This window comes from Rousettus aegyptiacus, unplaced genomic scaffold (genome assembly GCF_014176215.1).
Source record: "Rousettus aegyptiacus isolate mRouAeg1 unplaced genomic scaffold, mRouAeg1.p scaffold_m13_p_6, whole genome shotgun sequence".
NCBI classification, from domain to species: domain Eukaryota; kingdom Metazoa; phylum Chordata; class Mammalia; order Chiroptera; family Pteropodidae; genus Rousettus; species Rousettus aegyptiacus.
In genome coordinates, this window is record NW_023416309.1 from 60960763 (window position 1) to 61032851 (window position 72089).

Here is a 72089-nt window from a genome sequence, read left to right on the forward strand (position 1 = left end):
ATGGGAGAAAGCAGACTAGGGAAATCTCTGGGATTGGAGAAAAAGTAAAACGTAGACACACACACTTTTTAAGTTGGTGGCTTTGGGATGGTTAAAAATTAATATTTATGGCACATAGAGATGGTATTCGGGGAACAAGATAACAGTGAAGTAGGTCTGTGGAGTTGTGCCTTGAGGGGCCCTGGAAAAGGGATTACGCTGATATTCCAAAGATATGTCATCTTATGTGCAAAAAGACAACATAGGCTTAAAGATTATCAAGAAAGCTACGGGCCTAGGATGTGGCTACCCACCACGACCAGCTTTTAGTTAGGTAATTTTATGTTGGGACTATCCTATGTGGTTAATTTAGGTCTCTGAGTTTGTAGAACCTGCAATGCTAGCCTCCAGAGCTTGTCAGATTTAGTATGTGGCCCCTTTTTAGTCTACAGTGGTTAGATGAACTCCAAGACAATCCCTCAGGTGTGACTGGGCAAACCTACGCTAGAAAACTGCAAGGGTCTGCTTTCTCTCATGGAAAGCCCCTTTCTCAGGGACAGAAAAAGGCCAAGGCATTTCATACTGGGTCAGTGTGTCCCTGCCCTGTGTCTATTGCTTCTGACAAAAGAGAGAATTATGGCACTGAAGGAGCCAAAGAAATGTCCAACTCCGTCATCGTTAATGAACAGCAAGTGAACAAGCCTTAGCGACTCCCAAGCAAGCGACATTACATTGTGCCAGTCAGGGGACATGGTGCTTGCATCTTTCCGAGAAGACGGCGCGATGATTCTGGGGGGACAAGGCCCAAATGTTACTTCCGGCTTTTGTGCCGCCCCAAGAAACGGGTGCTAGGCCCGACGGTCTCCATGGCCTGCAAAGGCACTCGGGCGTGCGCAGATAGGAGTCCCAGGTCTGTAGTGCTGTACCTGTTTTCAATCAGCCACTCCGGCCGGCCGCTGGGAGTCTTAAGGCCCGGCGTGTGCTGTTCCAGGCGGACGCACCGCACTGCGCAGACGTCGCTTGCGCCCACTCTCAGCCAATCACGAGTCTTCCTTCCGGCTTTCCCCGGAAAGCTATCTTCTCGCCGGTCTTTTTCTTTTGCTCTCTCCTTGTTTCCCCCCGGCAGGTGGAGTGCGCGCGTAGGGTGCGTTTCCGTTCCCAGCTTTGTCCACGCGGCCCTGAGGAGGAAAAGCAGTCGGAAGCTCGGTAATGGCCGCACGTTTGGGAGGCGGTGGCAGTGGGGTCTCCGGGGCTGGGGCTTTGGAAGGACCGAGAGCCTGTGCATATTAAGGTCGTCCTTAGGTCTTTCCGGCAGTCTGTCCCTGAGGAGTGTCTCAAACGCTGGCTCGACGTATTTTGTCCCTGCCGAGAAGTGCTCCGAGGTCGTTGGGGCAGTGGTTGACTTAATTCGTGCTGAGAGAGGAGGTGGCAAGGACAGTAGAGAGGTCATTTCCTAGTGGAGTAGTCCTTGTCGGTGGCTTAGACCTGGGCTAAGTCTGTTGAACCCAAATTATACTTTTTTCTCCTCCCACCCCCCCCCCCACCCCCAGCCCCCACAAGGAGAAAGGCATTATGTACGTACAAGTTCAAAACCAAAATATAGTAAAAAAGAAAAATAATCCCTGAAATCATTCACTTATGTAGTTAAAAAGCGTTCTTAGAACCTAGCTCTCTTAAATCTTGGCTAGTGTTTCTTGACATCGTGCTGGTATGGACTTTATTTCTTCTGTTGTGTCTGTGGGAAATCTTACTGACCTACAATGCCGCCTTCTAACGTGGCTCTTACTGCGTGGCACGAAAGCCATTAGTTTGAATTTCCATCACTAGTCAGATCATAGCTGTATCCATCTGGCACAGTGCTTAGCACATCATAGGCAGACACAAATATTTATTGAGCTGAAATTAATTGGATGATGTGACCGCCTCCCCCACATAGGAGCACTCTTATTGTATACAGATTATTTACTAAAAAACTTACTAATCCAGTAGTTCCCAGTTCATGTGGCATGAGTTCCTGGAATGTTCAGAAATCTTTGTAAGGGTTTCTGCAAATCCATGTGGTCTCCAGGTATCATCCACAACTAATCTTATCTCATGTAGATATTACTGTTTTTAAGTGTACATAGGTGATTGTTTTAAAAGTTTTACAAAATCAAACCAAAAGTAATCTATCATGTAAAATGCTTTAATTATTTAAAATAAAATATCTTAAAAATAGTTTAATTTTGGAAGCCACTTCATTAGTGCAATTGATATTTAGGGCTGAGCTGTCCCGTATGGTAACCACTAGTCACCTATGACTATTTAAATTTAGAATTGAATTAATTAAAATTAAATAAAATTTTAATTTCTCAGTTTCAGTAGGTACATTTTAAATTCTCAGTAGCCACATGTGGATAGGGGCTACAGTGTTGAAAATCAGAGCTATAGAATATTTCCGTTATTGCAGACGTGGACAGTGCTGCTATAGACACTTAAGATGAACAAATAGTAGTCTAAGCAGAGGTAACTAATCTAATTTCTAGCATAACAGAGCAGTGAAATTGGGGATAATGTTAAGCAGTTTCTATCCCCATTGGATGAACAAATACATATTTCTTTATAAGGAAATAAATGATTTTTTTGTTTTTCCCTGGATGTATCTGGATTGTAAAATCCCTCCACCCCTATCAATATAGATTGTTAGAGTTACTTGTGAATTGGTAAAGAGCCGCTATGGAGACTAAGGACCAGAAGAAACACAGAAAGAAAACCAGTGGGCCCAAAGTTCAGAAGAAAAAAAAACGGCATCTGCAGGATCTACAACTTGGAGATGAGGAAGTTGCCCAGAAGAGAAACCTCAAAGCTTTTGCAGTACAGTCTGCTGTGCGGATGGCTCGATCCTTTCACAGGTATGCTTAACTGAATTCTAGTGGTTCTTTCATTTTTTTTCTTTTTAAATAGTAGAAGGCTCTCCACATGATGTTTGGATTCATGAGTATTCATCTCTAAAGGACATGGAGATGAATACCATATTTCTTTTACTAAAACATGAGAAGTCTTTCCTGTGGAAAGACTTGTCTCCAGCATCTACACACTGATTGACTTTTTTTTTTTTTTTTTGCCCAAGAGAAAAGCTTAAGAGTTTTTCTTAATAGAATTTTTTCGTAAACTTTAAAATATTTCTATGATAATAGATATGCTTGTGTGTGTGCGTGTGTGTTTTCTGGATATGTTTAATAGAATTGTAATATGTAGTATTAACTAGCTTGGTTTAACGAATCCTAACTAAAGTCCAAGAAGTGTACTTTAAATATTATTGAATTAAATTCTTCCAGTAGGAGAGCCAAATATAATTCCATACCCTCTCTTCTTCTTCATTATAACTGTCTCCAAGTTTTCCCTTTCTTTTTTTTTTTTTTTTAAACTATTATAGTCAACTAATAAAGGAATTGGATTTGAGGTTTGTATAGTTTTCAACACTCTGAACTACTGAAGTCTGTTACATATTTACTGAAGTGGTTATTTGGATTGGAGTCAGAAGTTAATTGCATACATATATTGGCTGTTCAGCTCTCTTTAAAAATCTTTACTTATAATGATAATGCTTTTCATATTTCTTTTCTTTTTACAAATAGGACTCAGGATTTAAAGACAAAAAAGCATCACATTCCATTGGTTGATCGAACTCCACTAGAGCCTCCACCAATAGTGGTGGTGGTGATGGGGCCTCCGAAAGTTGGAAAGAGTACCTTAATCCAGTGCCTCATTCGGAATTTCACAAAGCAGAAGCTGACAGAGATCAGAGGCCCTGTAACGATCGTGTCAGGTAGGAGGGTGCTACCCCAGAATGGCATGACAGGTATTGTCATCTGAGGGTCATACATGTTTTTGTTGAACATTTTCTTGACCAATAAATGTTAAAGTAATGTTGTCATCTCTCTTGTAGTTTTACTAAGTTGGCTGTAGCTTCAAAAAAAGATAGATTCCCAGTAATAATATTGATGTAGATATATATCTTATTCTCACTGCTGTATAGATTCGCCAGGTATTTTCCTCTGAAAGACTTGACAGGCCCAGACATGTTGACTTGGTCATAGTGAGCATGTTTATTTAACAGATGGCAAGTGTCTCCTATGTGCCAGGTATACTTGCTTGCCTCGTGAAGCCACATTCTTGCAGAAGTGAGGGAGTTTTTCTCTTTTTCCTGAAGGAACTTCTCTGAGAGATGATGACCTTTCTCAGTTTGAGGGAAGATGAAACAAATCCCCAAAATGGCAGTGGTAGCATCTGAAATCTCTTAGTATAGCAATAATAACAGTTGACTTTGAACTGCACAGGTCCACTTTAAAGTGAGTTTATGCAATTGGTCCTCTTTATGCCCAGGTTTCGCACTTGCAGATTCAGCCAACCATGGATCAAAAACAGTGTTTTCAGTTCACAGTTCAGAGTCTGTGGATGCAGAGGGCCAACTGTATGCATTGTTCTATAGCATTTTATGTAAGGAACACCTGCAGATTTTTGTGTCCATCGGAGCCCTGGAACCCTTCCCCTATGGAAACCAAAGGACACCTGAAGTTTCTGGGGAATCAAAAGTTACACGTGGATTTTCCACTGTTGGGGGGTCAGTGTCCCTAACCTCCTCATTGTTCAAGGGTCAACTGTAGTTGAATTAGTTGGATTGAAGCTTTTCTTTGTCTTTAAGGCATTTCTATCATGGTGACTGATTTCTTTCAACTTAATTTAAAATAATGATTGTTCAGTGAACATTACATTAGGTGAGACAATATTTTTAGCTATAGTGGGAACAGGAAACTTTGATAGAGATAGAATCACTGTCCCACTGCAGAATGACAAGGTCAGGATCCTTATGAAACCTACTTATCTGCCCATTCTAGTTGGAATTTTACTTGTTTGAGCACTTTATTTATATGAGTAGACTTTTGATGATATTTTAAGATTGGAGAATATAGCAAGAAAACCAAGATGGAATGTATTTTATCAGTTTTCTCCTGTAAAAATGAACTCTGGCATACTCCCATAAATGGATATGGTTCTTTACTGGATGCAATTAAAAGTGATAATTAGAATTAATGGATATATTTTTTCAAGATTTTTTTTTTTAATAAAATTTTCATTTGCTTCACTTACAGGTAAAAAACGCAGACTCACCATTATTGAATGTGGGTGTGACATTAACATGATGATTGATCTGGCTAAAGTAGCGGATTTGGTAAGTCAGTGGGGGCAATGTGGATTTTCTGTTGGGAACTTATAGTAGTGTGGTAAGTTATCTCATGTTGAAGGGAAGAAAGGTTTATGATTAAAAGAATGGTGGGTGTCATCAAGGATATAATAGATGTGTTTGAATTGATAATGATAATTATTGTTATAATAAAAATGGAATGAGCACAATGAAATATATTCTAAAATCTAAACACAAACCATAGGATGGAGAAAACCTTTCATGAACATAGCTAATAAAAGCTCACTAAGATATACATACATATATATGAATGTATAATAATACCATTTCTTGGACCCTTACTGGGTATTGTGCTTATAGCTTCCCAGTATGCTTTAGAAGTAAGTAGGTATTATCTCCAGTTTATATATGATGAAAGCAAGGCTCCCAGAAGTTAAGTAATTTGTCCGAGGATGGGAACTCTGCTCTTGATGGTTCCGGAACCTCCATTCTAAATGATTATGACAAAATTAATACACGGATTGCCCTCGAGAAATTATCAGTTTATAATAAAAAATCTGTAGAGTACTTAGCATATGAGAATCTTGCAGCCTCAATTGCTTTTACAGAAATGATACTGTTTATTAATTATTTTTTAAACAAGCAAAAATAAAGCCAAAAAGAAAAAAATTAAGCCATAATGATTAGGAAGTGTGGGGTAACAGATACCTTGTTTTTTGTTTTGTTTTGTTTTGTTTGATTCAGCTCTCTGGATAGCTGTTTAGTGATGGAGCTACAGACATTCTTTGTCCCAGGAATTCTAAAATATAAAATAAAAATTAATATAAATGTTATGGCTATACCATTTTAATATCAGAAAATTAAATACTATTCAAATTTTGAACATATATTGCTACCATTAATAAAAATAAGTATTATTGTCAACACAAAATAGTATAAACTTATTAAATCTTGTATATTTGAAATAGTTTAACATGAGTCATTAGTTTCTCTTTTAGGTAAAGTATATCAAGTCCATAATTTTAAAAGCATACACATCAACAAAGATGCCTTTTTTATATATCTTTTTAAGGTTTAGAAAAGAACATATGCATTTGGTAAAATATTCAAGTTGTACCACAGGGTACATACAATGCATGTTTTCTTTTTCCTTGCCCTGACCTCTAATCTCTCAGTACCCCTTAAAACAGTATCTTTCCAGATACATCTATAAATATAGTGCAGCCCTTTTAAACGACACACTGTTAATTATACACACTGTTCTGTGCTTTGCTTTTTTCACTTAATACATCTTGGAGGTATAGACTAAGTAGTATAGATCAACCTTATTTTTTTTAAGTATTCCGTTGTGTGTACCACAATTTATTTAACCTGGCTTATGTTGATTGTTCTGCTCTGGATTGTTATAAAGTCGCTTGAGTCACAGCAAAGGTACACATGATATGTGTGTGTGAATTGGAGGAGTAATACAGTCTTGATTTATCTTCATTTGACAAAGATTGTCAGCTAAGGGACTTTTTACCACCTATTCTTTGGATCCTACAACTAATTATTTGCCCATTGGCACTCCATGATGTCAAACAGAGTATAGGGTTATTACATAGCCAGCTCAATCACCTTTACCCTGTTCCAGTGTTGGACAGCTCTGTGTTGCCGGCTTGGCCTCTGCTCTGCAGCAGCAGCTATACTTTCATGATGCTCAGTGACCCACCTTCATGTATTTTGTAGTTCAGTGTTACAAATTCTATAATAAAGATAAGTTTTTCTGATTTTTTAAAATTGTTTTTGATTAGCTACAGAAAAATGAGAACAGAGATGTCTTTAATATCCTAAAACGAAAAATCTTCAGGAATCAGCTCTGAAATTATTTTGCATGTTTAAAGAGTCATAAATTTTAAAAATTAGATTTATCTGTTTATCTTTTCATTTATTACCGCTTCCATTTTTTTGGATGTCAAGATCTGTTATTTAGTTTCTTTGTTGGGGACCTATTACTTGGCTTAAAAACACATTTATTTCTTGGAGTGAGGACTTTTCAGGTAAGGGCCAAATTGTACCCAGCCTTTCCTGAGTTGTTTATCATACATCCATATTTCGAAATAGAAGTTTATATTGTGGTGTCTATTGTCTCATGGTTGCCTTTTAGAGAAGTCATAGGGTGGTTTTTCTTTTTTCTCTACCATGGTAATCCGTAACTAATGATTTGATGTAGTCTAGAGCAGGAGTTGGCACTTTTTTCTGTAAAGGGCTAGTTAGTAAATATTTTAGGCTCAGTGGGTCATAGTTTCTGTTGCAACTACTTAACATTGCACAGTGGCTCAAAAGTAGATGTAGACAAAATGTAAATGAATTAACATGGCTGCGTTCCAGGATAACTTTAGTTATTGAGACAGGTGATGGGTCAGATTTGGCCCACAGGCCATAGTTTGCTGGTAGTCTGTTTTGTGTAGTTTCCTTGAGAAATTGTGTCTTCCTTTTTTAGGTGCTGATGCTTATAGATGCCAGCTTCGGCTTCGAAATGGAAACATTTGAATTTCTAAACATCTGTCAAGTACATGGCTTTCCTAAAATTATGGGCGTTCTCACCCACCTAGATTCCTTCAAGTACAATAAGCAACTGAAGAAGACAAAGAAGCGATTAAAACACAGGTTCTGGACAGAAGTCTACCCGGTAGGAAGAGAATTATTAATTACTAACACTATAATTTTTTAAAAATAAGATGAGTAAGAGAGGTTAAAAAGCATCTCTAGGATTCACCTCCTGAGTTTTCTTTAAAAATCTGTTCATAGTCTCTGGGATATTTTTTTGAGATAGTCTTAATTCTAGACTTCTTGGTATGTCTCATTTGTATCTGTATCCGCCAGCATCAGGCAATGTCTGGCTCTTGTTATTTAATAGAGTTCGTCTAAAGTTTCTCCTAGCTACAAGCCCATTGATCACAGGATTTTTTCTGTGCCCAGGAGTCTCAATACTCCAGACAGATTCCACTGCTTGACTGGAGAGAAGTTTTGAAACTAAAAGTATTTACAGTTCTGTTCCTACAAAACCCTAATAAGATGATTCCTAAAAGAAGACAGAGAAGCATTGGCACAATGGTTTGCTAGAAGTCACCCTTTTTCAGCATTGCTTCTTATTTAGAGACATTTATTTTGGTGTAGTACTGATAAGAATTTAGTTGAAGTTTAATTTTTTGTTCTTTTTCTTTAATGTTCAGGGTGCCAAGCTGTTTTACCTTTCTGGAATGGTACATGGAGAATATCAAAATCAAGAAATTCATAATCTGGGCCGTTTTATTACAGTTATGAAGTTTAGGCCTCTTACATGGCAAACCTCTCACCCTTATATCCTGGCAGACAGGTAAAAAGTGAATGTACATTTTTGTTTTTCTTGTTCATATATTCCAAAGCTGAAAAGGTTAGAAAAAGAATAGTAATAGAGCTTATTTTGTACTTAATTTTGAATAGTGGAGAGAGAAATGTAGTTGATGGAAAATACCTACTTTTTTTTGTATCATTACTTAAAGATGCTGTGGCTTTGGGAATAAAGTATGATATGTTGAGAAAAATGTGAGGATTTTGAAGCATTTAAGGCTTTAGGATGTGGCCCCATCGTGTTTTTCCACCCTTAATTTGGACCATGGTCCTCTAATCACTCAGATTGTGTATTGCGCTTTCATTCCTTTGTGCTTTTTTTCGTATTGTTTTCTTATCCTGTAATACCCCTTTTCTACCTGGTAGAACTGAAGCCACACTTAAAAACCCAGATCAAATCTTAATCCTCTTCCATAAAGGGTTTTTCTGGATATGTTCTCTTACCCCAGGTACATGCATTTCCCATTTCTAATGTCTGTCTTATGGAAAGTAGATCACGTAGAGCCTAAAAGAAGTGCAGTCATATGGTTACTTTTTTTTTTTTTTTGGTAGATGGTGAACTGTACTTCCTTATTTCTGTATTTCCTATAGCTTTCTAAAGGTGTTTCGTGAACTAGTGAATGTGAGGAATTATTGACATATGAAGGGAGGGAGGTACAAGAACTTTGATATTCATTTCTCCCACATGATTGCGTTTTATTTTTCTAGGATGGAAGATTTGACAAACCCAGAAGATATCCGAAGAAATACCAAGTGTGACCGAAGGGTGTCTCTTTATGGTTATTTAAGAGGAGCACACTTAAAAAATAAATGCCAAATTCACATGCCAGGTATCCTTGTTGTAAAATGTACTGTATTTGTAGAACTCTTGGGACACTTGATTTCTCAGGAAAACTGAAAAATGGCCAAACAAGGTAGAACCACCTTGCTGGAGGATTTAAGAGTAACCAGGCATTGCATCTGCCTGCAAAGATACTGAGTTAATCAAGTCCCCTCTGCTCTGATGGAGTTGTTTAGCCAGAGAGGCATAGTGCCAAAGCCAAATGATGCCTTTGTCATGGCTGAAGCCTTATGACTGTGGGCCATTTCTCCTGACAGTTAATAGATTTGTCAGCTAAAGCCATCTTCTTGTCTCTGTCTTCCAGGTGTAGGAGATTTTGCTGTGAGTGATGTCAGTTTCCTACCAGACCCCTGTGCCCTTCCTGAGCAACAAAAGAAGCGCTGTTTAAATGAAAAGGAGAAGTTAGTTTATGCACCTCTCTCTGGAGTAGGTGGTGTGCTGTATGACAAAGATGCTGTCTATGTTGACCTTGGTGGCAGCCATGGCTTCCAGGAATCGGTGAGAGGAAAGTGACAGAAAGTAATATAGTCAGCTTTTATTTACTGATGTTTTTTATCTTTATTCATATTTATGATAAAGGCCACAATGCACATTATAAATATGCAGAATACTTAATTGTATCAAGCAGAAAGGAAAAATCGTGTTCTCCATAACTCCCTGCTTCCAAAATGCACAGGGGATTCTGTGTATCCCAGCGTGGGGATTGCAAGCAGTTTGGCACCTCTGCTTCTGTCTTTCTTTATACAAAATCGGTGTGTTTTCTAGCTCTTTTTGGTCTTTTTCTTTTTTTTCTGTTTCTTAACCATATACACATTTTTTTAGGTCATATTATATGTTTAGGTTAATATATATTATAAATACTACATATGTGGCATTTGTATGTGACATAAAGAAAAATATTTGTTTAATGAGCTCCAACTCTAAATTCTTTTTCAGTTTTTTGCAGCACTTAAGAATATGTGATTTCACTGTTCCATGTTAGTATTTGTAGAGCAACTTTCATCTGTATACAGCTGTATAGGATTTCATTGTATAGATAAACCTCATTTACTGAAGCAACCTTTGGAGTGCTAAGGGGTTCACCCTATTTCCCCTGGTTTAAACAGTGCTGCAGTGAGCACCCTTGCATATGTAGCTTTGTTCATTGGGAAGGATCTTTCTATGCAGTAAATTCCTTGAAATGAAATTTTTGAATCAAAAGGTAGCAAATTTTTTTAAGTGGACTCTAGATTTATATTTCTTTTACTGCTTTGAAATGAGATTTTATTGGGCTAAAATAGGTGCTTTCTATAGCATTGGCACTGAAGGTTTTTCTAGCTGTTTTTTTAAATTAAATTTATTAGGGTAACTGGTTAATAAAATGATGTATGTTTTAAGTTTACAATTCAGTTAATGTTATGTATAGTGCATTGTGTTCTAGCTAAGTATTTGAGTTGTCAGGTGTATACTCCATGAACTTGGAAAAGTTTAATGAAGACAGAGCTCAATTTTAGGCTTTGTTATAATAAAATTTTTTTGCAGCAGTAAGCAGGGTTCTCAGTAACTATGTGTAAAGGTAATTTTGAGACAGTAATTGAAAAGTATGTCTTCAGAATCATTGTGCATTCTTCACTTTCCCTTTCTTGGTGGCCTTAATAGGACGAAGCTAGGCCCACTCATGAACTGGTTCAGAGTCTCATTTCCACCCATTCCACTATTGATGCCAAGATGGCTTCAAGTAAAGTGGCCCTTTTTTCGGATTCCAAACCACTGGGGTCAGAGGATATAGATAATCAAGGGTAAGTTTGCCATTTTTCTCTTTTTAATTAAAAAAAATATATTGCAAAAGACTATATTACCCATAACTGCCATCATTACACATTTTGATGTGGGATTCGTTCTAGGTTATTTTGTTCTGCTTTGCTTTGTATGTGCATCTGTTTCTGAGGACTCTTCATTTAGGTGACATTAAATGGAAATATTTTGTTAATATATAAAATTTAGTTTTTAACAGACCCAGAATATTCCTCAACTATTACAAAATCTTTTCTATATGTTGCTTTTTATTTCTTAGGAAACCTGAGGCCATTTGTCTTTCTTTCAGTGGTCAAAATAGTGCAACAACCAGAGTCAGCGAGCTTGTTAAGGTGGCTGGCCAGAAGCCATACATCTTGTCTCTAAAAGTTTTACTTTAGTTGTATTGTAGTATCTCCTGTGGGTCAATTTCTGCTAATGTCTAGCTTATGTGATTCTTTTCAGTCTGGGTTGGACTTTGTATATATATATACCTTGTATATAGTGAGTGTTTTGGTTTAGTTAGTGATTTATAACTGCCAATCAAAATGAGTCTGAAAATAATTGAGATTATCTAGTTTATAACTTATTATAAATATATACTAATGAAGAAAAATACCATCTACTGCCCTCTAGCTAGCAGATGATATATATAGCACAGTAATTGACTGCAATGGATCTAACAGTTTGGGGGAATCATCTCTCTAAGCCTCAGTTCCCTAATATGTCAAGAGTTTTTTTGTGGTGATTAAATACAGTAGTGTACATAAACTATTTAGCACGATGTAGATAACAAGTATTCCATAAAAATCCCTGGTATTACGATCAGTGTTATTAGCCATTTTCATTTTGAGATATTCCTCTAATCATTCTGTCTACATGGATACTCTTTCTAACATGTTTACAATCATAATGTAAAACTTCACTATCTATATTGTGAGCACTTCCTTTTTCTATACAGTATATATTCATCATTTTGTTAGTATTGATTTATTCTAATCTGTCCTTTATCATTTTGTGTGATTTTTGGTATTTCTCTGATTGTTTTTTTCACAATTTTATATGAACTGTTACATTAAATAGCTTCATAATTTTTTTTATTTCATCCTGTGGTTTTAGCATCTTGATGATGATTCTTTATCAAGTATTGCACTTGTGATTTCAAAATGGCAATATTCTTAACCTGTTATTCCTTCTGTATTTGTTAACTGCCATTCCTTAACAAGGAGCTTTCACTTCCACCTCTTTATTTTAATATCATTGTTGACTAGTGAAAATTTTTTTGTTCTGGTTGTTATTAGCGCATTACTATCATTATTCTTTCTGATGCTTATATTGTCCTTTCGGTCTGTTTTCTGTGTCTTTTTGGCCTATTGGTCTTTAAGCAGGTCCAGGCTTGCTTTCTACTTCTCTGGCTTTGACCTGGAGTAAGCCATTTCTCCAAGGATCATCCGTTTCAAGCTTGGAAATGATCAGTCTTCTAAAAGATTTATTAAACACTTGCTTCCATTTTGACCATTTTTTCCCCTAAAATTAGGGGTTTGTTTGTTTGTTTGTTTGTTTGTTTGTTTGTTTAAGGCTATCTATTCTCTCTGTAAGTTCTTTTGAAGAGTGTTGTTAGGAAACAGTATGAGTTTGCTTTTTAACTATTCCAGTATTTATCAAATTATTCCTTTCTATGCTATGTCATTTAAAACTATTCCTCAACATTATTTTCTGTTTTTTTTTCCATATTTATTGACTTACTATTCTTGGATTAGTGGATTGTTATACAAATTGAATTATTTTGCATTTACTTGGTAATATAGGCTGTGGATGCCAAAAGAGGAAAAGTATGTGGATTTGAAAACTGGTCGAGTACGTCGGAAAGCCATTTTTGTGGATGAGGATGAGTCTGGAGATAGTGATATTGAAGATGATGATGAAAGGTTTGAAGGTGACAGGTCGGAAAATAGCTCTAGTGATAATGAAACAGAAGAGGAAGAAAATGCTGAAATTACTGATAAAGTATATATGACTGGTAAAGGTACGAAATGGCAGAAACTTGAGGAGATGGAAGAAGATGTTGAGGTAGATTTGCCAGCATTTGCTGACAGTGACGATGACCTTGAGAGAAGCTCAGAGGATGAAGAAGAAGCAGAGGAAGCTGATGAAAGCAGTGAAGAAGATTCCACTGTAGGAGAGAGGAATGTTTTAGTATCTAAGGCTATAGAAGACAGTAAACCAGGTCTTCTACACAGTAATGGTTTGGGTGACAATTTACATCTGGAGAAGACAATGAAAAAAGCAACCCTCCCTATGTCAGATTCAGGTCATTGTACAGCTGAAGAGGCATTTGCATCTGAAGATGAATCTGAAGAAAGCACTCTTAATACAGAAGAAGAGTATTCAGAAAATGAAGAAGTTACTAGGAAAAAATTTCCAGAGCCTTCTCAAATGGTCAGTGGTCAGAAACTTGGGTCAGAAAACTTAATTGATGTGACCAGTGACATAGAAGACTTACTCAAAGAGGAAGATTACAAGGAAGAAAATAATTATTCAACATCAACTTTAGGTATGTTAAAATAAACTGCCATTATATACTTGGCACTGAAAATATTCTACAAATAGAATGTCTACATTTGGGAGTCTGCCGGGTTGGATATTTTATTAACTATTCAAATATTGTACCTCATAAAAGGATTTCAGGATGAATGAGCAGTGAGCCTGAAGCAGAGATGACAGAAAAACAGACTTAACTAATGTTGGCCTTGGTCATTTCAGGTGCCCTTAAGTGGAAGGAAGACCTTTCCAGGAAGGCAGCAGAGGCCTTTCTGAGGCAGCAACAAGCAACTCCGAATCTTCAAAAGTTTATTTATGGGACAGGTAAAAGAGTTCTGGTTCAGACCTAGAAGCATTTTAGTTTCTTAGACTTTTTTCTGAAAAAGGGATGAGGAAATTGATTGAAGGATTAGAATAGTACTTGAGATATCCATAAGGTATTTCTGGCTGTCATGTTTCATATTTAACAGTTGTTTTTAATTATTAGCTCACAAGGACCATAAATTGGTTGTATGAAATAGGTATATGTGGTTTGCCATAAAACTTGATGAGAATATCCTCTGTTGTGTTATACCCCCGATATAAAGTTCTTCATGAGAATTTTTTTGTGGAATTTAGTGCCAGAAAAATATAAAGTGGCAAACTTTATATCGTAGTTCCCAGTTACTACATGATTAGAACAAACCAAAGGAGTATGTGTGAGTTAGGAGTATCAAATCAGAAATTGGTGTGTACTAATTTTTGTTCAGGTTTTGCCTGAATACGCTTAGCGATTAGGGTCTCAACATTCTTCTAGACAAACTCTTTATGATCATTGAAAGCTCTGCCATTATAAATGTCCCTTCTCTACCCCAGCCTCCAATATTCTCTCCCCTCAGTGCACTCTTTGCTGGTGCTTTGCAGGAGAACAGAAGTCCTGCAGACATGTTCTCTGGCTTTTCTCAGGGGCACCACCATACCTACCACAAACAGGGACCCTCAGTCCTAAGTCCTTTAGGATATAGATTTGTTCTCACTTTTCCATGATGGTGGTCTTTTTAGTGACAGAGGATAATGAAGAAGATGGTGATACGAGGGAAGAGCTTGGAGGATTGTTTCATGTCAACCAGCCTGCCAGAGAGTATAAGCACAGGGTTGACTCTTTGGACTGCTCCATATTTCATGTGGAGATGCCCCATGATTGGGATTTAGAGGAGGTAAGGCTGAATATCAATACTATGTTTGATTTATGAGAGAATTAAAGAATCGTTCTAAAAGAAGTTTGTGTGATTTCAGTATTGCCTATCTGTTATTAGTGTCTTATTTTTATAAGATAATATGATATTTTCCCAGATATTGGAGTGAATATTTCATGCATCCTTAGCAATAATATGTTCTGAGTTTAGTAGGACCATGTGCATGTGCTATGAAGAAAGGAGAACGTTCAACTTTTAGACCGAATAGTAATGTCGTTACTCTTTAAAGCATTACATTTGTTTTATGCATTTAAAAAATTGTTTTATAACTAGGATAAATGTAGTGTACCTGAGTTAACATATAGAATTTATACTATTTGTAAACAAACAAATCTGTGACACTGGTAAATTTCCTTCCCTGCTCACCACTCTCTAGTCACACTGGAGTTCATTCAGTTCTCAAACTTGTCAGGCTTAATCCCATCTTAGACCTCTTGCCCGTCTAGTTTCTCTTCTGGAATGTTCTTCTGACCTTCCCAAAGCTGGCTTCTTTTGATCATTCAGTTTAGCTCAAATGTCACTCCTTAGAGAAGTCTAATCACTATCATATTACCTATTTTAATTCATTGAGTAGCACTTAACGCACTTTATGAGATTTTATGTAAATATTTTTTTATGGTAAGATTTAATAGAGATTTTAGAAAACCACATAAAACAATTGTTTAACTTAATGGATTACTAGGTACCCCTATAACCTCATCTCCCTCCCCGAAGAAGGAACCATGACTCTTAATATTATGATTTTCTTCCTCATAATTCACCCTCCAACTTTGCATCAGTAAATACCATAGTTTACTTTTACCATGCATTTGAAGATTTGTTTTCCACTGTGCCTTTTAAATCTTCAAATACATAATCCTCTCCATCTATCTTTTATTTTTTTTACTCCCTTATATTTAATTTGTTTAAGAAACAAAGTATTTGGTGTGTAGAGTTTCTCATATTCTGGACTTTGTGGATTCCATTGCATCCCTTTGTGCAGCTCATCAGGCTCCTCTGTCCTCTATTTCCTATAAATTGCTACAGAATAATATCAGTGGAACTCTGATGATGGAAATAATCTACATATGAAGTGTCCAAGGTGGATCCTTGTGGCTCAGAACTAAGTTTTTAATTTTACTTAAGTTTTATTTAATCTTAATTAATTAGAATTTAAATAACCACATGGTTGTAGCCACCCTGTGAACGTACATCTAGAAGTTTGATTAGATTTAGGACTGCTTCTTAGGTGGTGGTGTTTTTCATTAGGAGGCACAGAAAATCATCTTGTGGTGTTAAGAGTTGTTAATCCTCAGTGCCTAGATCTATTAACTTATAAGGATGTAAAACAACGATAGTCTATTCAAATTTCTCTATAATATATATTAGTTGGAATACTTCTATAAAGAGAAACTCCCCCTCATCTACTATTTGGTTACCCAGTTCCACATAAGTAGGATAAATGCTTGATTCTTTTTATCAGTTTTCAGAATGATTATCCAAAGGCAACTCTTTTTTTTTTTTTTTTTTTTTTTAAATCATTTTGAGCTCATTTAAACGTAGTTGTTTTCTTCCACTGCACTTGTTATCCTTATTGACGCTTGGATTTTTTCCATCTTTGACTAGTGGAAGTCTCTTCACATTGGTTCTTGTGTTCTTTTGACATGATCCTAGTAGTCTTTGATTGCTTCGTTACTATCTGATATGATAAGGTATTCCAGCATCATCTTGTTACATCTCTGATGCCAGACTTGGGAGCAGCCATAAGTCCTGATTTCTTTTTTAGTACTAAATGACATTTCAGCATCTCAATCTGAGCATAGTAATACTCATTGCTGTGGGTTGATTATTGTTTCTAGGTCTTTTCAAGTAACCAGAGTTAGAATTCATACAGATATTTCCAGTTCAGATTCAGAACTACAGGGTTTTTACTTAACCTCTTTTATCTTATATTTGTAACTCTGTTTTTCCATTGGAGAATTATTCCCTGTTTGAATCTGAAGGTGATGAAATTAGAAAATTGTATAATTACTCATTTGCTTTATCTGATAAATAACATAAAACAGTATCAGTATAACATTACACTTTACTATTAATATTACTGAAAACAATTAAAATTTTTTCCTCATATGTTTTTCCATTTCTCTTTTCAAAAGTGGCAATTCCATTTTATATTCTTATCATTAGTGTATGTGGCTTTTGATTTTTTCACATCCTCACCGACACTCATTGTTTATTATCTGTTTGGTTTTTTTTTTTCTTAATAGCCATTTGAGAGGTGTGAAGTGGTTTCTCATGGTTTGGATTTGCCTTTCCCCGATTGCTGATGGTCCGGTATCTTTTCGTGTGCTCATGGGGCATTCATATGTATTATTTGAAGAAATGTGTATTCATTCCATTTGCCCATTTAAAAAATTGCGTTATTTGTCTTTTTATTATTGAGTTGTAAGAGTAGTTTATATATTCAGGATAGAAGTCCCTTGTCAGATAACATGATTTACAAACATTTTCTCTCATTCTGTAGGTTGTCTTTTCTGTGCCCTCTGAAGCACAAAGTTTTAAATTTTAAGGAATTGCCTGTCTATATTTTTGTTGTTTGTGTGTTTGGTATCATATCCAAGAAACCATTGCCAAATCCAAGATCATAATTTACTCCTCTGTTTTTGTTTAAGAGTTTTATAAGTTAGTCCTTACGTTTAGGTCGTTGGTCCATTTCGAGTTAATTTTTGTATTTGGTGTGAGTTGCATCCTTTTGCTTGTGAAGATGCAGTTATCACTGTTGAAAAGACTCTTCTTTCCCCGTTGCCTTGTCTTAGAACTCTGGGCAAAAAATTCACTTGACCATAGATAGATGAGTTTATTTATGGACTCTTAATTATATTCCATTCATCTATACTGTTTGGTTACCATTGCTTTATATTAAGTTTTGAAATTAGGAAGTGTGACTCCAACTTTGTTCTTTTTCAAGGTTGTTTTGTCTATTTTGAATCTCTTGTACTTTCTATATTTTAGGAGCAGCTTTACCATTTCTACAAAGAAGCCAACTGGGATTCTGATAGGGATTGCAGTGAATCTTGTAGATCTCTTTGGATAGTATTATTATCTTAACAATATTAAATCTTCTAATCCATTAACATGGAATACCTTTCCATTTGTTTAGATCTTTAATTTCTTTCAAGAATGTTTTGTAGTTATCAAGAATATAAGCTTTGAATTTTTGTTGAATTTATTCCTAGCATTTTCTTTCTGATGCTGTTATAATACCATGTTTGGATTGTTCATTGCTAGTGTATAGAAATAAAATTTATTGTCGTATGTAATTAGTATCTTACAACCTTGCCGAACTCATTTATTAGTTCTGGTAGTTTTTCATTGGATTTCTTGGGATTTTCTGTATACCAAGCCATATCACCTGTGAATAGAGATAGTTTTCCTTTCTAAACTGGGTGCTTTTTATTTCAATTTCTTTCTTAATAGCCCTGGCTAGAACATCTAGTACAATATTGAATAGAAGTGGGAATAGGCATTCTTCTATTTCTGACCTTAGGGAAAAAGCTCTCAGTCTTTCATCATTAAATATGATGCCAGCTGTGGGTTTTTTAATGGATGCTCTTTATCATGTTTTCCTTCTATTCTTAGTTTGTTGAGTGCTCTTATCATGGAGATTCTATTTTGGTTGTTTGATTGGTTGGTTGTTTTTCGATTCCCCTACGTGGATTGTTAAGCTTCATGAAATAAGGATCTTTTGGGAACAGTTTGCTTACAGAGCTTCTTGGCATAGAGTAGATGTCCAGTAAATATTTAGTGAGTAATTATAGGCATAAAGGAATGAGTAAATGAACAAATTTGCTTTTGCATCCATTGTAATCATACTAGCCTCAAGGCTACTCTTTGAGAGTGAGGTTGTGTGTGAAAAATACAATTCATAACCAAAATATGATTCAGGTGAAAGCTAAGACCTATATAAGATTTCTGTAAGTTTGTTTTTAAGGCCTTGGCAGTGAATGACAAGTGCTGTTTTAGGTTTCTCAGGAAACAGACTCTGAAGTGGAGAGTTGCGAACAAGGTTTTAATACGTATTTGAGAGGTCCAAACAGTATCCACTATATTCTAGATTATCTAGCAGATCCGAGACTGAGAACTCATCAGTATTCTTGGTACTACTATGCTCTACAAAGTATTTTGTCTTTGAATATTGTTGTTGGTCATAGGAATTAAGTTTTCAAACAGCCATGGTATGTCTAGAGTATCAAAATAGTAAGATTAACTTTCTTAAAAATGCTGCTGTCTAAACTGCATTGCCTTAACACGAATAAACTTTGAAAATCAGTTGAATTAGTAAATATTTGTTTACTTATGAGGTCAGTGAACTAATAAGACTTTCTCACTGTCAATTAAATGCTAACCTTTCTGTGTAAGGTTATGAACAGTATCAGAGATTGCTTTGTGACTGGGAAGTGGGAAGAGGATAAAGATGCAGCCAAGATCTTAGCAGAAGATGGTAAGTAACATGCTATATTTTTCAGAGAAGACTGCCTTTTCTATACTTTATTTTCTTTATATATTTAGTAGTCAAAAATAATAGTCAAGCATGAAATACCTTGGATTACTCTGACAGGAGTCGTGGGTAATGTTCTGGTTCTTTCTTTCATGATGATCTTATTTTGCCCCCTCTCCCCCCTTAGTTAACTGACTTATTAGATATGGGCCTTGAAGAAAAGTGGGAAGCTTTCCATAAATTCTATCATGTATTTGTTAAAAATAGATATTTTGATGTGAAAAATGTACTCAAATATCACTTATATTTTCCTTTCTAATGATAAAGATAGTGTGCATTGTAAAACATTTAGAATAAAAAGTTAATATTATACTATAACTCCCACCATATGTAAAAAAAAAGCTTTTGTTAAATTTATGGTCGTTTAAAAATTTTATATACGTTCATATATTATATATGCACATATATATTAACTTTGATTTATACTATTTTCAATAAATTGTGTTAGTAAATTTTTTTAAAGATTTTCTGTTTATGATTCAAGCATTATAATTCAATTCATAGTTTTGTTATTTGACAGGCAAGCAATTTACTTTGTCCATATTATTAATAACACTGCTTTGGAACACCTTGAAGTAACTCTTGGACCACATTTTTTATTTTTATAAGGTAGATTCATAAAAGAACTGTTGAGTCATTTTTATGGATCACAGTTACCAAGAGATTTTTCAGAAAGTCATTCTAATTCTGTGAGCAGTGTATCTTAGTGCTTATTAATTTGTTACTATCTTTCAATATTGGGTACTACCCATAAAAATGGTTTTTTTTTTTTCCAGTTTGATAGATGAAAATAGTTTCTTATATTTGTAACTGGCTTTTTTAAATTTTTGCTTATGTGTAAGCGAGAATAAGATATGTTAACTGACATTTCTTTGGTAAATTCTTTGTGTCCTTTGCCCATTTTTCTAATGGTATGTTAATATGTGTTTTAATGATTTCTAGAATTACTCTCTAAAAGATATCCTTTGTTTCATATATTTTTCTGCTTTTTATCATTTAAAGTTTTTAGTATTACATAAATCATACATTTTAAAATATTGTGTAGTTAGATCTATCAATCTTTTTGGTGAAATTTCATTACTTTTAATTTTTCCATAGACATTTCTTTCGCGTTACTATAAGAACTGAGGCATTTTTACAGGCTTCCATTACTAAAAAATCCATGTAATTCAAACAGCAACACTTTCAAATCTACAGTTTATTATGAAAAAGGAAGTGATATAGCAGCATCAGTACAGGCTACCACACAGCCCAGGGTCTGCAGAGGCCAGGTGCAACTCTAGCCTTTCTCCTTCTGTAAGGACTACTAGCATTTTTATTGAACATCAGGGAATCAGTGAGCCAAACAGTCTTGCCTGGGTTTTCACATGTTGCTTCTCTTAGAGGCATGCTCCTGCTACTGCAGAGCCCTCTCAGGGTCTCACCTCCTCAATTCCATTATCAGTAAACAGTGATGACAAGCTCCTAGAGCAAACAGCCCCCAAACTCCTAGAACCCATGGTTCTAAAGCAATGTGTTGACCAAGGGTGCTTGCCTGGAGGGAGTTTTATTAGCAAAAGAGCTCAGGCTAATTCCAGGCCCTTGAATGAACTCTCACAATACAGTCACTGAGCACTTAAATTTTGTATGACTAGCCCTAGAATCATTTTTATACTTTGATTTTGTACATTTATCTTGATCCCATCTGGAACTTCTATAAGAAACAACTTTATTTGCAGATCATCATTTTTTTTTATCACTGTCAGTTGGATAATTTTGGTTTATGATGCATTCCTATCGTGTGTGCATGCACATATATGTATATCGACGGTCAGTTATAAGGTCATCTTTTCTGTGCTATTGGATGATTGAGGAATAATGGATACTGCCAGCACTTCTGTCTGAGAGAAGGCTGCCCCTCCAATTCTCACCCTGGAGTTAGAGAACTTAGGACCTCCTGTATGTTCCTGGCACGCCTCTGGCTGCTGCCCCAGAGCTGGAACTCAGAGCAAGTGAATCCATCAATGAGCAAGTGCAGGCACAGGCCCCTTAACTAGAAAATCTGTGACTCCCTCCGCCCTTTGTCTCACTCTGCACAATCTCCACTGGTTTTCACAGCCAGTAGTTGTGAGGAATTCTCTTCCCCTGCACTAGAACCCTGGGCTGGGGAGCTAGTGTGGGGCCAGGACCCCTCACTCTTCTGGGAGGATCTCCGCAGTTGAGATACTACTTCCAGTTCTCAACTGCTGCATGTGGGTATGGGACCGTCTCGTTTCACATCTCTGCCCCACCTACCACTCTCCAAGTGGCCTCTTCTCTGTTTCCCAGTTGTAAGACTTCTGTTCAGCTAAACTTCAGGTGACTCCCAATGATGGCTAGTTATAAACATAAAACATAGTCTAGTTATAATCTTTATATAGTTGTGAGGAGGTAAGCACAGCATTTACCTACTCCACTATCTTGACTGTAACCTCATTCTTTTTAATGGCTGTATGTTGTGTTGATGTGCCTTCAAGTTTTTAACACTACTATCCAATTTTTTTTTTCAGTTTTTTATTTTAGAAATAAAATCACAGTGAACATCCTTAACAATTTGTGGGAACATTTCTGTACAGCATATATTTAGAAATGGAATTACTTTGTCAAAGAGTATATACATTTTAATTCTAAACTTAAGTTGCCCTAGATTAATATCCTCCTGACTTTCATATTCCTACTTAGTACAGTATATAAGAGAGCAGTTTTCTCTATATCTTGACCAAAACTGGATATTATCAGTTGTTTTTAGTTTTGACAATTCATAGGTCAGTAAATTAACTTTGAAAACTATTTTGGTAAATAACGAAGTATGTTATTTTTTAATAGTTTTACATTAAACTGAAAAATTAATTTGAGAATAATTGAAACTTTTGTATGGCATTCAGTTTTGTCCAGGAACACATTCTACCCCTATTTAAATCTTTTCTATCTCTAAAGTTTTTTTGCATTACCACGTATTTCTTGTTTCTAGCAATTTTATATTTTTGCTTAAGTTTTAATGCATTTTTGTTGTCTTGAGTTACTGTGTTTTTTTCCTTATTAGATTTGTTGATGTGATGTTATTATACTAATAGACCTCCCACCCAAATTTTGGTTTGGATGTTGAACTGATAACAGACAGCATAAGCACACATGGATCAAGAAGCTATGGACTCGTATTTCCGTGGTGGCTAATGATGTTGAGCATTTTTACATGTGCTTATTTGCCACCTATATATATTCTTTGATAAAATGTCTGTGGATATCTTTTGCCCTTTATCTAATCAAATAGGTTTTTATTTTTTTAACTGTTGAATATTGAGAGTTCTTTTATATTTTATTCCATTGTTGGATATGTGGTTTGCATATATTTTCTCCTATAGTTTGTATTTTCTTTTTCTTAATAGAGCCTTTCACAGAGCAAAAGTTTTTAATTTTAATGAAGCCCAATTTATCACTTTGTTTTAGGGATCGTGTAGTTGATGTCATGTCTGAGAACTATTTTTTATTCTAGATCCTAAAGATTTTCTCCTATGTTATTTTCTAAAAGTTTTAGAGCTTTTTTTTGTTTATGTCTGTAATCAACTTAATTTTCCTTTTTTTTGATAAAATGGGAGGTTTAGGTCAAGGTTTATACTTTTGCCTGTGGATGTATAATTCCTCCAGCACTTTTTGTTCCATTAATTACTTTTGCATCTTTGTCAAAGATTAGTTGAGCATCTTTGTGTGGGTCTGTTTCTGGGTTCTTGTTTCATTCATTTATATGTCAGTCCCTCCACAAATACCAACTATCTCAGTTATTGTTGTTATGCAGTAAACAATATTGGTTAGAGTGATTTCTCTCACTTTACTCTTCTTTTTTAAGATTAGTTTATCCTAGGCCCTGTAATTTTGCATATGAATTTTAAAATAAACTTGTCTTTGTCTGCAAAAAATCTACTTGAATTCTGATAGGAGTCACATTAAAACTATAGATCAATTTTGGGAGAATCTTTACTATTTTGAGTATTCTGATCCAGGAACATGGTATGTCTGTCCATTTATTTAAGTCTGATTTTTCAGCATACTAATGGGGCATATATTTTGATAAGTTTATGCTTATTTCATTTTGATTGATTTTATTTCATTTTTATTGATTTTTGTTTGTCTCTTATTCTGAACTCATTCAAAGAAGTTTTTTTTTGTTTTTGTTTTTTTGTTTTTGTTTTGTAGATAGCTTGGGATTTTCTACATAGGCAATCATGTTATCTGCCAATAGGGACAGTATTATTTCATCCTTTTCAACCTGTCTTTGATTTCTGTATACTTTTCATTTTTATTTTTCCTTATCGTAATGGTTAGAACTAGCACTAAGGGTGGAAATCCTGCCTTATTCCCAATGTTTTTCACTGTATGATGTTAGTTTGGTTTTTCTGTGGATGCTCCTTCTGTGCTCTGTTCCTCTTTATTGCTACTATACTAAGGAAGAGGTATTTTGGTTTTTTGTTTTAATCATGAGTGAGTATTGAATTTTGTCAAATGCCTTTCAGTGTGAATTGATAGGATCATATGAATTTTATTCTTTACACTTCGATATAGTGGATTACATTGATTGTTGAATGTTGAACTGCTTTGCATATTGGGAATAAATCCCACTTGGTCATGGCATATAATTCTTTTTATATGCTGTCGAATTTCATTTGATAGTATTTTGTTTAAGAATTTTACATTTAAGTTCATGAGAAATACTGGTCTGTAGTATTGTTAGTTTTTTTTTGTTGTTTGTATTGTCTTTATCTGTTTTTAGTGTCAGTGTAATACTGGTCTCATAAAATGAGTTGGAAAGTGTTCCAAATTTTTCTGTTTTCTAGAAGAAATTGTATAGAATTGGGATGAATTCTTAAAAGTTTTGTATAATTCTCGAGTGAAACTATCAGGTCCTGGAGATTTTCTGGGGAGCTTATAATTACAAATTTTATTTCTTTATTGATTATAAGACTCTATGTTGTCTATTCCTTCTTGCCTGAATTTTGGTAGCTTGTGGTTTTCACAGAATTTCAAGGCCTATTGGAGAAGTAAAAGTTCCATTAAATGCCTTCTCCAAGAGGCCAGCTTTGATATTCTAAGTATAATGTTCATAGTATTCCCTTAATATCCTTTTAATGGCTGCAAAATCTATTTTGATAATACCTGGTTTCAATCTTGATATTTGTGATTTGCGCCTTCTCTCTTTTTATCTTTGTCAGTAAGGTTTATTAATTTTGTTGATTTTTTCAAATAAACATTTTTTGTTTTGTTGATTTTTCTGTTTTCCAGTTTTCAATTTCATTGACTTCTGCTCTTTATTGTTTCTATTCTTTGCTTGTCTTAGATTATTTTGCACTTTTAAATTTTCTTAGATTATTAGTTTGAGATGTAAGCATTTAGTGCTGTAAATTGCCCTGTCAGCACTATTTAGCTGTACCCCACAAAATTTTCATATTAGTCGTATTTTCATTTTCATTTAGTTCTATGCATTTTTATATTCCTGAGACTTCTGTTTGACTTACACATTATTTAGAATGCGTTGTTTAATTACCGAATGTTTAGAAATTTTTCTGTTGTCTTCGTTATTGATTTCCAGTTTAATTACATTATGTACTAAGAACATATGCTTATGATTTTAAACTGTTTAGATTTGTTGCAATTTGCTTTATTACCCAGAATGTACCCAATCTTCATAGATGTGCTGGGGGTACTTTAGAAATTGTTTTTTTTGCTGTTGTTGGGTAGAGTGTTCTATATGTGTCAAGTTCTGATGAATTGGCTGTGTTATTCGAGTCTTTAGTATCTTTGCTGATTTCCTATCTAGTTTTCATCGGTTGATGAGAGGAAGATGTTGAAGTTGCCAAATATAATTATAGATTTATCTATTCTTTCAGCTCTATCAATTTTTGCTTCATATGTTCTAGGCTTTGTTTGGTATATACGCATTTAGGATTGTTAATGTCTTCTTGGTGGATTGATCTTTTGAAATTGTAAATTATAGTCACCTTCTGTTTACCCCATTGGTGAGGGAGAGACTCCAGCACTATGGTTATGGGTATGGCTGAACAGCCAATACCTGACACTAGACAGATGATATCAACAGTAGTTTATTAGTTATATACACTCACAGCCTGAGGGAAGATGACACCGCATGTTATGCAAGGATTGTATTTGGGAAGCAGGCTTTTTAGTTAAAAGAGCATGAGATGACTATTGGTTCCATTGGGAAAATGTGATTAGCTTTTTTGAATAAAATCATAGTCTGGCAGAGAGGTGAAGTGAAACTTGTTAGGTTGAGGACTGGGTGAGTGCACCTGGCCCAAATGATAACACTAGTATGGTGGGGATCCTTTTTCATAGGGTGGGAACATGTCTGGCAGGCCTACTCACAGCTAGGCCATTGGTACCTTGTGAGGCTCAAAGATATCATGGCAGCACATGAAATTATAAGTCTTATAGTTCAGTTAAACCCCTCTCTGACCCTGATAATTTTCTTTGCTCTGAAATTACTCGATGAGATATTTATATAGTATTTCTGCTTTTTTTTAAAGGTGAATTTGCATGGTATATCTTTTTCTGTCTTTAATCTACTTAGGTCATTAAATTTGGAGTGAGGTTCTTATAAATAGCATGTAGTAGGGTTATGTGTTTTAATCCTCTCAATCTGTCTCTTGATTGATGTATTTATGCCATTTACATTTAAGGTACTTATTAATGTGTAAGTCTAGTATTTTATTATTTTTTGTTTACTCTAGTTTTAGTTCTGTTTTTCCTCTATTTCCCTTTTATTCTATCTTGATTTGTTTATAGTATTTTTGAGAGTATCAGCTTGTACAGGTTTTGTAGTGTTTGTTCTGGGTATTATGATATACGTATTGTAATATAATGACACCAATATTTTACCTCTGAGTAATTTGTGAAAACTTTTCTTTTGTTTAGGTTCCTTTACCTTCCTCACTTTTAAATATTATTGGCTTGAGTGTTAGACAGTGGTATAATTTTTTTTAAATCATCAGATATGATTTTAAAAACAGATAAGAAGAAGGATAGTTTATGTGTCTATATTTTTGGTCTTTTTTTTTTTTTTATGATGGTCCCAGATTTCTCCTTTTATAATTTCCTTTATTTTGTTAGCTATTTTTAAGGGTAGCTATGCTGATGACAAATTTCCGTGGTTTTCCTTTGTCTGAGTATGTCTCCATTTTCCGCTTCGTTTCTGAAGGATAGTTTCACCAGATATAGAATTCATAGACAGTTCTTTTCATTCAGCACTTGAAAACGTTTTGCTCCTTCCTTCTGGCCTCTATAATTTAGAGGAGAAATATACTGTTATTTAAATTGGTGTGTCCCTAATCTGTCATTTCTGGCTGCTTTCAAGATTTTAGTTTTCTAAAGATTGATTGGTGCGGATTTCATTGGATTTTCTCTGTTTGATATTTGCTCAGCCTCTTGAGTCTGTAAGTTTATGTCTTTCACCAAATTTGGGAATCTTGAGTCATTATTTCTTTCAACCTCAGTCTCCTTTTAAGGCTCCTGTACGTAAGTGTTGGATCTTTAGTTTCTGTCCCACAGGTTCATGAGGCTCTGTTCATTTGTTTTTAGGTTGCGTAAATTAATGTTGTTCAGGTTGCGTAAATTCTCTTGACTGGCCTTACTCTGTTTCTGTACTACACGTCTCTACTCTTATTATTGAGCCCATCTAGCTAGTTCCCCCCGCTCCCCCCACCACTATTGTATTTTTCAGTTCTGTAATATCCATTTGGTTCTTCGATTTCTCTCTTGAGATTTTCAATTTTTTGGTTGTTGCCATGGGATTTGTAGTTGCTTGTCGAAGTATTTTTATAATAGCTACTTAAGATATTAGTCAGGTAGTTCCAAGATCTGATTCATTTCTGTGTTGGTGTCAGTCATTTGTCTTTTCACAATCAAAATTACTACAGTTTTCCTGGTTCTGCATATGACAGGTGATTTTCTTTTGTATCCTACACATTTTATTTATTATGTTAGGAGACTTTCAATCCTATGTAACTTTTTAAAATTTAGCAGGTAGTCATTTTGTTTAGTTTGTGTGCAGGTCCTGGTCTGTTTTGTGGACTGTCATTCCAATGACAATTTAATTTTAAAGCCTTTGCAGTGCTATTTTGGTCTGCTTCATTTATCTGGTACCACTCTTGTCCCTGCTTTTTTGTCTCGAGGGAATAGAGGGACTTCCCCGGGCTGGGCCATCTGGTGCAGCTAGACGAGAAAAGGTTGTCTTGGCCTATGGAGCCAGTTTGCTTGTTGTGGGGGATCTTTGCCGGGCCTGCCCAGCTGCACATTCTTTTAAGGAGAGGAAGAGAGTCTCATGCCTGGTGGAATCCTCTTTTGCTGATAACCCTTGGTCACCTGATATATCTTGGTGGAGAAAAGGAGATTCAGGCTCTTCAGGAAAGGTGAATACTTTTTCTCATCACTTATTGTTAGTGGGACTCCTGATTCATGCCTTTTGCCAGGGCTATCTAGTATACCTGGTATTGCTGGTGAGATCCAGTTTGATCTGGGAGAATGAGCCTATCTGGGCTTCCCATTATTGCTGGCTTGGGGGTTGGGAACACTGGTCCTGAGTCGCTTTTCTGTGGATTGTGGGATAGCGAAACACTGGCCACTGTGTCATTTATTTCTCTACTCCTGGGACCCTTGCCAACTCATCTTTTTCTTTCCACCATTCAGAGTTTACTTTTGGTCATCTCTTGTTCTCATATGTTATTTCTGGAGTTGATGGTTACACATAGTTGGTAGGAACAAAGGAAACATGTATACACCATCTTTTTCAGACTAGAAATTCTTAGTGATTATTGTGAATGTGTTAAAGGGAGAATTGGCATCTTAATGATACTGAGTCTTCCTTTCTAAACACATGGTAATCTTTATTCAGTAAGTAATATTAATAATACCTTCTTCATTGGGTTATATTGAGAAATGTAGTTAAGGTATATAAAGTACTTAGAGCATTCTGTGGTATGTAAAGCACTTAAAAGTGTTAGCTAATATTCCATGTATCCTTTGGTAGCATATTAAATTTTTAATAAATTTTAAAATAAAAATCCACATTTCTTATTCCTAAGTATGTTACCCTTTTTTGTTTTTATTACAATGTAGTCTTCCCATCTTTTATATATCCTTTGGCTCTTTGGCTCTTTCTTATATGAAAATGTTTTAATGCCCTTCTAAAGTTGCCTCTCAAAGGAGTTTTAACTTGTCTACTTCTATTAAGGATAAAACCCATAACTTAACTTAGAGCTCCAAAAAAATGAATGAATGAATATATCATGTGTGCTCAGCACTGTTTTATTTTGTATTTTATGATGTATTTTATATAATGTAAGATTTTCACATGATTGTGTTATGTTGATCTTACCGTTGAGACTCATTTTTACAGTCACTCTTTGAACTGTTGGTTTGAAGGTCTCACCTGCAGGGCCATGTATGCCACCTTTGTGTGTATCTCAGAGGTAATGCTGTTACCTATACTGGAAAAATAGCTCTTGGTTATGTGGTGTGTTGAATTAAAAGTATGGAAATGTGGATTGTGTCTGTTTACTTAACAGGTGATGAAATAGAATTTAACGGGAAAAAGAAACTTGTGTAAGTGCAGGATTCTTCTGGGGTGTGTAGCAATGGGGATAGTAAAAATGAAGTTTGGGATGTAGAATGCACTGTCCACCCGGTGCTAGGTGGTACTAAAATGTCATATGCAGACCCTATTCACAGAGGAATCATTCGAGTGTTCTTTTCCTAGAGGAACTCTATGGTGACTTTGAAGACCTGGAAACAGGTAACATGCACAAGGGAAAATCAGACCCGGATACTCAGGTATGACTTTACCATGGCTTACCATCAGCCTCTGGTCCTTGATCTGTGTTCAGTATATTCTGAGAGAGGCTTGTTTTGAGAAATTCTAATCTTGTTATCTCTGTAGATTAGAGACTGGATGGATTCCCTCCTAAAACTATGGAGGGTGGTGATGGATCAAAAGTTGTTGGTTTATTTGTTATTTTTGATTCTTTTGGATAATACCTATTGCTTCTTCTTGTCATTGAATTAGGATTTTTCATTTATTGAAAGTTTTAGCTCCTGAGTCACTGTTTTTCTTTTCACCATTCCTTTTGTCACATTCTCTTCTTAAATTTAAGTACCATTTGGAAAAACTAACTCCCTGTTCTCCCTAAGATTTCTTTAGAACAAGATCTGGGAGCATCTAAGTTGGGGACACTTGTTATTTTTATTCACATTTGGCAGTCCTAGACAGATTAAGGAATGGCAGTTAATTATAATGCAGATGTCTAAATGTCTTTTAAACAAATATATTTATTTAAATTAGTTTCAAGTATACAGTACATTGGTTAGACATCTATAATGTTCATAAAACAATGCCCCCAATTGCTCCCTCCCTCCCCTGGCCCTCCACTTAGCCATCATACTGAGCCATCATATTGATACTAACTACAGTCTTTCTTCCATGCTCTAAATGTCTCTTGTAGCAATATATGGTATTTCGAGCTGAAGACTGTTTTGTTTTCCTGATGCTCATACCTAAGATTTTTGCAGCTTAGTGGAACTCTTAAAATATCCTTTAAGTTTAAAGAAAAGATCTCCACAAACTTTTACAAAATTTTCTCTTCTGGAAATTAAGATTGAAGATGTAGAGGAAGAAATTAAGGAAGAAATTGACCCAGAGGAAAGTGCCAAGAAAAAGCATTTGGATAAAAAGAGAAAATTGAAGGAGATGTTTGATGCAGAATATGATGAAGGAGAAAGCTCATACTTTGATGATCTTAAAGGAGAAATGCAGAAACAAGCACAGGTAAGAAACTCAGATCCTATCAGCCTCATTTCAAGGCAATAATATAGTGTTGTGAATACTTAACGTTTTTTAGATATCTGCTCCCTGACCTGCTTCTGTGCCTCTCATTTGGACTCCTAGGTCGAGATGGAGATGTATGTGTTTATTCATGCAGTCATCTATTAGTTTCTTCTAGCAGAAATTCACTAGAAAGATATTAGTGCTTATTTTTTACCAAGCATTAAGTGCTGAGGAAACAAATGGCTGAGACGTTGCTGCCACTTCTGAGGATCTCACAGCGTAGTGATTTGAGATAGTGTGTTTATTTAAATGCCAGCATTGCCTTAGCATTCTAATTACTGCTCCCTGGAACCATAAATCATTTGAATGAGTAGGTGATTCTAGGTCAGTGTGGCTTATGCACACACTGTTGCTCTCCAGGAAAGGTTTTTAAAAATTCATCTTGATCAGAATTCAGGGGATATTTTGAGTTAAGATCAGATCTGGAGAAAAAGGGAGCATGTGGAATGCTGAAAGGGAGATAGTCTAGCCCTTTTGCCTGGGGATGCTGAGCAGGCTGATGCCCTCACTCTGAAAGACGAAGATATGTATGCAGTTGATGGTGAGTGTTTGAGTTGTTCTTTGACAAGTGGGAGGTGAGTCAGATTCCGAGTGTACTTTATTTGAAAGGCAGATCAATAGGATTTCCTGGAGGATTGAATGTGGGGCATGTGAGAGAGAAAGTAAGATGACTTATTGAAAGAATTGAGTTGTCATAAGTAAGATACAAAAGCTTCTAGTTGGTATAGGTTTGTCTGGGAAGATGAAGTTTGCCTCTGTTAGGTTAAAATTATCTTTCAGACAAGCGGAAGTGTCAAGTAGCCAGTGAGGAGTTCTGTAGAGAGGTTGGGGCCAAGTACTTAGTTGTATGGTTCTCAACATCTAGATGTTACTTAACGCCATGAGATGGATGGGATAACTGGGGAGTGAATGTAGAGACAGGAGAGGAGAGAACCAGGACTGACACTGGGTAATTCATTGTAAGAGGCTGGGCAGAAAGGAATAAGCAGCAATGGAGAGTGAGCAGTGCTCAGGAGACAGAAGAAATCTAGGAGAATACGAGGTATGCAGAAAGCCGCTATAGAAGGAAGTGATACATTTTTTAAATCTCGCTGATATGTTAACTACATTTAAGACAGATTTTGCCATTGGGTTAGGAAGTGTCTCTAGCAAGCATTTTTTATGGAGTGCGGGTTAAATTGTGATTTTAAGGAATTAAAAAGAATAGGAGCAGAAGAACTAGAGACCGAAGCTGTAGAAAATTTCTGTGGCATTTTCTTCAGAGACAAACAGAGAAATGGGGGACAAGTTGGAGGAAGTGGAGTCAAAAGAAGGTTTTAAGATGAGAGAAATAACAGCAAAATATGTTGGAATAAAGTCCAAGAGTGGATATCTATTGTGCAAGTGATGTTTGGCCTTAAATCGACACATCGATAAATAATCTATAACAGCTACCCAGTAGAACTTTCTGTGATAATAGAAATATATATCTGTGCTGTACTGTATTGTAGCTGCTAGCCACATGTTGATACTGACCACTTCTGATCCTCAGAAGTGGCTAATGTGATTAAGGAACTGAATTTTTCATTTTTAATTTAATTTTAATTAATTTCAATTCAAAAATCCATGTGAGGCTACCATATTGAACAATGTAGAACTATAATAAAAGGCTGGATATGGACCTAAGCCCTAGTAGAGAGATTGGCTATGGAAGTTCTTTTAGATTGCTTAGTTTTTGAATGAATTAGGAAATAGTCAACAGCTAAGAGTGACAGTGAGGAGGTGGATATTAGGTGTTTGAAGAAAGGAGAAAAAGTGTGATATAATCGTTTGGAGAATAAGAAAACAAAGTATAGACTGGAGAAGCTGAGAGTGTTTGCTAACCAGCTTTAAGGGCTCCTTTCAGAGTTGTTTACATTTGCTAAACCTTGGAGCAACAGAGAAAATAATTGTTGGGATATACACTGAACAAACTGTGAAGATAAAATGTATATTATTTTTTAATTAGGGTAAGGCCTAAATCTGTGCATGGTTCCTTTATTTAGAAATTGCTCATTTTTTAAATGTTAACCTTAGAAAATGGCATTGTAGGGTTTTTATTATTTTCCCCCCCTCTCATCTCTAGCTTAACCGGGCAGAATTCGAAGATCAAGATGATGAAGCCAGAGTTCAATATGAGGGTTTTCGACCTGGGATGTATGTCCGAATTGAGATAGAGAATGTTCCCTGTGAATTCATGCTTAACTTTGATCCTCATTACCCAATTATTTTGGGTGGTTTGGGCAATAGTGAGGGCAATGTTGGATATGTACAGGTAGGTACCCTTTACTGCATTCTTAAAATTGAAGGTTTTTTTTTTTTAACATAGTTTCATCAATAATCTTATTGAGATTTCTTCTTCCCTCAGATGCGTTTGAAGAAACATCGTTGGTATAAGAAAATCCTCAAGTCTCGAGATCCAATCATTTTTTCTGTAGGGTGGAGGAGGTTTCAGACCATCCCACTCTATTATATTGAAGACCACAATGGAAGACAAAGGCTTTTAAAATATACCCCACAGCACATGCATTGTGGAGCAACCTTCTGGGGTAAAATGTGATTAGAATAATTTGCTTTTAGGTTAATTTAAACCTTTTAGGCCTTATCATTATAGTTTTACTTTTTTCCTTTCATGAAGTCCCAATTCATAAGATTTTTCTCTCTTTTTTTGCATTGGAGTATGTATTTAAAACAGATTCCATATTTTGTGGTTCACTATATATATATTTTTCCGGTTTATTTAAGGTCCTATCACTCCACAAGGAACCGGCTTCTTGGCTGTACAATCTGTCAGTGGCATAATAGTAAGTATCTTGGATGTTTTATTTTACAGATTGTGTTTGAGAAATATATCTTGAACATGGAATGTGTACATGAACCTTTAAGTTGAAAATTACTCATTTGTAGGGTGTAAAGTAAATTTTCTGCTTTTAATTTTCCTACTTCTTTTTTAAGTAGGTTGTGGGAGTGTGGAAGGAGGGAGATAGAAGAAGAATTATAATAGTACTGGTGACATTTAATATTTTTATGTACTTTTTGGACTTATTTTTCTAAAAATATTTAGGTAGTGCTCACCATGTGCTATCAACTATAGCAGGTTCTGAGGCTGTATTGGTTACCAGGTAGATGTAAAAATACCCCCCCTGTAATATTAGTTTAGCAAAGCGTGTTCACAGTCTTCATCTGATCAGTCAGAGCATGTTTTATTGGGACCATTTAACAGAAAAGTAAACAGAATAATAAGCAGATGGAGTCCACCCTGGAGGTACAAAATTTAATTTTTTAAACCCAAATTTTCATATTTCTTTTTATTCCAAATAGATCATTGCTATGAAATTATGTTGCTATGAAACCACCTCAGGAAAATATAGAAGACATTGTTATTAGTTTGGCTTACATGTATTATAGTTTCAGATTGCTTTTGTTAAAATTCTGTTTTGCATGGTCAGTCTTTTTTGTTCTTAGCTGATTGTAGGTGAAATGTACATTGGTAGTTTATTACATCACAGAGAATTGTAGTTTTTCTCTAGTGATTACTATGTATGAATTAAAATTTTGGGGATTTCCTTTTTAGCCTGATTTCCGCATAGCTGCCACAGGAGTTGTCCTTGATCTGGATAAATCCATAAAAATTGTGAAGAAATTAAAGTTAACTGGTTTTCCATATAAAATTTTCAAGAATACTTCATTCATTAAGGTCTGTATATCTGTATATTCACATATTTATAAATATATATATTGTTAAACAAAGAATGAAATATTTCTAAAATACAGGTCTGATATTTTCAGAGAAGTATTAGAAATCTTTTACGAATTTGATCTTTGATATTTTTAGTTTACTTCTTTTTTTCATAATATTTTTTATTTTTCAATTAGAGTTGGCATACGATATTAGTTTCGGGTGGACAACATAATGATTAGACATCCATATAACTCACAAAGCGATCACCCCAATAAATCTAGCACCTCTCTGACACCATACATAGTTATTACATTATTGACTATATTCTTTATGCTATACTTTATATCTCCATGACTGTTTTGTAACTACCAATTTGTACTTCTTATCCCTTCCCCCTTTTTCACGGATCTTCCCCAAACCCCCCGCCATTTGGTATCCCTCAAAATGTTCTCTGTATCTATGAGTTTGTTTCTGTGTTTTGTGTATGTGCATTTATTTTGTTCTTTAGATTCCACATGTATGTGAAATCATATGTCATTTATCTTTCTCTGTCTGACTTACCTCACTCAGCACAATACCCTCTAGATCCATCATGAAATATTTTTGTCCATCCTTTTACTTTCCATCTGTGTATGTCTTTCAATCTGAAGTGAGTCTCTTACAGGCAACTTATATAAAGGTCTTGTTTTTTTCATCCATTTAGCCACCCTATCTTTTGATTGGAGCATTTAATTCTTTTTCATTTGAAGTACTTGTTGATAGATATGTAGTTCTTGCCTATCTTTATTCATATTTTTGGTACATTTTTTTTTCTGCTTCTTAAAGAAGTACCCTCTAATGTAATACTGGCTTGGTGGTGATGAACTCCTTTAGCTTTTTCTTCTCTGGAAAACTCTTCATCTGCCCTTCGATTCTAGATGATAGCTTAGCTGGATAGAGTAATCTTGGTCGTAGGCACTGGATTTTCATCATTTTGAGTATTTTGTGCCAAGCCCTTTTGACCTACAAAGTTTCTGCTGAGAAATCAGCTGACAGTCTTATGGGTGCTCCCTTTTTGGTAACTAATTGCTTTTCTCTTGCTGCTTTTAAGATTCTCTCTTTGTCTTTAACCTTTGGCGTTTTAATTATACATGTGTCTTGGTGTGAACTTCTTTGGGTTTATCTTCTTGGGACTCTCTGAACTCTCTAGGGTTGTAAGTCTCTTTCCTTCATCAGGTTAAGGGAAATTTTCTGTCATCATTACTTCAAATAAGTTTTCAATTCCTTGCTTGCTCTCCTACTTGTACTCTGGTTATGCGAATGTTGTTACGCTTGATGTTGTCCCAGAGGCCCCTTAAACTATTCTCATTTTTTTTAGATTCTTTTTTCTTGTTGTTGTTCTGATTGGGTATCCTCTGCTACCCCATCCTTGATCCTCTGCTTCATTTTCTCTGTTGATTTCTTCTAATGTGCTCTTCATCTCAGGTATTGTATTCTTAATTTCTGACTGGTTCCCTATTATGTTTTCCATTTTCATGTTTATGTTTTTTTATTTCTTCATTAAAGTTCTCACTGAGTTCATGTACTCTTCCTCTAAGTTGATTGAGCATTTTTATAACCAGTGTTTTGAACTCTGCATCTGGTAGATTGCTTGCCTCCATTTCGTTGAGTTCTTTTTTCTAGAGGTTTGTACTGTTCTTTCATGTGGGACATGTTTCTTTGTCTCCCCATTTTGGTTACCTTCCTCTGTTTCCGTGTATTAGTTAGGGCTACTAAGTCTCTTGATCTTAGTAGAGTGGCTTTAATATGTGTCCTGTGGGGCTCAGTGTAACAGTCTTGGGAGGTCCAGCTGCAGGCCAAGTTCAGCCACAGCCTGTGTGCCTCTGGGGCCACCTGTTAGGAGTCACCAAGCAATCCACAAATAGCCACCACCTGTGTTGGGAATATAAGTGGCTCAGGAAGTCAAGCCAGAAACTAAAATTGGCTGCCACTTATGCTGGGCTTGAGGCTTCTTGGCAAGAAGTACAGGGCACAGCAAGGCCAGATGCTGCTTCTTTGGGTTTTGTGAGTCTTTGAGAGATTTTAGGAAGGTCTGCAGGAAGAACCAACAGAGGCCATTTGTATGGAATAAACCACTGGAAGCAGCTTGGGTGGGCCCAACAAGATGAGAGAGGCAGACTCTCAGGCAGTCACCTGGGCGGAGCGACCTGTGTTATCCAGTTTGATGGCAACTCAGCTATGGCAGTGCCTGTGTCCGAAGGCTAGGAGCAGGGAAGGCTCAACAAAGGAACGTTAGATACTGACAGCACTTCTTTTTGGGAAAAAGCCACCCCTTCAGCCCTTGCCCTGAAGGCCGAAAGCTCAATGTCTTCCCATATGCCTCTGGTGCTCCTCGAGCAGCTGCCTTGGTGCTAGAGCTCAGAGTAAGAGAGTCTGTCAGTAAGTCCATGCACAGGCCCTTTAAGAGGAACATCTGCAACTTATGCAGTCCTCCTCATTCAGCCATAATCTCTGCTGGTTTTTACAACCAGAGATTATGGAGACTTCTCTTCCTGGCACTGGAACCCCATGTTGGGGAGCCCAGAGTAGGGCCAGGACTCCTCACTCCTCAGGTTGGGGAGGGGACTCTGCAGCCAAGATAACCCTTCCAATTCTCAGTTGCCAAATATCGTTGTGGGACTGGACTATTTTGTATCTCCACCCATCCTACTGGTTTAAGGTGACCTGTTATTTTTGTCCCTAGTCGTAGGGCTTCTGTCTAGCCAGACCTTATGTCACTCTGTGTGCTGGTTGCTCTAGTTCCGTTATAATTTGTTGTCTAGTTTACTCCTTTACATTGGTCCCTGTGTTACTTAAATATGCTCAGAAATCTTAAAGTGAAGTAAAATAGAAATATTTAGTAATTGAGGCCATTACTTATTGCTTCCATGGGATACTCATCAGAGAGCTAATATTGAAATAGTAATCTTATTCACTTGCTTTCGTTTCCTACCTTTTTGGTCTGTGTTAAGAAAGGGGGGAAATCATAGGTTTATCAAAGAGATCAGTAGAAAAGTAGACAAAGCAGTTCTTAAAATACTTGTTGGTGAGGGTGCAGAGAAATGGACACATGCGAAATAACATAGGAGGGTGGTTTGAGTGACATTTATTGAAAATTTCTTTGGTGGAGGTGTTTTCATTAACACAGAGTGAAGATTATCATGCAGTGTTTTAATAATGTAGCATTTAACTAGCTTTTTTATTTTCTGAGTGTGTGCACTAAAGTTATAGGATACGAGCTTCAGTCCTGTCCTGTGAGATGACAGCAAAGGCTGTTTAGGCTAGTTTGGTCTAATATCATTTGGATATTCTCTTCTACAAAGATATCAGTGATGAGCATGCTAATGAGCCCACGATAGAGTTTGATTAATGTTATTTTCGGAAGAATAAAATAGAGTTATATTCTTTTTGACCTAGCAGTTCTACTTTTTTTTTTTGGCTGGGGCGGGAGATGAAAATACATTTTGATTACCACTTTTATCATCAATGAGTTGTTTTAAAACCAAGGATATATTTGTCAACTAAGAGGTAAAGTATCTGAGTTTGTGTGTATGTATTTATATATATGTTTGTGTGTGTGTAGGGAATGTTTAATTCTGCCTTAGAAGTGGCCAAATTTGAAGGTGCCGTGATTCGAACTGTCAGTGGAATAAGGGGACAGATCAAGAAAGCACTTCGGACCCCAGAAGGAGCTTTCCGGGCCAGCTTTGAGGATAAGTTACTGATGAGTGGTAAATATCCTTTGTGGTATGTTCTTAACAGTGTGTTACTATTCAGTATTGATTTCTAGCTAGTGTGGATTAGAGGTTGTAGTTTAGGTCGTCAGTAAGTTGGAGTCAGCTCTAGGTTCCCTGGTTGAAGCATCTTGTACAGTGTACCAAGTTATGCAGTATCTGAGACCATATGGTTCACACCCAGTAAAAGTTTTGTGAGTAGTTCACTTAGTGAAATCTGTCTTCACTAAGTGAACACAACCAGCTGAAGAAGTTCGGGGTGAATGTTTTTTTATTTGACAGATGGATATGAATCTTCTTTTGAAAAGGTTAAAGTAAATTTCCTCTTTTTCCAGATATTGTTTTCATGAGAACTTGGTATCCAGTCTCCATTCCAGCTTTCTATAATCCAGTAACATCTTTGTTGAAACCAGTTGGTGAGAAAGACACATGGTCAGGAATGAGGACAACTGGTCAACTCCGGCTCGCCCATGGTGTCAGACTAAAGCCCAACAAGGATTCCCTATATAAGGTACAGTCACATATGCACTCTGTAGATGGGTCATCCAAATGCTTTGTTTGTAATGTTTTCTGTGCTTTGAATTTTCAAGTAGAAATCTAACGTTAAATTCAAATGAATGTGTTGTATATTCATAGAATATTTTGGAAGGAACACAGGAAAGTGGTAAGAGTAGTTTTCTGTGGTTTGGAAAGGAGACAAATTTTTCATTGTATATTCTTTTAAACTTTTTTTTTCCACTATATATACATATTACTTTTGAAAACAATGCTAAATCTTATTGGAGCAATGGGAGTTTTGAGGAAAGTTTTAATAAACTTTTTAATTGAAATGTTAACATACATACAGAGATGTATACAAATCAGAAATGTACAGCTCAGTAAATTTTAACACACCCAAATTGCCATCACACGTATGAAGTGATAGACTTGCTAGGACAACAGAAGGCCCCCTTGTGACCTCCCCGTCACTACCCTACCTCTACATCAGAAAGAGCCACTATCCTGACTCCTAATAAGTAAATTAAGTCTGCCTATTTTTGAGTTTCATAAAATATAGCATTTATTTTGCCTGGCTTTCATTCAATATTATGAGATTCATCCATGTTCTTGTTTATAGTAGACATTCATTTGTTGTTATTGTTGAGTAAAATTCTGTTATATGACAATGTCAATTTATCTATTGATAAACTTTAATTCCAGTACTTGGCCATTATAAGTGCTACCCTGAACACATATATGCAACTTGTTTGGTGTATATGAGCGCACATTTCTGTTTCATAAATTCCCAAAAGTGGGATTGCCAGATTACAAGGTGTGCAGGGTATGTGTTTAACTTCAGTATATGATGCCTATAGTATTCTGAAGTCATACCAGGTTAGACTTCACTAACAGGTTATCAGAGTTTTGATTATTCCATATCCTTGCCAGCAGTTGGCCTTAGCAGTATTTTTTTTTTTTATTATTTTAAAAAGTTCTCAGTTTCAGTCTAGATTCTCATTTTCATTTAGATTTTGGTCTTTAAGAACTTTCATTCTTTTCTTCATAGGTTAGCAATGCATTTGAGAAGATTTGTTTTAATGCAGGATATTTGTTTTGTAGTAAGACAGTACTTCAGGATATCAGTCTGCCATTCTGCTTGAGACAGAAGTTTCCCAGGCATTGCTTTTTCTGTGAAATAATTGAAAATAAAATTTTGAATCGTGTTACTTGAATTTCTATTAAAACTCACTTCAGGATGTGGTACCACTTGTTCAGTCTGTGGTGTTTACTCTTTTTTTACAAGTGTTTTCTCTGTTTTCCTTCATTTTGAAGCATTTTAGGTTCCTAAAACAGAATGCTAAATTTATTGTAAATGATGTCTTTAATAATAAATTTAAGGACATGGCAGAAGTATTCTTTATATAGTTGACATCGACCTCGGGAAAGGCCTAGGGCAAAACCTTGAGGCAGTTAAGAATTTGATCATCTCAATTTAAGTGTAGAATTTAGATTACCTTAATAATGTAGAGAGTGCTTTGCCTCCATCAGTTGTTTAAATTTCATTTTTCTCAGTTAGCCTTTGATTAGAAATAGAATAAAATTAATCTTCTCAATGAGAATCCAGGATGAGGACACTTTGGTTGCTGATTAGAGGAAGAGCTATGTACTTAAATCCAGAGAGGTTGGTGGTCAAGATGAACAGCTAGATTATTCATATTAGGTTAGAAAGACCACCTAAATGCCCCAAAGATAAGGCCTGAATTTTCTGTTAAAAGAAACTTTGGATCTGGTCATCTGCTCTGGTGAATCTCCCATAGTCCATACTGTAGAAACAGGCACAGTTGAATTCCTGAACAAATTGTAAATATATTATGTATATTTCTTCTGTTTTGCCTAGAGCTGTGGATGTCTATAGAGGCATTCCTTGTTTGATGGATGATTGAATCCTTATTTTTGATGGTCAGCAGATTCTGGTGTTACTGATCTTGTGGAAAAAGTCAATCCATTAAGAAAATTTTATGTAAGTTTTAAATGCACTTAGATCATAATTTAAATATGTCAATATTTGTTTTGTTTTATTTTTTTTCAGTTGATCATGAGGCAAAAGAAACATTTTAATTCACTGCACATTCCAAAAACGTTGCAGAAGGCCCTGCCCTTTAAGAACAAGCCCAAGACCCAAGCAAAGGCAGGCAAGATGCCAAAGGACAGACTGAGACCAGCTGTCATACGGGAGCCTCATGAAAGGAAGGTACTTTTCAACGACGGCTTCCTGCACATTACATTTAGATATAAAAATAATGTTTTCTGTAGTTCACGTGGCATTTCTACTGCATTCTCATTTTTTATCAGGAAAGGGTAAGGTCCATACTTATGCAAGGCACTAGAAGTGGAAATTAGAGGAAAGGCCAGCGACTGTTTTCTTTCTTTTGTTTAGTCATGCTCTGCCTCATTCATTTTAATGGGGAGTATAGGCAAACAGCTAGCGAATCATTCTGTCTTAGTTGTACATAGTATCCAGGAGTGATTAACAAAAGTAGTTTTGTGGTGAAGGCCATTATTTAAGTATTTTGCTAAGTAAATAAGCTCTTACTTATATCTTCATGCAAATTCAGAATAAGTTTTCTCTAGGTTAGTATTCATTTCAATCATGAATTGATTCCAGTTATGATACACTCAGCTGAGGTGTTTAGGTCCCCTGAAACTTAAAAAGAAAGCATGCTTTAACTATAAGAGTATTCTGATGCTCACTTGGTTTTGTCCTCATCAGATCCTTGCACTGCTGGATGCTCTGAGTACAGTGCACTGTCAGAAGTTGAAGAAGGCCAAGGAGCAACGGCATCTGCACAATAAAGAGCACTTCAAAGTGAAGCAGAAGGAAGAAGAGGAGAAACTAAAGCGGCAGAAGGACCTAAGGAAAAAACTTTTCCGAATTCAGGGTCAGAAGGAAAGAAGAAATCGGAAGTCCAGCCTGAAGGGGCCTGAGGAGCAATTGAAGTGAGCTCTATAAAGGTAGACTGTCATTTGGATCTGCAGAGATGGGTTGTTTCAAATAGTATAGTACTTGTAAATTGCAAGTGAGAGGGCTGGAGCCCAGGAAAGATCTCTTTACTGGATATATTGTCCAGACTGTGCCTTTGAGAAGAGAAATGAAAATCTGCTGATAGGACACCTGTTTATTCTCAGCATCTAGGTTATGTCAAGATTTAAAGTGATGTAATTTATGGTTTTGTAGATTCCTTCACATTCTTCTTAACCTATCGCAGTTTAATATTTTTATGCTACAAACATATCATTAAAATAATTTTCTGTTAATTTTGCCTTAATAGTCTTCATTAGGGATGAATGCTTAATGATTGTGGATAACTTATTCTGCCACCTCGATGATGTCTTCCAGAAGGACAAAAAAAAAATCAACTTTATTTTAAACCTCAACTTTAAAATAAACTTTTAGAGAAGGGTATATAGTACAGTGCACAGCCAAGTTTCCTAGGGGCCACATGTTGTGCAATAATACAATACAATAATACAGCCTTACTAGAGATCTATTAATTTGGACTTAAAGAGACTTGTAAAAATGTAAAACAGTGTTGCTTTCTTACAAAGTGTTTTTGCTTTGGAAAATATTTTTCATAAGAATATACTATTTATGTTGCTATATAATCCTTTTTGTTCTCTTATACTTTAAATTTTTCTCATCTCTTATTTCTTACATAGTAAAAATTCATAGATACAACCCACATGAAGAAAAACTCTTTGTTCTCAGTAATTTTTAAGAGAGTAAAGATCTTAAGATCTAAATGTCTGGGAATCACTGCCCTGAACTCCCTCCTAAGGTTTGCCACCCCATGCTGCTCACCTCCATGTTACCCAGAACCTAATATTGGTGTCGGATACCTTGTAGGTGTGCCATAAACAGGGATGAATTAATAAAATTCCTGTTCTATCAGAAAGTGCTTCGATTTTTCCATACCTGCCAAGATGTTGTGGCCTTGCAGCAAGTGCATAGGAATATAGCTGCTGCCAAGTTTTCTAACTCCTCTGTGTGTCATTCGGAGCATGTTTTACCTGCCCAAGACCCCAGATGCAGTAGATGACTGGGGGACTTGAACATAATAATGTGCTTTAAAGATCATAAGTTCTGGCGAAGTTAATAATGTGGTAAAACTTTAGCAGGGAACTTGTTATATAAATGGAACTATTTCACCGTTCTTAAATTTCCTTTCCCTCCCATTGAATCCTGACTGATGAGAGAGAACAGAAGATGGGCCCAGTGGTGGCTTGACTAAAAATGACAGAGCCAGGCCACACAACCCACTACCTCTGCTGAGGGGAGGCATCCAGAGCCCCAGGCTGGGAGGCATGCATGATCAGGGTTTCCCCTCTAAATGATCCCCTCTACATGCCATCTGATAGAAATACAATGCTACCGCATTAACAAAACAGAAAAGGAAACATAATTTTATTTTTAAGGCAATATATCTAAAATATTGCAACATATAATGAATATAAAAATCATTAATGAGTACTTGACATTCCTCTTTTTTGCTAAGTCTTTGGTGTGCGTTTTAAAGCATCTCTCAATTCAGATGCTAAATTTTGTAGAAAATAATTGATTTACATTTAGATTTCATAAAATTTACAGTCGAAGATTTACATAACTCTATTTATTTCAAATATAACAACCTAGTACTAGTTTTGAAATTGAAATTTATTAAAATGAAACAAAATTAAATTTCCAGTTCTGCAGTAGCAATTGCACGTTTTAATTGCTCAATGGCCTCTGTGGCCAGTGTTTATGTTGAGGATGGTGTGGTTCCAGGCATGGGTCAAATGACACAGGAAGCAAGTGACCTTTGACCCATCATTTGAAGAAGCAGATTAACTTGGGGAAGGAGAAGAGTATGTCAGGCAGCAAGAACGTATATGCGAACACCATGCGGCACAAGGCAGCATGAGACCTGCAAGCCACTGTGGTTGGAGCATTGCAAGAAGCTAGAGAGAGAAGGAGATCGAGAAGGAAATGGAGAAGCAGATGGTGAAGGAGAGGTTGTAAGGCTGAACTAAGATGGTATCTTTATCCCAAAACACTGGGAAGCCCTTAGCTAGGACAACGTGGTCAGCTTTGCATTTTTGAAAAATTCACTTTACTTTTGGGTGAGAGTTTGGAGGGAGTCTAAGGATAAGTCCTGGAAGAGGTGCTAGAGGGCAGTGTAGAAAGGGAGAAGTGGTGGATGCTATGGCTTTAGGAGGTGACATTGCGGTGTATTGGATCTGGCAGTTGTGAGGTACGAGATTTTCAGGGAAGACCCCACAACTCCCAGGTGTCTGACCTGCACTGGAGACTGAGCTGGGTGGGATGCTGGGTAGAGTGATGAGCTCAGTTTCAGGGCATCATACCTGTGGGGTGGCCATGTGGAGACATTAGAGGAGATAGGATTGGTATTTGAAACGCAGGTTGATAACTGTCTGTGCTTAAAATGTATTCCTGACAGACATCAATACCTAGCTGGGAGTGGGTGGAACTATCTAGGGAAAGGGCAAGATTGAACACAGGTGGTTCAGCATTCTTTCCTTTAGATCAGTATCTTCACATACCTCAGAGATCACCAAATCCAATCCATGTATGCAGACCAGTGCCCAAAAAGCCCAAGTAATCCCGCTGAGGTTCACTTGACTAAAAGCTGAGCAGGTCCATCTAAACAAGGCTGTGCGCAGAAGCCAGACATTTCAGTGACATCAACAAAAGAGGGAAGCTCTTTGTCAGATAAGTGACTTATAAATATTCTAGTCTACTGCAGTCTTTTCATTCTCTTAAAAGTGTCTTGCAAAATTTTTAGTATTTACCAAGTCTAATTTATTAATTTTTTATTTTATGGATTATACATTTGGTGTGATATCTAAGAAGTTTTTCCAGACTCCAAGTCATGAAGATTTTCTTTTATGTTTTCTTTTGAAAGGTTTATAGCTTTATGATTTTCATTTTGAATAACTTTTATATAAGTTGTGAGATTTAGATTGGGTATTTTTTTTTTTTTTAACTTAGAGACAACAAATTGTTCTAATACCACTTGTTGGAAGACTGAAAGACTACCCTTTCTCTATTGAAATAACTTTACATCCTTGTCAAAAATCAGTGAGGCATATTTGTGAGGGTATATTTCTGAAATCTCTACAATCTTGATATTGTAGCTTTATACTAAGACTTAAAATTGAGTAGTGTAATTCGCCTAAATTCCTGTTTTCGAAAATTGTTGCAGCTATTCTAGGGCCTTTCCCTTTTGGTATAAATTTTCATAAGCTTGCCCACATTTATCAAAAAAAAAAAATTCTTGCTGTAATTTTAATTGCATTAAATCTATATAGAACAATTTGAAGAGCATCAGCATCTCTACTATGTCAAGTCTTCCAATGTATGGAATATCTCTCCATTTGCTTAGGTCTTCTTTGATACCTTTCATCACCATTTTATAGTTTTCAGCATATAGATCTTGTGCATGTTTTTTCAAATTTACGCCTTTTTAAAATAATTTTGGAGCCATTGGAAGTGAGAGTAATTATTTAAAGTTTGGTTTCAAATTATTCAGTGCAAGTTTTATGTGTTGAACTTATATTCTGCAATTTTACTGGACTTATTTATTAGTCTGGGTTTTTTTTTTAATTTTTCTTTTTTGTCAGATTCCTCAGGATTTTATACATAAATCATAATGTTGTCTGCAAATAGGAACAGTTTTTATACCTTCCTTTCCAACTGTCTGTTTGTTTTGTTGTGTTTTTAATATATTGCACTGGCTAAGACTTCCAGTATAATGTAGAATTGGAGTGGTGAATATAGGCATGTTTGCCTTGTTCTTAATTTTTTTGTAGATGTTCTTAGTTTGGGGACATTCCATTCTGTGCTTAGTTAGCTGGGAAATTTTATTGGGAATGGGTGTTGAATTTTGCCAAATGCTTTTTCTGTATCTGTATAATGTGCTTTTTCGTTTTTAGACTGCTAATGTGGTAGATTACATTGATTTATTTTTCAAATATTGATCTGCCATTGCATTCTTCGAATAACTTCACTTGGTCGTGGTATATTATTCTTTTGATATTTTAGTAGATTTGATGCACTTCAATGTTTTATTGAAAATTTTTTAAATCTGTGTTTATATCTTTAATAGTTACAAGGCTATCAGATTAGCTATTTCATCTTGAGTGAAACTTGATAGATCATGAAATGAAATTGATTTCATCTAAATTGTCAGATTTAGGGGTATAGAATTATTTGTAGAATTACCTTACTATCCTTTTATTATCTTTGGGATCTATAGTGAAATCACCTCTTTCATTCTTGATATTGGTAATTTGTGTCTTCTCTACTTTTGTTCTTTATCAGTTTTGCCAGAGGTTTATTGATTTTATTGATTTTTTTTTTCAAAGAATGAGCTTTTGATTTCATTGATTTTCTGTAGTCTTTTTCTGTTTTCAACTTCATTTGTTTATGGTCTTTATTATTTCTTTTCTTGTACATGCCGTGATATTATCCTGCTTTTCTTTTTCTATTATCTTAAGGTTGAAGCTTAGATTAATAACTGGAGATTTTTCTTTCTTTCTTATATAAACATTTAATGCTGTAAGTGCTGTTTAGCTGAAAATCACCACCAGCCTTCTGTGGGTCATGGTCACAATGTTAGCTCCACTTACAAAGCCCTGGCTGTGTTATTTGGGTCAGTCCTAGGTATGCACTACCCAGTGATCTGTATAGGAGTAGGTCATTGATCTTTCTCCTAGGTCAGTGCTCAAAGATATGCTGTTGAAAATTGAATCTATGCATGCACAGCTCAAGGGGAGCCCAGAAGTTCATAAAAACAATATTTTGGGGTCACTGTCCTGAATTCCTTCCACTCCATGATTTCCCTGACATTTCCCAGTTCCCTGGGTTTCTCCTTTTTAGCCCTCTATCCTAGAGACTGGTGCTTTGTTTATTTCACTCTGCAGCTTCTTTACCATGACTATGCCCACATCAAGGGTCAAGCAGTAAAAGAACAGAGAGAATAAGAAAACAATAGTTTTAAAAAATCCATTCTACTTGGATCACAGCTCTACCTATCAATAAAGGAAGTGCTTGTGGGCTGCAGAAGGCTGAGGAGTGAAAAAAATGATGTAAAGAAAAAGGAAGTGGGATTTCTTACAGTATATCTGCGTGTTAGGAGACCCTTTCCTGCTCCTCAGCCTGAACTGGAAGGCTTTCCTGAGCTCCCTCTTTTTGCACTATTGTCCACTTCCATGTTCAGACTGCCTGAGGATATGCTGTGAGATGGTGGGGAAGGGAAAAGGTAAAGCTCACCATCACTCAGTTTTACTTTGAATTATTGTCTCTTTTCCAAATTCTCCTGCTGTTATTTGATTTTAAAAGTCTTCCAATAGCCAGCATGCATTCAATCTAGATTTTATAGTTGTATTTCAGTGGGAGACACGCACACACAGAGTGAAATGTACTAACTCTATTTTCTTCTGAACTGAAATCACTCCCCCTCTCCATGCTTATTTTCCCTTAAAATAAATTCCTACAAGTGAGATCCCAAGGCCATTTTTTAAATTAATTTTTATTTTGAAATAATTATAGATTCACAGGAAGTTCAAAAACTGTGTCCTTTACTCAGCTTCCCCCAGTGCTAACAGCTGGCATAACTATAATATTATATCAAGATCAGAAAATAGACCTTGGTACAATCCACAGAACTTACTCAGATTTCTTAAGTTGTTCATATATTCTTTGTGTGTATATGTGCATTGCTTTGTTTAATATCATGCATGTAGCTTTGTGTACCTCCACCACAATCACGATTCATAACTGTATCATTGCCACAAGGCTTCCTTCCTCTTGCTACCACTTTATAGCTACACACCCCTCATTCCATTCCTGACCTCTAGTGACTATTAATCTGTTTTCCATCTCTGTAATTAGGTTACTTTACAACTTTATAGAGGCAGAATCATATAGTATGTGTCCTTTTGAAATTGGCTCATTTCATGCAGTGTAATTTCCTTGCAAGTTGTTGCATGTATCAATAGTTTGTTCTTTTTAAATACTGGATAATATTCTATAATATAAATGTACCACAGCTTGTTTAACCATTTACCATTTGAGTACTTTTCCATTTGGGGGTATTACAAATAAAGCTGTGAACATTCATGTAAAAGATTCTATGTAAAAATGTTTTCATTTCTCCATTATAAAAGCCCAAGATTCATTTTCTGGATCATATGGTAAGTTCATTTTTAGTTTTAGAAGAAACTATCAAACAGTTTTCCAAGGTGGTTGTACCATTTTACATTCTCAACAGCAATGTGTAAATATTCCAGTTCCCTGCATCCTCACCAGCATTTAGTGTTATCACTGTTTTTTTAAAGCAGTTTTAATGGATATGTAGTCATATCTCATTGTGGTTTTAATGTACATTTCCCTAATGGCTAATGATGTTGATCATTCTTTCATGTGCTTATTTGCCATTCATGTATCTTCTTTGGTCAAATATCTCTTCAAATCTTTTGTATATTTTTAATTCTGTTTATTTAACATTTAGTTCTGATAGTTGTTTAATATATTAAAAACGTAAGTTCTTTGTTAGCTTTGCAGTTTGTGAATATTCTACTCCAATCAATAATTTTTTTTTTATCATCTTAACAGGACCTTTTATAGAGCAAAATAATTTTAATTTTGATGCAATCGAGTTTATCGACTTTTTCTTATATGAATGTACTTTTGCTGTCAGGTCTAAGAACTCTTTACCTAATCCCTCCCCTTCTGCCAGTGCCTTGATTTTGAACTTCCCAGCCTCCAGAACTATTAGAAAGGAATTTCTGTTGTTTTAGTCACCCAGTTTGTGATATTTTTATTATAGCAGATGAAAACCCAGGAACTTAGTGCAGTATCACTCTCAAGTCCTGTGCTTCCTGGCCAGTCTGCCTTCCTCTTTCCACCTTACAGAGTCCTGTTAAGATTATCCGTTAGATTATTTCCAATGCATTTAGTCATATTTAGAGGGAAGAAGCAGAGACAAGTGAGTCTACACCATCTTGTCATGAAATTCCCAGGCAATTTTTCAAGCATTTAGATTGTATTGCCACAATGTCTGTCCCCTGGGAAGGGCATAATAATATATACTCCTACCAGCAATGTCTGTTTTCTTCACCCATGGGATCTAATGTATGATTTTTGTTTTTAAATTTTGCTTTTGGTTCCTAATAAGATGATTAATTAATATGAGTTGCTGGCTGTATCCTATGAATTCATAACCCGGAGATGCCACAGAAAAGGATAATTAATTGATGGAGCCCAGAACCTAATATGAAAACCCATGAAAAATCCCTAGGGAGGCAGAGCCCAGTGAGGTGCAACATGGGAAGTGAGGTGTACACTCAGGAGTGGAAGTGGCTACTCAGCCCTCTTAAGGCCAGGCTGGAGCAGCTCCTCTCCTACCTATACCACCCTGGGGTCACTGCCTACCCAAGACTGCTCTCTTGAGATCCTGTTCCAGACACAGGTGTCTAGGCAATACCAGAGCAGTCCAGAACCTGGAGTGAGTACCACACTTGGGCAAGTTAGCTGGGTCCCCCATAACACCTCCCTGTATCAAGGAATAGTCAATTATGATTCAGGTTGGCAGTCCCTGGACAAAAACAGCACCCAGCCTAAAAGGTCAGGGAAGTTCCCTGAGGGTCAGATTAACCCAATGGGGATGAGCAAAAAGGGCTGATTGAACCAGATTATCTCGTCCTGTACTCTGCCCTTAGGAGCACCCTGGCACCTTCTCCAGAGACTTTGTACATCCAGTCTACCTGAACCAGAAAGAAAAAACACTGAGGTCAGATACAGCATTTGAAATCACACAACCACCAAGACCAACCTGGATACATATAGCACCTGCTGCCACAGGTTTAGGAAAGAAAGAACACCCCAATTCCCAAGAATGTGGACTAAGGACCTACTTGAACTTGCTTAGATCCTGTCACACTTTTTTCAGGCCTGTATATTTTTCCATAGTTGCTATCATGGAAAGGTGTACATCTAAGCAATCTGGACTTATCCACTTAATTTTAATATTTGGATGTTTTTTCTAATGATGCCACGTAGTCCTGATATTGCCATTGCTAAAATCTCCCTGGTTGCTGGACATTCTGGTTGTTGTGAGCATTCTGCTCTTCATATCATAAGAGTTCTACCACAGGGCCTTCCTGTGGTCAGCTGGTGTGAACATTCCCAGTGGACTACACTCTGGCTGCATTGCCATCTCCATCTCCACCTTCTTCACCATCCTCACCATCCCTATCAGCATCGATAGAATTTTCATGCACCAAGCACAGTTTCAGGAGCTTTACAGGAATTTCCTCTCAGCCCTCGTACTGGAAGAAGAGGCTTGATTGTCTCCCCATTCATTGATGAAACACTGGCATTTGCAGAGGTTAAGAGATGAGACCAAAGGCATTACCATTTCCATCCTCCTTCTCTCTAGTTTGTCGCCATCTTAGCCTTTCTCCCTGTGCCTACTTCCCTTCCACTCTTAACAGATACCACCAGAAGGCCCCTTAGGTCTATCCAGGGGTCTTGAGGTGCTCCTTCTACTCATCAGCCCCTGGTTCGCCTGAGGTACTGGAGATGACAGCTGTCCCAGCTCTGGGAAGGTGGATCACTACACACATCTTGCCTTCAGGGTCTCCACAAGGCCAGACCTACACTAAGAGAGCCATAAGTAGCAATAAATTCTGGTTCAACGAAGTCACCTTGTCCCATTGACTTTAGCTTAGGACGGGCTCCTAGAGATATTATTCTATGAGCCTCACAGTGCACTCAGCTCAACACATGTGCACACACCACACACACACCCCTTGTCTCTAAATCTTGAATTAAACCCTCCCCTGCCTATTCTCTCATTGTTCAAGGCCACACTCAGAAGCCATGTCAGCTGTTTCTGGTCCTCTTTCCTTCCCTTCCTCTTAGAAGAAGTGTTGCTCTCCTCAGTCACCAAGCATTCATTGGGTGCTTAGTTTATGCCAGGTCCTCCAGTGTCAGGGGCAGCTACTGAACATGTTCTGTGTGCCAAGCTAGGCTCCTCTGTGAATCCAGGATGAGGTGAACTCCAATAGACAGATGATGAAGCAAAGACACAGAGAGGCTATGTGTCAGAGCCAGGTCCACACTCAGGCTCCACAGCTGAGCCCTCCTTGCTATGTACAGGTTAGCAGGACAAACGCCCTCCACCATAATTCAGGTGGATGGGGTGGACATGCATTCTAGGAGGTGCAAGGCTCCAGGGTGAGAACAGACAGCAGGAAGCTGTGGGCATCAGCAAAGGACTGCTAGAGTCTCAGGGCAGGAAACGGCAGGAGGAAAGAGAAGAGATGTGAAGGTAGGAGAGAGCAGAACAAGGTTGGCCCAAGTGACAGAGGCTGTGCTGGGTAGTACAGGGGCCTAGGAGTTTGTCAGGGTTGGAGGTCCACAGTGAGCAGCCCCGCTGTGCAGCAGCAGGTTGACTGAACTGGTCTGTGTCATTTCTCCGTTGTGTCCCTTCATCCCTCCCTGCACTTGTACATTTGTTTGACAAACCTTTGTTGAGAAACCCTCACCCTCAAAGCACTCAGTAATGAGAAATAAGCAATTTGGAAAACATTCCAGTAAATAACCATTTTCTATTAAGGTTAAGCTCTTTTATCTCCACAGTTAGGACTTAAAAATATAGTTAGCTGCCCTGGGAACTTTTGTAAAAATTATTCTTAGAGAAGAAACCAGGAGGCACTGTGTAGGACATTGGCCTTCAGTATATCCCTTAGTCTCCTGTGGTTGGATTAGTAGGAGTTGTGTTCCGTGGGTGTTGGGAAGACAAAGTAAAGTAGACTTTGAGATCACTCCCACCATGCCGCAGCTATTAACTCTGGTGGGAATGGTCCTGTCTTCTCTTTCTAACAACAATCATTTAGCAACAGCCACTATCATATACTGGGTGCTTTCTCTGGGCCAGGCTCTGTGTTTAATGTTTTACATTCATTTTGTTATTTCAACCTGAAAAACAACACTGTGATTATCCCCTTTCACAGATTAGGAAACTGAGCCCCAGTGAGGTTAAGCAGATCTCCCAAGGTCTTCTAGCTCGGAGGTGGCAGTGCCAAGGTTGGTCCAGCCTATGAGAGCTGATACTTATATCCACAGCCCCGCATGGTACAATCTCTGTGCCAGGGTTTTCCGTGGTCCTCACAGCAATCTTGATAAGCAGATGTGATTAGTCCTGACCCCTTGAGGCTCAGAGACTGCTGAGGCTCAGATGGTGGAGCTGGAATGTGCGCTTGCTCTCTCCTTCCTCCAAATGCAGAGCTCATTCTTCATGAACAAGGCATGGGTGTGAAGGGTGGGCTCAGATTCACTCCTACCTTAAGCATGAAGCTTTTTAGGCACCCCTGCTTACCTGGAGGGGTGTCTAAAAAAAAAAAAAATACAGGAGGGCATCTGATGTGGGGTAGTCTGGCAGGTAACTGGGCCTTCCCATGCTAGCTACCTCCACACCTGATCACTGGGAAAAGCTGCCTCCTGAAGCCAGACAACAAGCGCTGCCCACTGGCCCTGTGTTGCCCAACGAGCCACAGTGCAGCAGCTTCTCTGACCTGCCCTGGGTCCCGAGCATAGGATTTCCCTCCTTCCACTCTGTCTGGCCCTGGTGGCACTAATTCTGCCATATGTGAGCAGCAGCCCTTCTGGAAGTCATGTCTTCCAGAGAGATTTGATTATGTCCTGGTGGTGCCATCTCATTAATACAATCAGGAAAGTTTCCTCAAGACTTCAATTGCTTTGCCGGCAGCTGGGCCTGACTTCCCAGCTGTCTGTACTTCATCTTGGCTCACAGCTTTTCTTCAGGCTAGAAGGGCCTCAGAGACCTTCCACTAACCAGGCTGGTGCCCATAGGGAAGGGCCAACTCTGAGCACAGCCTCACCAAAGTGCTTTGTTGACACTTTCCTCCTTTCTTTGAGTGAGGTCTCTGGCTCTGATTTTATTCAGTCATTGAGTCTTCATTTGTTTAGAGGAAGCACTCAGCAATGAGGTATCAGCACTTTGGAGGACATTCCATAAAATGGCCATTTTCCATTAGGTTAGGCTCTTAATTGAAAATTTTAAGAGGAGAGAAAATTTGGGGAGAGTCCAGAAATTCTCACCATAAGGTAATAAGCTGTAATCAGAACTAAAGAGTTGTGTTAATTCCCATGGATTCTCTACCCAGGATGGCCCAGTGTGTGTCATCAACAAACAATAATAGTTAGGGTAAGAGGGGACTGATGAAGTCAAGTATTCTAGGAAGTAGATTCAGGGAGGGCGGGTGGGTGCACCTCGATTCTTGGTTTTGCTCCAGCCCCACCTCCCCACCCCATTCTGCATTCACGACTGACCTCAAAAGCACTTCAGTGTCATGTAGTTTGAAAATGTGAGGATAGGGACTTCCAGACAGAGGAATGATCATGAGCTGTGGCCAGGTGCAGGTAGGCAGCAGGCTAAGTTGAGAGTCTGAGTTTTCCCAGTGAGGCAAGGACTAGAGGTTCAAGGTGAGAATGCTGCAGGAGAGCAATAGGGTCCAAAAACAGGTTTCCAGGGTGACAGCCAGAAGAATGACTCTCCAAGTGCATTCAAGTGCCTGGGTGTGGCACTGAGGCCACACAAGGCCTGATCTGTCCCTCATGTGCTCGCCTGTCCCACATGTTTCTGCCATATGGACCAAGTGGAGTTCCCTCTTGGTCCTGGCTTCAGTGGGGCTAAGCAGGGCTGTCCAGGCCTCCTCATCCTCTGGCAGGCACCCTGTGGTTTCTGTGAGCAAAGCTGTCAGGAACAAAAGGCTGAGTGAGGTCAGCTATCCCCAAAGGGCTTCTTCAAGCCTGGGCCTGAATCTCTCACTGGCTTCAACAGAATTCCCTGCTATCCAGCCACAAAGAGAACTGGCAGGGCCTTGGACATAGAGGAGATAAGGGTGAGGATGGTGATGATGACATGGCCACATCATCATTAATTTCTTCTGCTGACCACTCCACTTCCCCACCACCCCCCTGCCCTACTTCAAGTCTCACCTATGACTTTTCTCCTTTTCTTATTTAATGCTTCTGAGAGCTACAGTCCTTCAGCAAGAGGTGGGGATGGTTGCTCTCTCTGTGGGTTAAGATGTAACCCAGGAAATTAGAAAAAAATAACTGTTACCATATGTTGAGAGTATACCATGTGCCGGAAGCTTTACATATCATCAAAGCCCTAAAATAATCTTGCAGATTATACTTTATCATCCCTTCAGATGACACAGAAGAAAATAGGGCTCCAGGTGACCTGTCCCAGGTAATATAGCCAATGCAGAAGTGGTGCTTGGATTGGAGCCAGGTTTCTCCAGGCCCCTGCCCCACTTTCCATGGAGTTGTGCTATTGCAGGATACTTGGAGAGATGGGACACTGAGGCAATAAGCAGGAAGTAGCATTTATTGGCACCAGCTCAGCAGATTCACATCCAAAGGCTGAGCCCCGATCGCAGTGGGGCTTCCTCTTTTACATACATCTTATACTTCCTCATAGTTACAGACTTGCATGTTCTTTCTATATAAGGAAAGTGTATTTTGATTGGTTGGTGGGCTGTAAGGGGAAGTGAATAACTTTCAACAGTCCTAGGAAGTAGTTAGACGGGCCTTGCTACCACATTACCCCTTTGATGCTCAGTCCCAAGATTAGGTCAGAGAGCATCATCTTCATCCTGTTCTTGGTCTAAAGACTGATATTTCTATGCTGTATGAACTGACTACCTATCCTGATTCCCTCTTTACATATATAGTCTCAGGGGTCATACTCAAGGGTGAGCTTAGTAGAAACACAGAGTCCTTAGGGGTATGTTGCCATCTTGGTGGGGTGTCGCCATCCTCAGGCTTCTGCTGCACATGGATTGGTTAGCTTCTGGTGTGACCAAAGTAGGGCCAATGTTCTTTCGATCTGCAAATCCAGTTGACGTCTTCTTTTGGAAGGTTAGTCTGAGGGACTCTGTGGAGTCTGAAATGCATTCCCAATCTGTGGCCACTGGCTTAAGCCTGCTTTGGTGAATCCAAGGTGTCATCTTGGCAACCTTTAACTACAGTGGGGGTGGACAAGATAACAGTGAATGGGCCCCTCCAAAGAGGCTTTAAGGGTTGGACATTCCATTCCTTGACCCACACCAAACCTCCTGGCCTAAAGGAAAGGGCCTCAGTAGTCAGAATAACAGGCAGCCTTTCCCTAACCCAGTGGTTGAAAGCCTTCAAAGTAGTTCCCCTGGCTTGTAACTGTCTCAGAGTCAATTCACCTATTTCTTTTAGGTCTCTTCATAGTGCCTTGAGGAGCACAGGTGGTCACCCAAACAGAATCTTGTAAAGGGAGAACCTAGTCTTCTTGGTTGGGGCCAACCTCATTCTTAATAGTGTCATGGGGAGGACTTTGTCTCATTGTAAATGTGTCTCCTGACATAGTTTTCTCAACTGAGTCTTAAGGGTCCTGTTCATGCGTGCCACCTGTCCCGAACTCTGTGGTGGATAGACAGTATCCTAATGTTCAAATTTCCACCTTATGTTCAAATTTTGGGCTAGCAGCTGCACTATTTCTGCTACAAAGGCCGATCTGTTATCTGAGCCAATGGTAATTGATAGGCCAAATTGTGGAACAATTTCTTGGAGGATCAGTCTGGCTACTTCTCAGGCCTTCTCAGTCCAGGTGGGATAAGCCTCTACCCAACCAAGAAGTACTTGTAGCCCTGGGATCAAGACATCTCAAGTGAAGTCTACTTCCAGGTTCTCAAAGGGTGTTCCTCCTACTCTCTGGACTCCCTGTCATGGCTTGTTTCGAACACATACCTCACATCGTTCACACACTACTCAGGAGATGCTAGAGAGTCAGGGGATGTAGAAATACCAGCCCAATGTGGTTTCAAGAACTGTCCAGCCAATGTGGGTATTCTGACTGAACTGTCTGACAAAGGCTGGGGCTAGGGCCTCAGGAATTGCTATTCGTTTGTCCTCAAACTTCCACTATCCACTAGAGAGGTAACTCCCATTTTCAGTCTTAAACCAGGAATCCTCATGCTGTGAATACTTAGAATCTCACTCTGCTAAGAGACTGGAGAACAGGGCAGCAGTCAGAGTTGTTGGTTCTGTTACCCTCTCGGAGGCTGCAAGCTTTGCTTCATGATCTGCTTTGCGATATCCCCAAGCAGTCACAGTGTCTCCTTTTTGATGTCCCTGGCAATGAATGACTGCCACTCTCTTAGGGGCCCATACAGCATCTAGGAGCTCAAGGATCTCTCTCTCTTTTTTTTTAATCTTTTAAAAAATGTATTAATTAATTTATTTTTATTGAAGAAATTATTTTCATTAATATTTCCCCCCGTGTAACTACTCCTCCCCTTCATTTCCCATCCCTCTGGTAACCACTAGTCTATAGTCCGTATCCATGAGTCTTAGGTTTATATCCCACATATAAGTGATATCATGTGATTTTCAACTTTTTATGTCTGGCTTATTTTGCTTAGCATGATTATCTCAAGATCCATCCATATTGTCGCTAATGGCTGTATTTCATCTCTTCTTATGGCTGAGTAATTGTGTATATGTACCACAGCTTCTTTATCCAATCATCTATCATAGGACACTTTGGTTGGCCACTGTAAATAATATTGCTATGAACATCAGTGTACAAATATCTTTTTGGATATGAGTTATCACGTCTTTGGGGTAAATACCCAGTAGAGGGATCATGTGGTAGATAAATTCTTAGTTTTATGAGGAATCTCCATGCTGTTTTTCATAATGGCTTTACAAATTTGCATTCCCACCAGCGGTGTATGAGGGTTCCTATTTCTCTGCATCTTCTCCAGTATTTGTTATTACTTGTTCTGTTGATTATAGCCATTCTAACAGGTGACATCTGAGATGACATCTCATTGTGGTTTTGATTTGCATTTCCCTAATAGCTAGCAATGTTGAGCATCTTTTCAAATATTCGTTGGCCATTCGTATGTCCTCTAGGGAGAAGTGTCTGTTCAGGTCCTCTGCCCATTTTTTGATTGGATTGTTTGATATTTTTGTTGTTATGGAGTCGTATAAATCCATATGGAGTCATATGGATATTAAGCCTTTATCGGAGGCCTTGTTTGCAAATTTATTTTCCCATTCTGATGATTCTCTCTTTACTTTGTTGATGGTTTCTTTTGCTAAGCAGAAGCTTTTCAGTTTGATGTAGTCTCGCTCATTTATTTTTGCTTTTACTTCCCTTGCTTTTGAGGTCAAATTTATAAAATCCTCTTTAAGTCCAAGGTCCTTGAGGTTAGTTCCATGTTCATATGTTTTCTATGCATTTTATTGTTTCAGGTCTTATATTTACCCTTAACCCATTTTGAGTTAATTTTTGTGTGTGGTGATAGACAACAGTCTAGTTTCATTCTTTTGCATGTACCTTTCCAGTTTTCCCAGCACCATTTATTGAAGATGCTTTCCTTTCTCCACTGTATGTTTTTGGCTTCTTTGACGAAAATTATTTGCCCATCTAAACATGAGTTTTTCTGGACTCTTGATTCTGTTCCGCTGGTTCGTGTGTCTGTTTTTCTGCCAATACCATGCCGTTTTGATTACTGTCGCTTTGTAGTATAATTTGAAGTCAGGCAGAGTGATGCCTCTAGCCTCGTTCTTTTTACTCGTTCTTTTTGGCAATTTGAGGTCTTTTGTGCTTCCATACAAATCTGATGATTTTTTGTTCTATTTCTTTAAAAAATGCCAATGGGATTTTGATGGGGATTGCCTTAAATCTGTAAAATGCTTTAGGTAATAAGGTCATTTTAACTATGTTGATTCTTCCAATCCAAGAACACGGAATATCTTGCCATTTCTTTGTATCTTCTTCAATTTTTTGTAATAGGATCTTATAGTTTTCATTATATATACTCTTCACATGTTCTGTTAAATTTATTCCTAGGCACTTAATTTTTTTTGTTGCAATTGCAAAAGGAATTATTTTTTCCACTTCTTTTTCTGAAAATTCATTATTAGAGTAAAAGAACATTATGGAGTTTTGAACATTGACTTTGTATTCAGAAACTTTACTGTATTTGCTTATTGTTTCTAGTAGTGTTCTTGTGGAGCCTTTAAGGTTTTCTATATAGAGAATCGTGTCATCTGCAAATAGTGACAGTATGACTTCTTCCTTTCCTATGTGGATGCCTTTTATATCTTTCTCTTGCTGATTGCACTCACCAGGACCACCAATGTTATATTGAATAACAGCGGCAATAGCAGACAGGCTTGCCTCGTTCCTGATCTTAAAGGGAAGGTTTTTAGTTTTTCACCATTAAGTATAATGTTGGCTGAGGGTTTGTCATAGATAGCCTTTATTATGTTAAGGTACTTTCCTTCTTTATCAATTTTGTTATGTGTTTTGATCATAAATGGATGCTATATCTTGTCGAAGGCTTTTTCTGCATCTATTGATATGAGCATATAATTCTTATTTTTTAATTTGTTTATGTGATGTATCACATTAGTTGATTTGCATATGTTGAACCATCTCAATGCCCCTGGGATGAAGCCCACTTGATTAAAGTGTATAATCTTTTTAATATGTTGTTGTATTTGGTTTGCTAGTGTCTTATTTAGGAATTTTGCATCCATGTTCATGAGAATTTTGGTCTGCACTTTATCTTTTTTGGGTTATCCTTACCAGGTTTTGGTATCAGGGTCATACTGGCCTCATAAAATGAGTTAGGATGTATTGCCTCCTCTTTGATTTTTTGGAACAGTTCGAGGAGAATAGGCATTGGTAGAATTCACTGGTGAAGCCATCTAGTCTTAGACTTTTACTTTTTATTAGGTTTTTGATGATTGTTTCCATTTCCATACGCTGAACGGTCTATTTAGATTTTCCAGTTCTTCTTGATTCAGTCTAGGAAGGTTGTATTTTTCCAAGTACTGCTCCATTTCTTCTAGGTTATTAAATTTGGTGTTCTATACTTTTTGATAGCAATCTTGTATGATCCTTTGTATTTCTGCAGTGTCTGTCATAATTCCCCTTCTTTCATCCCTGATTTTGTTTATTTGTGTCCTTTCTCTTTTTTCTTTAGTGAGTCTAGCCAGGGGTTTGTCAATTTTATTAATCTTCTTAAAGAACCAGCTCTTTGTTGCATTTATTTTTTCTGTTGTTTTTTTTTGTTTGTTTTTCATTTCATTTCATTTATTTCTGCTCTAATTTTGATATGTCTTCTGCTGACTTTAGGCTTCATTTGTTTTTTCCTTTCTAGTTTTTTAAGATGAAATGTTAGGCTGTTTATTTGGGCTTGTTTCTGTTTGGGGAAGTAGGCCTGTAATGATATGAACTTTCCTCTTATGACCATTTTTTCTTTGTCCCAAAAGTTTTGGTATGTTGTACTCTCATTATCATTCATTTCTATGTTCTCGATCTTTCTTTTTATTTCTTTTCTGACCCAGTTATTTTTCAGTAGTATATTGTTTAATCTCCACGTATTTGTTATTCTTCCTGCTTTCTTTTTACAGTTGATCTCCAGCTTCAAAGCATTATGATCAGAGAATATGGTTGGTATGATTTCAACCCTCTTATATTTGTTGAGGCTATCTCTGTGTCCCAGTATGTGGTCGATTCTTGAAAATGTTCCATGTGTACTAGAGAAGAATGTATAAGCAGCTGTTTTGGCATGAAAGGCTCTGTAAATGTCAATTATGTCCAGTTGGTCTAATGTGTCATTAAAGGATGTTATTTCCTTACTGATTTTCTGTTTAGATGATCTGTCCATGTCCGACAGTGTGGTATTTAAGTCCCCTACTATGATAGTATTTAAATCTGTTTCTCCCTTTAGTTCTGTTAGTAATTGCTTTACATATTTCAGGGCTTTCTTATTGGGAGCATAGATATTAAGTGTTATGGCTTTTGGGTTCATGGTTTCCTTTACCATTATGAAGTGTCCCTCACTATCTTTCCATACATTTTTTATTTCGAAGTATATTTTGTCCAATATTAGTACCACTGCTCCTGCTTTTCTCTGAATACCATTTGCTTGAAATATCATTTTTAACCCTTTCACTTTGCTCTATATTTGTCTTTGGAGCTAAGATGTGTCTCCTGGAGGCAGTATATGGTGGGGTTTTGCTTTTTGATCCAATCTACAACTCTGCACCTTTTTATTGGTGAGTTCAGTCCATTTACATTTAGGGTTATTATTGAAATATGAGGTCTACTTATAGCCATTTTATCTTTTGCTTTCTGGTAGCTCGGTATTGCTATTGCTTCCTTGTCCTTGTGTATCTGTTATCTTTATTTTGGTTGGCTTTTGTGGGTTTTCCCTCTGGTCCTTTTTGTTTTATGTTATATACTTCAGTTCTGAATCTTTGTTGTATGGTTACCATTATGAATATGTAAAGGACAGTTACATATATATGGTGATCCCTTTTCTTTGCCTTATCTCCATTTGTGAATTTAGATCTTTGAATCCTCTCTTTTTCAGTATTGTTGTCTCAATTTGTCCCAACGTATGTTTAATGTTCATTACTATCCTGCTATAGCAAACCTCTTCTTAGTGTTTAAGCTTATAATGCCCTATCCTTAGTAAGGGTTGCACTCCTCTGTTTCTATCAGCTTGCTAGTCGCCTTACTCCTAATAATCTAATTTTTTTGTCATTTTGTTTTAGGTGAGCTGACCCCTTTCAGTATTTCATGCAATGTAGGCCTCATAGTGGAGAATTCCCTCAATTTTTGTAAGTCTGGAAAGGTTTTTATTTCTCCTTCATATCTAAAAGAGAGCTTAGCTGGAAACATTATTCTTGGCTGGTAGTTCCTTTCATTTAATAGTTTGAATATTTGATTCCACTTCATTCTGGTTTGTGCTGAGAAGTCCAACAATAATCTAATGGGTTTTCTTTTATAGGTTACCATCTTTTTTCTCTAGCTGCCCTGAGAATTCTGTCTTCATCATTGATATTTGATAATTTTAATACAAGATATGTTGGTGAAGGCCTTTTTGGGTTGAGAGAATTGGGTGTTGTGTTAACTTCTTGAATTCTAAGCTCTAGCTCATTCCTTAGATTTGGGAAATTCTCATTCACCGTTTGTCTGAAAATGCTTTCTAGTCCCTGCTCCTTTTCCTGGCCTTAGGAAATCTCCATTATTCTTATGTTCTCTCTCCTAATGGTATCAGCTAGTTCTTGTATTTCTTTTTCATGGTTTTTCATTCTTCAGTTTCTCTCTTTTTCTTCTGATTTATTTCTAGATTTCTGCCTCTGTATCACTGATCCTTTCCTCCATTTGGTCAACTTTATTTCCCAAGCTTGTGATTTCTTTTTCAGCTCTTGCAGTGTGTTCTTCATCTCCATAAGTTCTATTTGGTTTGTTTCGAGGATTTCAGTCTCCTTGCTCTGCTCATCTAGTTGTTTTTTCAATTCCTGAAACTATTGATAGGATTCATTTTGGATCTCACTGAGTTTTTTCAGAAGCACCATCCTGAATTCTCTGCCATTTAAGTTGCGTATTTCCATACCTGTAAGCTTATTTTCTGGAGATCTTTCTTTCTTTCTTTCTTTCTTTCTTTCTTTCTTTCTTTCTTTCTTTCTTTCTTTCTTTCTTTCTTCTTTCTTTCTTTCTTTCTTTCTGAGATGCCTTGTGTATTTGGTTTTTCATGTTGTTTAATGTACTATTTCTCTCCCTGGACATTAATGGAAGTATATTCTGCTTTTTTTCCAGATAGAAGATTTATTATACAATGATCTCTCTAGCCTGTTGTAAAGAAGGCATTTTTCTTTGGTTTCCAGTACATTTCGTCTAAGCCCTTTAGATCCCTGCTTTATATAAAGTCTTAAAAATGCCCTTTTTTTTCCTTATAGATGTTTAGACACCTTTGCTACCCTCAGTCTCAGTTCCTGTCAGTGTTAGCGACAGTTTTGGTAGCATTTGCTTAGATCCCCCTGGGCTCCACAGTGTTTGGTCTCAGAGGGTATGGTGGAGGGAGGGCCCCTCTGGATTGGAGGATAGGGACTGCAGCTTAGCCTCGGTTTTGCAGCCATGGCTAGTAAAAATCAACTGTTGTTTCTCTACTGTCTCCACTTTTCTGCTATCCCTGCTTCTCTGCCTCTGCCCTAATGACTGAGTCTTGCCTCCAGCCATGTGGAACTCACAGCCCTCCCAGGCAGGGCTGCTCATGGAATTCACTGCACCTTCTCCCCTTCTCCTCCTCTTACAGGGAGCTCCGGCAGGCTGTGAGAGGCAGCTTCTTTGTTTCTTTCAGTCCACCACCCAACACAGGTTCTGACCTGTGGTAGCTCTTATGCTCAGATCTCACACTCATATGTACTGGTGTGCAGTTGGGGCGTTTTTTATTGAGTTTTAGATGTTCATCCTATTGTTGTTTCAAGGGGAGAGATCTGGGGCTGTCCCTCACACTGCCATGTTTCTGACATCACTTTCAAGAATCTGTTATCCATACTTTATGTCTTTCCCCCATGAATTGATCAGTTCTCTCTTTATATAAGTCTCCATCGAGGGTAGTAAAGGCATATTTAGATTCAGTATAGATATTGACATGTACTCCTGCTGCCAGCTGGAGGGCTCGGGTCAACACAATGAACTCTGCTTTTTGGGCTGAGGTTCCCCTAGTCAGAGGTTTTGCTTCAGTGGTAGAATGTAGAGTCACCACAGCATATCCTGCAAGATGTTCTCCTCCCCTCATAAAGCTGCTACCATCTGTGTAGTATTCCACACCAAGGTCCTCGAGGGGCTGGTCTGTCAAGTCGTGTGTAATGGAAAATACTTCACCCATGACTTCACTGCAATGGTGGTCTGGCTGGCCAAGCACAAAGGGTAGCAAGGTGGCTGGGTTCAAGTTTTGTACTACTTCTAGGCGTATGTGTGGATTCTCACACAGCATTCCTTGTTATCTGACCAACTGGGCATTGGTTAGCCAATATTGTTCCTTATACTCCAGTAATGTCATTACTGAATATGTACATGAACTGTCAGTCCTTGCCCCATAGTTAGTTTGTTGGCCTCTAACACAAAGAGGGCCGTGTCTGTGAGTGCTCACAAACAGGGTGGCCAGCCTTGGGTGACAGAGTCAAGTTGTTTAGAGAGATAGGCCACACCAGGCAAGGCCAGGTTCCCAACATTTGAGTCAGGACCCCGACTGCAATGCCTGCCCATTCAGGTACATATTAGGAAAAAGGGTTTGGAGAGTTCAGGCAGTCCCAAATCAGGTACATTAGTGAGGGCTTGCTTAATGTCTTCAAAGGCCCTTTTTGTGCCTGTTCCCATACTAGTGGTTCTCATTTGCCCCCCTTTGTGGTCTCATAAAGGGGTTTCACTAAGACAGAGTAGTTGGGTATCCAAATCCTACAGAACCCTATGGCACCCAGGAACTCCCAAACCTGGCATCAGGTAGATAGAGTGGGTATCGAGCAGACAGCCTCTTTTCTTTCTGGGCCAAGTTGGCATTGCCCCTGGGATATGTGGAAGCCAAGGTATTTAACTTTCTCCCAACAGATTTGGACTTTTTTTTTCTGGAAACCTTATATCCAGCTTCCCATAGGGTGAGGAGTGTTTGTGTTCCCTCCATACATTCTCCTTGTGTTTTCCCTGCCAGCAGTAAATCACCTACATACTGGAGCAGAGCACAGCCATTCTGGTCTGCTGGAAAGCTTTTAGGTCGGAGGCCAGTGCTATTCTGAAAATGGTCAGAGAATTTTTAAAATATGAGGCAATCGAGTCCAAGTTAGCTGGCCTTTTTCTCCATTCTCAGGATTTTCCTACTGGAAGGTGAAGATTAGCTGGCTCTGAGGGGCCAGGTATCTGCAGAAAAAGGCATCCTTAAGATCCAGACATGTGAAGAAGGTTGTGGGGATGAGTCCCAGGCAGGTGTACACATTGGGTCCAGAGTTATGGTAGCCTGGTTCATGGCCCACATGTCCTGGCTGGCTGATAATCGTAGGTCCCTGGTTTTTTGGAACAGTAAGAAAGGCGTATTCCATGGTTACTGGCACAGTCAAAGGATCCCATACTTAATGAGTCTCTCCAGATGTTTATGGATCCCAATCTATGCCTTGTGAGGGATAAAATACTGTTTCTGATATATGGCTCTGTTCCTGGTCTGAGCTCTATCAGTACTGGGGGAGTATTCCAGGCTAGTCCAGGGGGATTGTCTTCGGCCCATACCCCAGGTATTTTGAAGGGGCGCTCAGGTCCAGGTTGTGGCCTCCCTACTGTAGAGGAGACATTCTTCTTCCTGGGGAACCATGAGTGTCATGAACCTTGCTTCTGGTTTCCCTGGAATTAGGGCTACTTGGCCATGGAAGGTGAAAGATTTTTGGATATTCAATTTTCCTAACAAGTCTCAACCCATTAAAGCCACTGGGCAGTCAGGGAGGTATAAGAACTTGTGAATGACTTTGCAACCTCCCAGGCTGCATCATCTGGGCAGCAGAAAAGGGAGATGAGACTGGCTGCCCATAGCCCCTGCAATGGTGGCCTGTCTCTGTGAAAGGAGGCCTATGAGTTGAGTCACCACAAAATGTTCTACCCCTGTATCCTACAGTCATTCGGACCATAGGCTCCTGGGGGCCTAACAGAATGAAACCAAGTCTGGCCTACACTTCTCTGTAGTCTCCCAGGGCATCCAGGCCAACAAAATCATCTTCTGGGGCCTCAGGTGGTCACCATGTCAGCTGGTACCATCCTTGGAACACCTGGCCTCTTCCTCTTGGGCTAGAAGCAGGCTAGTAACTGCCCAACCGTTGGGGGCACTCATTTTTCCAGTGATCCTTTTGGTGGCAATGAGCACACTGGTCCCACCCCAACCTCATTTCTGAGTGAGGTGGTTCTTTTGGTCACCTTCTCCTCTGACCCCATCTACAGCATGTCGGGGCACCTCTCCAGGAGTGTCCTGATCGTTCTACTAGGGCAGCAGCGAGCAGATCTACTTTTCTTCTCATTTTTTGGTCTGCCTCTCATTGTGCTTCTTCATCTTGGTTGATGAACACTTTTGTTGCCACCTCTAACAATTGATGGGCATTCATACCAGAAAAACCCTCCAATTTTTGCAGTTGGTGCCAGATGTCACCCTGGGCCTGACCGACAAAAGCTGCATTAACCATCCTCTGGTTTGGGGCTGCCTCTAAGTCAAAGGGGGTATAAAGGCAAAACACAGCCTCTAATAGAATTGGCTTAGGCTTTCCTCAGGTCCCCGGAGTACCTCCAAGGTCTTACTCATATTCATGGTTTTCATCCTTCCTTTCTTCCAGATAGCACTCTAGCATCTGTAGTCCCCTGTCCTCATTGGGATCCCATTGGGGGTCATCCTTGGGGAACTGGTTTTGGGCATAGGCTTGAATGTTTAAGGTCCCTGCCAAGGCATATGCCTCTCGCCACTTTAAAGCAGCCTGGGTGATTCACCAGCATTCCTCTGTATTGAAGAAGGTCAGGAGGAGCTGGCAGCAATTGACCTAGGTGGGCTTATGCATCTGGATGAGAGATTACAGTAGGTCAATCATGACCTCAGGCTTCTCTGTGAAGGAGGGAGTATGATTTTTCCAGTTTAAGAGGTCAGTGGTGGTGAAGGGCTGGTACACAAAGGTGCATCAGCCAGACTGTATGTGGCCATCCTGGTCATAGTATATGGGGTCCTGTGTTTCACACAGGAGTAGTTGGAGGGCCTCTCCTCTATAGACTGCTGCTTTTGGTCAGGTTCTGGTTGGGCCATCCATAGGGGGTCAGGGCTGGAGGTGGTAGAGAATCTACAGAGGTCAACGAGGATGAGGTGTCGGTGGATTCCAAGCTGTTTTCATGTGGACTTGAGGACAAAGGTCTCAGGGGCATAGCTGGCTGCTCCGAGGCCCTTGGCAGGGGTGGATAAATGGGAGCATATGGCGATGGGGTATCCTCTGGCTCACTTGGCAAGATTGGTTTCTTTTCTTTAGGTCAGGATTTGGAGGTTGCAGTGGCCCAGGCTAACATTACTCTGCAATTCCCTTCTAGACAGGCTCTCAACCAAAGGGGTTGGGTCAGGACCACATCCTGCCAACTATTAATATAGAAGAACTGGTCTGGATGACTGGGATTCCCTGCAATGACCTGGCTATGACTGCCTTGTCCAGAGATCCTTCTGATGACCACCCCACATCAAATGAGGGCCAGTCTATCTCACAAAAAAATATGAAGTTTCTGGGGGGAGGTGAGCTTCACACCATAATCTCCTGAAAAGCCCTCCTTAACATTATCATACAACCTAAAGGGTCTGCTTACTCTCTTGTCCATCCACATTCCACCCGTGTGATGGTGACACACACAGGCTCAGGGATTCACTTCGCCTTTCTCTGGCTGTTCCCCTTGCGGGGATATTTCAGGTGCCTCTTAGCAATTGGTGGATCGGTATAAGCCCCTGACTTGGGTCACTGGAATAGACTCCTCAAAGAGATCCAGTGATACAACTCTAAGCTATACGATATTCACCACGGACCCGCAGATAAGGGCTCAACTTTCACTTTGCGGCCAAGCTGTGTCTCATTCATACTCAGGTACTCATCATTCAAATACCACCCTCCACCCAAAATACCTGAGAGGTCATAGTTTCATCTCCCTCCACAGACTACTAGGATGACCTCAGGAGTTGATCAGACTCCTTTTCTGCCTCTTTAGGGGCAAGTCAAATACCTGGATCCAAGTCCTTACCAGTCCATTGAGCAGTGCTCCTGTGCTGGTTCTTGCCCCTCACTGTGTTCTGTTGTGTTCTTGGAGCCACCACCCCAGTCCGCTAGAGGAGTCATTTACCCACTCCTACAGACAACAGGTCCACTAATGCCAGGTAGAGTCTGCTTCTCCTAGCATCCCGGGGGACAACCCCAATGACAAGGGGGGAAAAACTGACTGTCTCTGATCCCAAAGGAGCCCCCAGAAATGTAGAATACTTGGACAGAGAGATGGAACATCAAGGCAATAAGCAGGAAGTAACATTTATTGGTGCCGGCACTGGCTCAGTGGATTCACACTGAAAGGCTGAGACCCAATCATAGTGGGGCTTTCCCTTTTATACACATCTTATGCTTCCTCATAGTTAGACTTGCATATTCTTTCTAGAGAAAGAAAAGGTATTTTGATTGGGCCATAAAGGAAAGTGAATAACTTTCAATCGTCCTAGGAAGCAGTTAACTCGGGCCTCATTACCACAGTGCTGTGAGAGGAGAGGTAGTGTCAGTGGAGGGCAGGGCTAGCTTTTTCAGGAGAGCCATGTCCCTGTATTCTGCCAGCAGGCTGCATGGGGAGAGAGAGCTCATGGGGGAAGCTTCAAGGCCTGGTAGCCCATCTCCTTCCTGATGCCTGTCAGAGTCCTCCAGCACCTTCAGGCAACATGGCAGCAAGATATTCTCTACCCTAGAAGGAACCAGAACCCTCAAGCAACAGGCATCTGCTTACCTCCTGGTCTAAGAGCCCAAGCACTACTTGCTGTTCTGTTATTTCATTTCTCCCTTACATTAATTGCTATCATTGAATGAAAAACAAGACTGTGTCAGGGAACCAGGGGTGGTGTTCAAGACTGCCATTCATTTCTGAAAGTATTCACTTTTGGATTAGTTCAGAAAGTGACCTGCCTTGATTACATTACAGAGTTCCAACTGAAATGTTTCAGAGGACTAGAACTTAACAAGACATTTTGACAACACTAGGGTGAGATCAGATCACTCAAAGAATGTTCTTGTATTAACCAGAAACATTGGAGACCCTGAGATGTCTTCAGGACCTTTGTATGAGCAAATACATAGTAACGGGTCTCCTCAAGTCAAGTTATAAAAACACTGGTCTGTCCCAACAAATGGTTATGGTTTCTTGTCCTGGATAATAAAGGTTAAAATATGTCTTATTTTCCTTTATACCTTGTCTTCCAGGTAGCTCAGTGCCTGCTTTTATGCTCAATTCCAGACCTACTTTCCTTGGACTGGTCCTCTGGTACAGTCCCTGGTCTCTTTCCCCTCTTTGTTGCATGAGGCTGTTTAATTTTTGTTTATTGTGACCATTATTGCTGATCGTGGGATATTTCTTCAGAAGGAAGTTGGGTGAATACAAGTAGGTGAGATAAAGAGTAAGTAATGCTGGGAGGTGACTGTGTCCTTAAAGGGCTCTCTGCCAAGGATGAATTAGGCATGTGGGCTGCTGGAAAGGAAGAGAAAGGACTGAAGGCCTCAATGGTGGCAACCAGGGACCAGTTATCAAGGAGCACACACCTATGGTGACAACACAGCAGGTCACTTGAAATAAACAGAATTGTTGCAAGTTAGCATGAATAAAAAACTTCATATGCACAGAAGAGAAAACCATCCACAGCTTCTTGTTTAGTGGTCGTTGCTTTCATATTTCTTGGCTATCTTGGCCTATATCTGAGGCAATGGTGGATGTGTTTATGTTGTGCTACACTCACTAACTTTGTGCCAGAAAGAAGCCTAAGGCACTACATGAGCTACTGTCTTATAGTAGCCAGCCTTCCTCTCACTGTGACTCACTCATTGTTCCTATTTTTTTCAATAATGAAGATAATGCTGCAGTGAGCCTGCTAGTTCATATATAGCTTTCTCCTTCTTTTAAATCATATTCACAGGGTAATTGCTCAAATGTGGAATTAGTGTCCCAGAGTATGAGTGTTTGAATGCAATAGTGTGTGGATCTGGCCTGAAGGAATGAACCAGTTCCCAAAACCACAGCATGAGAAGCTTGTTCCTATACCCCAGACTTGTCACTATTGGGTTTGGCATTAAGACATTAATTTGGTATAAAACTATACCTTATTACTCAATCTGAATTTCTTTGCTATGTGGTTGAGCAGGTCACTACTTTATGATGTCATAATCTTGTTTTTTTTTTCTTTTTCTTGCTGATTGTGTTTCATTCTCATAAACTTCTTGTAACTATTGCACCTTTATCAGTGGAGGATTAATAAATTCATTAAAATTTGAGGGAATTTTTATGTTAAAAATTAGCTATTGGTCTGTCATATTTTATACGAATAGCTTTCTAGCCTGTTTTCCTTCTTGTTTTATTTTTCCCTCCAGAAATTCAGATTGTTTTCTAGTTAAGTCATGGCCCTGATTTGCCAGTGAAATGGGACTGCCCCGTTATCATTCCCTGCCCTGAGTTTGGAGGCCAAGTATGGCTGAGAGCGGTCTTTGGGGGCAGGTTTTGTGCATTTGAGGCCTAAACCTGGACCTTGGATTATGCTTTATTCTCACTTGGGCCCCACAGGCCTGGGAGCTGGGGCAAGTCTGTACCTGGACAAGGCTTGTGGGCCACGCTATCCTCAGATCTGAAAGACCAGGATGAGTGAGCTTCCAACTCAGCCCCAGGAAGGTAACCACAACAGACTGCTTACCTGGCTGTGGGTTCTCCAAGACCCATCCATACCTGAGAAGGGGAGTCCCTCGGGTTCATCCTTCAGCGTCCAGGAGAGTAATCCTGGGGTTGGATGGGAGCATGCCCCCAGTAGAGGGTTTTGTTCAGCAGAGTCAGAGATAGGGATGGGTCAGTCAAGATGCTAAGCAAGACCCCTCTTAGCTATTCATGTTCTATAGACCTCCATACCCAGCGTCTCTTCAGCCTCCTCCTCATCACACTATTGCCTTACGTACCTTGGATACCTGTCAGTCCCACTGTTCATGCAGTATCTCCTCCTCCAGGAACCTCCCCTTGCTGACTGCTATAGCGCTTACTGGAGGCACATCCTGGAGGACTCCCAGTAGAACTGTCCCTTTAGGCATGAACTGGCTATTTACCTGGCTTACAAAAAGGTGTAGTACGAGGTCAGACTGAATGCATGTGTTGGATGATTGGATCCCAGGTTCTGCAAGGTAAGTAAGATTCTCCTCTGGGCCCTCTGGGATTCCCTTGCCCCCTTCAGATGAAAGTATGATATTTGGGGGTGCTCTGAGTGGGACAGAAGGCTGTCAGTGACTCCCTCCCTGTCTTATCGCAGAGCCTGGGCACAGCTCAGGAGGGTAGCAAGCCGTCCCCCATGTCTCTGGCCTCCTTTATGTGTGAGTCACCATCTTGGAATAGCCTTCATTTATTTTAATTTAACAGCACTCTGCTCATCCTGAGAGCACTACCACCAGCTTGTCCTTCATTCCACTGTAGCTTTACACTCTGTGAGGGAAGGGGGCTGGGTGCAGAGTGCTTTGCAATAATCATATATTGCACCATATTTCAAAAATTTTTTTCTAAGCAGAAGCAATGAGAGAAATTTACTAGCCTGTCAAAAAATCCATTGTTCATCAAACTGGAGAAAGGAAAAGCAGAGGTCATCAATTTATGTGCAGTGTCTCAGGAAAGGATTAAATCATTTAGCAACGTGTCCTTAAGAAATCATTGGAGGCTCACACTGCACTTTCTATTCCTAGAACTTCCCATCAAATGCATTTTCCAAATGCAAAGAAAGTGTGATGCTATGGCCATCTTCTCAGCTGTTCAAAAACTGTGTGGTAGAATTCTAGGGAGAGCTGTGTATGTGGGTGTGTGTGGATACACACTTGTGTGCCTACAGATGCCAATAAATAAATGCTCTGATTACATAAAAACACACAAAACAATTGTCTAGCTGTGATAGTTTTCAGTTTTCTTACATTTGCCACAAATTCATCTAGATAAATAAAGCCATAAATATATCTAAGCCCCTAGCTACAAGATTCCAGAAGGCTTGTTAGAGTCCCCTTTTGTTATGCACAGAGCTCTGCAGGCTTGGCATAGTGTTGTCAGGTGATCAGAGGAAGGGGTAAACTGCCCCTTGAGAGTCAGTGGACCAGTAGTTGGGAGTTTTGGCTTTGAAGCCAGCTAGATCTAGGTTCAAATTGCAGCTCCTCACTAGCAAGTTGTATGACTTACCCCCTCAACACTTTCCTCTTAGGGCCATGTGAGCCTGGAATGTGTGGTACCGGAACTGGTGTTTAGATTTTTGGATGGGAGTCCTTTGGTCGTTAATGTACCTGAAGTTCTTACACCTGTCTCAGCAGGACAGCCAATCCCTGCCTTGACCATGCATGAGGCAGGAGGTGTGGATAACTAAATTTTGTGACAGTAATTTTATGTGTCAACTTGATTGAGCCATGGAGTACCCAGATGAAACAGTATTTCTGGGTGTGTCTTTGAGGGTATTCCCAGAAGAGATTAGCATTTGAACTAGTAGACTAAGTAAAGCAGATTGCCCTCCCCAGCATGAGTGGCCCTCATACAATCACTTGAAGGCCTAAATAAAACAAAAAGTTGTGAGGAGGGAGCATTTGTTACCTTCCTGCCAGTCTACTGGTCTGGGACATCAGTCTTCTCCTACCCTTGGACTTGGACTTATACCATTAGCCCCCTGATTCTAAGGCCTCTGGCTTCAGACTGTAACTATACCACTGGCTCTCCTGAGTCTACAGTTCGCAGATGACAGACCCTGAGACTTCACAGCCTCCATAATTGCATGAGCCAATTCCTCATAATAAATCTTTCTCTAGATAGATAGATAGATAGATAGATACATAGATAGATAGATAGATGATAGATAGATAGATAGGATGGATATATATACATACATACATACATACATACATACATACATACATACACACACACACACACACACACACACACACACACACACACACACATATATATATATCCTATTGGTTCTGTTTCTCTGGAGAAAAAAGACTAATACAGATAATACAGATATGAAGGTGGACAACACAGCCTAATCATTCATGAAAAAAAATTTTGAAATATTTTTGTTGGAATTAAACAGGAAGACATTTTAAACATTAATCACCCAGTTTTGTTCATCTGCAAAACACTCGCCGCGCACCTCCTGTGCCAGGCCCTGATCCAGGGATCCCAGGGTGGACTAGCTGCCAATCTGTCATCATGGGGCTCAGGTTCTTGAGGGATAAGGGTGGTAAACTAGTGGATGAGTTGAGGAGCACAGAAGGGAGGTACTGTGTAGGCAATAGCAGAGCCCTGGCAATGGGGGGGGATGGCAGTGACTGTAGATAATAACTACATAGGTTACCGAAGCCAAAGAACAATGGGCACCACCTGCCTCCTAGAGAAGGCATTTGGGTGGGAAGGCAGGAGAAGCTCAGCAGGTCTGTGGAACAGCGGGGTTTGGGAGAGCTTCCAGACTCACCAGGAGAGGCCCTGGAGAGGGTGCTTGGTTGAGCTGACAGACTGTACCTTCAAATTTTATTTCCATCCATCTTAATGAAGGTGCTGAGGCAGAGACCATCCATAGCAGGACAGGGCAGGCCTGCACAGACGCCCTTGTAGGGCCTGGGGCTGTGGCCTGTGGACTCTGAGGGCCTGGAGCACCTCACTTTATCTTGCCTTTCCTGGAGCATCTTTTATTTTCCTCTTCCTGTGACAATATCATGCTTCCCACTCAGCCTCAGGAGGCCCAGCCCATGCTCCTTTACCTGCTTTCCCCACAGTGTTACCTGCACTCTGCCTGGCTCCTAGCAGGTGCCAGAAATGTGGCTAATGGCATGGTAAGTAATAGATAGCCTTGGCCAATGAGAGTCTGGAGGTGAGCCCTTGCAGCCACCTCAATGGTCATCATCTGTGGACTGGTCTTCCCCCAGCCTGCAATCATCCCTTGGAAGGTTCATGGGGCAGCTCCTGTCTACACACTCCCTGCTCCCATGCCCTGTCATTACTTAAGTGGTGACTGCTGGAAGTGCTTCTTCAGCTGCTGGAAACAGTGGCAAGTGGGCTTATCAC

The 72089-nt window shown here is 38.5% G+C and overlaps 1 protein-coding gene and 1 long non-coding RNA gene across 2 annotated transcripts in view; both read left to right on the forward strand.

Annotated features, from left to right (window-relative positions):
• The first annotated feature begins 1052 nt into the window (after positions 1-1052).
• Positions 1053-41616, forward strand: BMS1 (BMS1 ribosome biogenesis factor). Its single transcript, XM_016131452.2, has 23 exons — positions 1053-1185; positions 2658-2870; positions 3597-3787; positions 5112-5191; positions 7647-7835; positions 8380-8522; positions 9245-9366; positions 9682-9875; positions 11016-11155; positions 12959-13704; positions 13914-14015; positions 14733-14887; positions 19325-19406; positions 29245-29318; positions 30139-30309; positions 32474-32662; positions 32756-32936; positions 33133-33191; positions 33962-34084; positions 37671-37818; positions 38157-38332; positions 40391-40552; positions 41072-41616. The coding sequence occupies exons 2-23, from the start codon at positions 2695-2697 to the stop codon at positions 41300-41302; spliced, it is 3834 nt and encodes a 1277-aa protein (XP_015986938.1). The 5' UTR covers positions 1053-1185; positions 2658-2694; the 3' UTR covers positions 41303-41616.
• A 19373-nt stretch (positions 41617-60989) lies between these two features.
• LOC118603891 overlaps positions 60990-72089 on the forward strand; it is a 17639-nt gene continuing 6539 nt past the window's right edge. Inside the window, exon 1 of the long non-coding RNA XR_004951441.1 lies at positions 60990-69187. This is a non-coding gene — a long non-coding RNA (uncharacterized LOC118603891). The remainder of the gene's footprint in view (positions 69188-72089) is intronic.

What these genes read in the sequence shown, in the direction of transcription:
- BMS1 (XM_016131452.2), top strand. Translation starts at nt 2,695, where the DNA reads ATGGAGACTAAGGACCAGAAGAAACACAGAAAGAAAACCAGTGGGCCC. An exon ending in ATGGCTCGATCCTTTCACAG is followed by an intron (nt 2,871 to 3,596) that starts GTATGCTTAACT and finishes TTTTACAAATAG; the next exon opens with GACTCAGGATTTAAAGACAA. An exon ending in ATGCCAAATTCACATGCCAG is followed by an intron (nt 9,367 to 9,681) that starts GTATCCTTGTTG and finishes TCTGTCTTCCAG; the next exon opens with GTGTAGGAGATTTTGCTGTG.